The sequence below is a fragment of the Podarcis pityusensis genome (genome assembly GCF_964106645.2).
Source record: "Podarcis pityusensis genome assembly, chromosome: 13".
Lineage (NCBI taxonomy): Eukaryota > Metazoa > Chordata > Lepidosauria > Squamata > Lacertidae > Podarcis > Podarcis pityusensis.
Genome location: NC_138038.1, coordinates 14926052 through 14997594, shown reverse-complemented (window position 1 = coordinate 14997594; position 71543 = coordinate 14926052). Strand labels below are relative to the sequence as shown.

The window sequence follows — 71543 nt, the reverse complement described above, 5'->3', positions numbered from 1 at the left end:
TACTGTGTGGTTTTATGCTTTTATATCATTGTAAACTTCTGTGATATATTTCTATTATACAGCGATGTACACACACACACGCACATACACACACACACACACATATATATACATTATGCAGTTGGGCGAAAGAGAGGAGAGATGGGGAAAGATCGTGATCCTTCATTCTATTGTGCAGTATTTGCGCAGGGTTTTTGTGACAGCATCACGTGGGCAATAATAATAGTAATAATAATAATAATATATTTCAATAAATAAAGGTCAATACTGTCAGGACTCCCAGGTCCAGCCATGATTTTTGACACTGACAAATAGGGTAGGAAGTTATCAAGCCTAACTCAAGCCTAACCCAACAACCAGAGGCTCCCCAGACCCAAAGACTCTGGATTGTGGACCCCAGAGACTGCAGCCCTCAAACCTCGTTCCACCGGGCTGGTGGCGTTCTCACTGTGCATCACTGATCCAGCTCACCAACACAACAAATGTGCCCCACGTGAGATTCTGGAGAAGTACAGTGGTACCTCGCAAGACGAATGCCTCGCAAGACAAAAAACTCGCTAGACGAAAGGGTTTTTTGTTTTTTTGAGCTGTTTCGCAAGACGATTTTCCCTATGGGCTTGCTTCGCAAGACGGAAACGTCTTGCAAGTTTGTTTCCTTTTTCTTAACACCGTTAATACAGTTGCGACTTGACTTCGAGGAGCAACTCATAGAACGCGGTGTGGTAGCCTTTTTTGAGGTTTTTAAAGACTTTGGTGATTTTTGAAGCTTTTCCAAAACTTTCCCGACACCATGCTTCGAAAGGCGAAAAAAATCGCAAGACGACAAAAATCGCGGAACGAATTAATTTCGTCTTGCGAGGCACCACTGTACCAGAAGACTTGGCATCCATTTAAGTTTCTGCACTTTTTTTGCAGAGAGGCAGAACCTAAAATGGGTAGTCCAGCTCAGTTAGCACAGATGGGCCCTTTTTAACAACAACAACACACTTTTTATTAAAGATGTTCAGATGTTCATCATCAATTCACCCACACACCCCATGTACCCTTAGCCCCCACCTTTAAAAAACAAGAAGTTATTACTAAAGGTTTTCTTGTATAACAAACATTAAGAGTCAGAAGTCAGAAAGACCAAAATTTTAATACGGAATGGGGAAGATTTATAACTTATCTTAAAGACCATTGTAAACAGTTAAAATTGTTAGTAGGATTGGAATATCACTTGTAGTTTAAGGTGGAATTCTGGACATAGTGGAAGAGGTAAAGAATTTGGACTATCATAAAAGATGTAGGAGGAAATGATTAATAATAGTACCCAAAAAGGGGAGGATGGAAGTCCAGGAGATTCCTTGGAATCTTATTTTTATGACTTATGTTGGATATATCTCTGTAAATTTTTAATTTGAAAAACCAAATAAATAAAATTTCAAAACAAACAAAGGAAAGTAAACATAGTGTCTCCACTTTCAGTTCATTGAGTATTTTTCACAGTTCGTTTGCATTCGGTATGAGAGTCTGTTGTCATATACATTATGCAGTTGGGCGAAAGAGAGGAGAGATGGGGAAAGATCGTGATCCTTCGTTCTATTGTGCAGTATTTGCGCAGGGTTTTTGTGACAGCATCACGTGGGCAATAATAATAGTAATAATAATAATTAATAATATATTTATACCCTGGGCTCAGGGCGGCTAACACCAGTAAAATTACAATAAAAACATAATGGGGGGTACAATTTAAAATACAGGTTAAAAATACAAGTTAAAATACAGCCTCATTCTAATAATAGCCCATAGATCAAAACCATAAGGGGAAGGAAACATAAGGGTCAGACTGAGTCCAAACCAAAGGCCAGGCGGAACAGCTCTGTCTTGCAGGCCCTGTGGAAAGATGTCAAGTCCTGCAGGGCCCTAGTCTCTTGTGACAGAGCGTTCCACCAAGTCGGGGCCAGTACTGAAAAGGCCCTGGGCCTAGTTGAGACCAATCTAACCGCCTTGTGACTTGGGATTTCCAAAATGTTGTCATTTGTCAACCTCAAGGTCCTCCGTGGGGCATACCAGGAGAGGCGGTCCCTTAGGTACGGGTAGGTCATTATATATACAGCGGTACCTTGGTTTACCAACTTAATCCGTTCCGGAAGTCCATTCTTAAACCAAAGCGTTCTTAAACCAAGGTGTGCTTTCCCATACCAGCGGGGGACTCAATTTACACTCAACAGGAAGCAGAACATGTTCTGCTTCCAAGGCAAAGTTCACAAACCAAAACACCTACTTCTGGGTTTGCAGCTTCTTAATCCAAGATGTTCATAAACTAAGCTGTTCTTAAACCAAGGTACCACTGTATATGCATTGCAAGAGATTGGCGGGCTCAGAGCGTGGTTGCTTGCGTTCAGTTGCTTGCAGTGTGGTTTCTTTGTATGGAGAAGCGGGGCATTGCTGAGTCAGATAAGCCATATCAATTTGTATGCTGTAGCAGGGGATAGGTCATAATCTTGCATTGTGTATTTGATAAAGGGGAGAGCTATCAGTTGTGAATATAGACCACTGCCACCAAAATGTATGAGAAATTGCCCTATTAGAACAGTTAACCAGCAGGTAAAGTTAAAGGACCCCTGGACAGTTAAGTCCAGTCAAAGGCGACTATGGGGTTGTGACGCTCATCTCACTTTCCGGCCAAAGGAGCCGGCGTTTGTCCACAGACAGCTTTCCGGGTCATGTGGCCAGCAGGACTAAAACACCTCTTGCGCAACAGGACACCGTGACAGAGCGCACGGAAACGGCGTTTACCTCCTCGCCACAGCTGTACCTATTTATCTACTTGCACTGGTGTGCTTTCAAACTGCTAGGTTGGCAGGAGCTGGGACAGAGCAATGAGAGCTCACCCCATCGCGGGAATTAGAACCGCTGACCTTCCGATTGGCAAGTACCACCCGCGTCCCTGAAAGCAGGGTATTGCTGGGTCAGATATGCCATATCAATTCATATTCTGTAGCGGTGGATAGGTCACGGGTGTGTGTGATAAAGGGGAGACCTATAAAGGGGAGACCTATCAGGAGTGAATATAGACCACTGGCACCAAAATGTATGGGAAACCACCCTATTAGAACAGTTAACCAACAAACAGAATGGCTCACTGGAGTCCAGATTCATGTCAGAATAAGTTGTCTGCTCCCTGGGCTCTGTCCAGGGTCCTACCCCCAACCCCAACCTCTTTATTTTTAAGAATCCTCTTCCTCAGGGACTGAACCTCGTCTGTCCTCTTCTTCTGCCCCCCCCCCAGGTGTAACTGTTGGACTTACACCTAGCTGACAAGAGCTCTGCTTTGCCATGACTGGACAGAAACTAGCATTTTGAACTGGGCCTAGAAGTGGATTGAAAACCAGTGAAGTTGCCTCTTAAGGAAGTCATGGGATTCATATTTATTGATTTGATTTGATTTGATTTCAAAGCATCTACATGCTGCTTTGTGCTTCAGTGGGTAGGAAGATTTCAGCAACTGGGTCCGGTCAACAGCATGGCTGCCATGTTCTGGACTGGCTGAAGTTCCCAGACAGTTTTCAACAGTAGCTTCAGGTAGCACTCATTGCACTAATCCAGCTGTGATCCAACTAAGGCACGTTGGCTGACCTGATTTCCCTATAACACTGGTCCTAAAAGACCTACATTGGCTCCCAGTACGTTTCCAAGCACAATTCAAAATGTTGGTGCTGACCTTTAAAGCCCTAAATGGCCTCGGTCTTGTATACCTGAAGGAGCATCTCCACCCCCATTGTCCAGCCTGGACACTGAGGTCCAGCGCCGAGGGCCTTCTGGCGGTTCCTTCACTGCAAGAAGTGAGGTTACAAGGAACCAGGCAGAGGGCCTTCTTGGTAGTGGCGCCCGCCCTGTGGAACGCCTTCCCATCAGATGTCAAGCAAAGAAACAACTATCTGACTTTTAAAAGACATCTGAAGGCAGCCCTGTTTAGGGAAGTTTTTAATGTCTGATGTTTTATTGTGCTTTTAATTCTGTTGGGAGCCGCCCATAGTGGCTGAGGAAACCCAGCCAGAGGGGCAGGTATAAATAAATTATTATTATTATTATTATTATTAAGGGCAGAGAGGCTCATTGGGCAAAACTGGCTTAATTGTCAATCCCTCACCACAAGGAATTCTGGGAAAAGTTGCTTTGTCAGGGGAATAGGCGTCTCCTAGCAACTCCCAGTACCCTTAACAAACTACACTTCCCAGGATTCTTTGTGGGGCGGGGGGAGTCATGACTGTCTAAAGTGGTGTGGTCCTCCTTTAAAAGTATAATGCAGATTGAGTCCTGTCTGATTTAAGCTTCAGTTTCTTTGCCCTCATCCAGATCATTACTGTCTGGAGCTGCCAGAGCTCAAACTGGGATCTTCAAGTTGCCCCATGTGGCATGGAACATCTGTCTAGGGCAGAAAGACACTCTCAAGCTCTGAACTAGCCCAACCTGCCTCACTGATCATTGGACTCTCCTGGGCAGGAATGCGCCCATTCCTGAGCCACAAACCTTCCTGGGGCTGATGTATTCCTGCAAATTCTTTGGCCTCACTCTTCAGCCCCTTGCCCAAGCTGAGGTCCAGCGCCAAGGGCCTTCTGGCGGTTCGTTCCCTCATTGCGAGAAGCAAAGCTACAGGGAACCAGGCAGAGGGCCTTCTCGGTAGTGGTGCCCGCCCTGTGGAACGCCCTCCCATCAGATGTCAGAGAGATAAACAACTACCTGACATTCAGAAGACATCTGAAGGCAGCCCTGTTCAGGGAGGTTTTTAATGTGTGACATCTTAGTGTATTTTTGGTCTTTGTTGGAAGCCGCCCAGAGTGGCTGGGGAAACCCAGCCAGATGGGCGGGGTACAAATAATAAATTATTATTATTATTATTATTATTGGCTTGTTCCGTTGCTCTAACCCAGTTCCTCAGCTCCAACACCGTGGCCCAGCTCCTGACACCCTCCTCACCTCTGACTGCTGCCTGTGGCTCAGCCCCTGGGCAAATGCTGACCACGAGTGCTGGTTTGGCACCTCAACATCTACCACGATGCTTGGAATATGAGGGAAAGCAAAGATGGCCCCAAATGACATTTGAAGACTATGTGAAAAAAGCCCTCCTCAAAATTCTGCATCCTATTTGCAGGCAGTGAAACTGGTGGAAATTCACCAAATATTCTCTGAATATTTATTCCCATGAGTTTCAGGATATCAAAGACAGACAGACAGACAGAGCATGCATGTTGTACCAATGCAGTTACATTTCATGAAATGTACGACTCATTGCTGCTTTTCCTAAAAAAAACCACACACGCAGCAGTCTGCCAAAAAACCAAAACAAATGCAACTCCACACTTTTTTTAAAAAAAAAAATCTGGTTTAGCTTGCTGGTGGCTGGCTGTGGTTGTTCCAGGGTCCCAAACCAGCCCATGGGCTTCGAACTGATCAGCTGTACTGTATCCTACATAGTCCATAAGGCAGGTGTGGTCAACCGGGTGTCCTTCAGCTGTTTTGGGACTACAAATCCCATCATGCCTGGCTCTTGTTCGTGCTGACTTGGACTGATGGGAGTGGTAGTCCAAAACATCAGGAGGTCCCCTTGTTCGTTACCCTGTGATAAGATATGAGATAGGATTTTAAAATTATGTGTCCCCTCCCCCATATTATGCAATGAGATTAAGGAAAGAAAACCCTCCTCAATCACAACCTCGTTTCCTTTCTGTTCTACTCTATTTTAGCCCTCATTTCTAGTTTGCCAAGTTCCTTTCGCTAATCTTCTTTAAAGTAGGACTCTCAAGTTCTCCACCAGATGGCAATATAGCCACACTCAAGAAATGAAAAGTTTGATTATTCAATTCATCACAGAAACCACCTAGTGGCACTGTACCCTCCCAAATAAAATCTCACTGCAAATTCTCAAGGTCCTTCCTCTGGCTAGAAAGTGGACTGCACAACTGGGGGTCATTGCTTTTTTAAAAATACCGTATTTTTTGCTCTATAAGACTCACTTTTTCCCTCCTAAAAAGTAAGGGGAAATAGGTGTGCGTCTTATGGAGCGAATGCAGGCTGTGCAGCTAGAAGCCAGAACAGCAAGAGGGATTGCTGCTTTCATTGTGCAGCGATCCCTCTTGCTGTTCTGGCTTCTGAGATTCAGAATATTTTTTTTCTTGTTTTCCTCCCCAAAAAACTAGGTGCGTCTTGTGGTCTGGTGCGTCTTATAGAGCGAAAAATACGGTAACTTAAAAACCTGTGTGCTTCCCCCCTTTATACGTTTGCAATCCCCAAAGGATCAGGTAACGGGAGTGACATCTTGTCTCCAACAATGACTGACCAAACGTTGCCAGGATGTTCACTAAGTTTGTTATTGGCATGAGCTTTCATGTGCATGCATGTATCTGGAGAAGTGTGCATGCACACAAAAGTTCATACCAATAATAAACTTAGTTGGTCTCTAAGGTGCTACTGGAAGGATTTTTTTTTATTTTGTTTCGACTACAGCAGACCAACACGGCTACCTACATGGCAAGAGGGGAAGGGAAGCCATTGATAATTTAAGGTTGTTTAAGTGAATATTTAAGTGAATATTAGGGACGCGGGTGGCGCTGTGGGTAAAACCTCAGCGCCTAGGACTTGCCGATCACATGGTCGGCGGTTCGAATCCCCGCGGCGGGGTGCGCTCCCGTCGTTCGGTCCCAGCGCCTGCCAACCTAGCAGTTCGAAAGCACCTCCGGGTGCAAGTAGATAAATAGGGACCGCTTACCAGCGGGAAGGTAAACGGCGTTCCGTGTGCTGCGCTGGCTTGCCAGAAGCAGCTTCGTCACGCTGGCCATGTGACCTGGAAGTGTCTGCGGACAGCGCTGGCTCCCGGCCTATAGAGTGAGATGAGCGCACAACCCTAGAGTCTGTCAAGACTGGCCCGTATGGGCAGGGGTACCTTTACCTTTAAGTGAATATTATAAAATGTAAAACAGAAATTTAATAAAAAATATTAAACTCAGATGGACAGGTTATAAATGTTGTTGTTGTTAAATACAACGTCCCTATTTTCATCAGAAAAATGTTGGAGCGAATGCTACCCAACCAGCCGCAGAAATCGACATGATTGCGTTTCCCTCCATCTCAGTATTGGGAAAAGCTTTCCCTGTTGAACATCTACCTGTCACTGTGCAGCTGTGAAATGTGCTGAAGGAGCCCTGTCAGAAGGAAAATCCAAACAGAACATGCCCACCTTCCTCGAGTATGGCGGACTGGGAATGGTTTCACAAAGAACAACACCCTGTCTCTAATGGTCGGGAATCGGGGACAGGCCTGGCAGAGGGGTCTGAATACTTTAAAAGTGTCATAAATACAATTCTAGCCCCCGTTGCGTTCAGGCTGGAGGTCGGACTGTGATCAGCGGCGGCGGGAAAGGAGGGCGAAGGGAGTCTGTAAGAGAGGCCAAGAAGAGGCTCACTCCCAGTTCCTTGAGAAAGGAAGTTTTAATGACACAAACAACAACATCCACCACCACCACTGACAAAAGAGGAAAAGGAGGAAAGTGAGAAAAGCCTCCCCCCCCCCCCCGCAGGGCCAGTTCCCATGGAGACCCCGAGGAAGTTTGAACCAGGCTTGCGCTTTTCACAGCCGCCTTTGAGTCATGGAGGGCATTATGGCCATTGATAAAGGGAGACGTGCGCTCTTTTGGTCGCAAGGGCCGGCCTCTCTAGTTAGCAGCAGGCCCCCCCCCGACTCATTTTCCCCTCTCGCCAAAAGGGGGGTGGGGGGAATCTAGGGCAAACCCATCCCTGCTCCCTCTCTCCCCCTCCCTCTCTTTGGAATCCCTTTCCAAGAACTCAGAGAGGTACTGTGTTTAGCAACCAGTTTTCCAAGCCTCCGTCCACCCCCTGCCATCAATTTGGGGTGCGAGCAAACCCCCGATTCGCTATAGGCTCCCCCAGTTGGCATTTATCTGCCAGGGACTATCCCCCCCACCAGAGTCTGTGCCTAGTAAATCGCTGCTGTCGTTAGACTTTACAGTGGTACCTCAGGTTAAGAACTTAATTCGTTCTGGAGGTCCATTCTTAACCTGAAACTGTTCTTTACCTGAAGCACCACTTTAGCTAATGGGGGTCTCGCGCTGCCGCTGCGCCGCCGGAGCACAATTTCTGTTCTCACCCTGAAGCAAAGTTCTTAACCCGAGGTAATATTTCTGGGTTAGCGGAGTCTGTAACCTGAAGCGTATGTAACCTGAGGTACCAGTGTATTTTGCTTTCGGAGGAGACCTTCAGGTGCCTTTTCGAAAATTTCACACAAGCTCCAGAGTTCTGGACCTGAGTTTCTCGTGTCTTTGACTTTAAACCTCTGGGAGATGTGCCCTGATATTCTAGCACATGTTCAGGTAAATGGAGGCGCATGGTCCAATAGCTGCTGCAGGGCTTCTATTCCGTTATTTTCTCTCCCACCCACCGCCCACCCCGATAACTGCCTGAGCACATTTTAAATGCTTCTGAGCGATAAAAATGCAAGCACATTTGCAAAGCTAAGCAGGGTTGGGTATGGTTTCAAAATTGGATGGGAGACTGCACGCTGAGATTCCTGCATTGCAAGGGGTTGGAAAAGATGAGCCTCATCTCGGGTTTTTCCAACTCATGATTCAATTACAGGCGTACCTTGGAAGTCGAATGGAATCCATTCCGGAAGTCCGTTCGACTTCCAAAACGTTCGGAAACCAAAGCGTGACTTATGATTGGCTGCAGGAAGCTCCTGCAGCCAATCCGAAGCCGTGGAAGCCCCGTCGGACGTTTGGCTTCCAAAAATAGTTCACAAACTGGAACAGTCACTTCCGGGTTTGCAATATTTGGGAGCCAAAACGTTCGGGAACTAAGCTGTTGGACTTCCAAGGTACGACTATACTCCATAATGGCCACAACCAGAACCATTCTGGCCTTGAGCATCTCACCAGATGTTATTTGGCTGAAGAAAATTGTTGTTTCATACATGCTGTACCTTTAAAGTGCCTCCAAAGCACATCCATTCCCAGAGAGAATTCTGGGTGCCGTAGTTTGCCGGGGCTTTCTGGGAATTGTAACTTTGTGATGCGTGAACTACAGTACCCATAATTCATTGAGGGAAAGAATTGGTTTTGAGTGTGTTTTAAAGGCCAAGCGTGTACACAGCCTACCAACGCTCCTGCTTCAGAAGCCAATGTAAAAGGTAAAGGTAAAGGGACCCCTGACCATTACGTCCAGTCATGACCGACTCTGGAGTTGCGGCGCTCATCTCGCTTTATTGGCCGAGGGGCGTACAGCTTCCGGGTCATGTGGCCAGCATGACTAAGCCACTTCTGGCGAACAAGAGCAGCGCACAGAAACGCCGTTTACCCTCCCGCTGGAGCGGTACCTATTTATCTACTTGCACTTTTGAGGTGCTTTTGAACTGCTAGGTTGGCAGGAGCAGGGACCAAGCAATGGGAGCTCACTCGGTCGTGGGGATTCAAACCGCCGACCTTCTGATCAGCAAGTCCTAGGCTCTGTGGTTTAACCTACAGCGCCACCCGTGTCCCTCTAGAAACCTATGTAGGCCCGAGTAAATCAGGCTACAATCCTAACACACATTTGCTAGGAAGCGAGCCCCACTAAACACGCTAGAAAATATAGGGGTATGTTGTAAATTTGCTGACTAGCTGCTGAAGAAGAACCTTCAGCAGTGCATAGTGGAGGTGGGAAAGAGAGAGCAAGTCAGAGAACAATCCTTGGGGAAATAACAGGGGTGTAACCGCATATTCAAGAGCAGCCCTATTTTCATTTGTGCAATGTTGGGTGGGGACATGTTTCGCTGGGATTATTTTATTAACAAATATTTGATGCATTTGGAGATAAGAAGAAAGTTAGTTGCAGAAGTGTTCAGAGCCACCGCTCCATCAAGGAATGCTCATGGCAGCTGCACCAGATCCTCCTTCTTTTATGTCCTGCTTTTATGTCCCTTGAAATGAAGCTGAGGCTCATCCACACTCCTGTTTGTCCCGTGATTTCCAGGAGAGGTTCTTCCTTTGTGCCGCTGCCTTTCTCAGGAAAACCTGCTGTTTGCTGCTGAACCGGAACAAGCGTCCACAGTGTTTTCTGCAGGTTGAAGTTTGTTCCGATTCAGTGGGAAACCGAGGTTTCCTGGGGAGAGTGGGGAGACCAGAGAAAGGCTCTTTCGGAGTCGTGCCTAGAAATATAAGGAGAAATGAAGGAATAGTGGGACAATGGGAAATGTGGATGAGCACTTGCGCCAGCTTTCGGTGATGGGGGAATTTCAGCACAAGAGGGCCAGTGTGGTGTAGTGGTTAAGAGCAATAGACTCGTAATCTGGGGAACCGGGTTCGCGTCCCCGCTCCTCCACATGCAGCTGCTGGGTGACCTTGGGCTAGTCACACTTCTTTGAAGTCTCTCAGCCCCACTCACCTCACAGAGTGTTTGTTGTGGGGGAGGAAGGGAAAGGAGAATGTTAGCCGCTTTGAGACTCCTTTGGGTAGTGATAAACCGGGATATCAAATTCAAATTCTTCTTCTTCTTCTCCTTCTCCTAATTCTTCCTCTTCTTCTTCTTCTTCTTCTTCTTCTTGTTCCAATTTGAGAAACCACCTGCCCTCTTGTGCTGAAATTCCCCCATCACTGAAAACTGGTGCAAGTATTCAGAGGAGTGGCCAGGCACTGGAACTTGTGTGACAGCAATGTACTGTAGGTCAGATCTGCATTTACATCCAGGGAGGTAATAATTCATAATAATAATTTCATTATTTATACCCCGCCCATCTGGCTGGGCCTCCCCGGCCCCTCTGGGCGGCTCCCAACAGAACACTAAAAACAGAATAATACTTCAAACATTAAAAACTTCCCTAAACAGGGCTGCCTTCAGATGTCTTCTAAAAGTCAGATAGTTGTTTATTTCCTTGACATCTGATGGGAGGGTGTTCCACAGGGAGGGTGCCACCACCAAGAAGGCCCTCTGCCTGGTTCCCTGTAACCTCACTTCTTGCAGTGAGGGAACTGCCAGAAGGCCCTTAGAGCTGGACCTTAGTGTCTGGGCAGAAGGATGGGGGTGGAGAGGCTCCTTCAGGTATACTGGGCCGAGGCCGTTTAGGGCTTTAAAGGTCAGCACCAACACTTTGAATTGTGCTTGGAAATGCACTGGGAACCAATGTAGGTCTTTCAGGACCGGTGTTATATGGTCTTGGCAGCCACCCCCAGTCACCAGAAGGGTTTTCTCTTGCAACGAAAACAACAAAGGCCATTTCCGCCCGGGGAATTTTATTGTGGCTCCAAGAGTACATGTTTTGAAGTGTCTACAATCTGTCAGCCTCACCCAAATACCATCCCATGTTACTTTCCCTGGGATTTACTGTTTCAGCTGAAAATCTGCAGAGTATAAAGCCCCCGCAGCAGAAATGGTAAATCCAGATTAAATGGTGGAGAAAATATACAGGCTGGCATTTTGGTGAGAATAACGGCATATGGACACAGCAAAAATCTTGCAGGCATGGACACTTTGACTACATTAGAGCGACATCTGGGTGGGCTTCAAGATCCTTGAAGGGCTAATGAATGTATTATGGCATAACCCTTTGCAGACTACACTTCGTGGTGCATCTGATGATGTGGACTGTGGTTCATGAATGCAGTAATAAAATTGTTAGTATTTAAAGTGCCACAATACCCTGCTGTTATTTATATTTTTGTTTGTCCATTTGCCATAGGTAAAGGTAAAGGGACCCCTGACCATTAGGTCCAGTGGTGATCGACTCTGGGGTTGCGGCGCTCATCTTGCTTTATTGGCCGAGGGAGCCGGCGTACAGCTTCCGGGTCATGTGGCCAGCATGACTAAGCCGCTTCTGGCGAACCAGAGCAGTGCACGGAAATGCCGTTTACCTTCCCACCAGAGCAGTACCTATTTATCTACTTGCACTTGACGTGCTTTTGAACTGCTAGGATGGCAGAGCAGGGACCGAGCAACGGGAGCTCACCCCATCTCGGAGATTCGAACCGCCGACCTTCTGATGGCAATCAGTCCTAGGCTCTGTGCTTTAACCCACAGCGCCACCTGCATCCCTCCATTTGCCAGAGGGGAGCATTAAAAAATGAGATTTGCCCTCATCTGCACTCCGAAGTGGTGTGGCATATTATACTATCTGAGGACCCCAAGACCCCATTCCCTGCTGGTGGAAATGTAGAATTTCTAGAAGTTGACAAACAGAAGAAAAGTCTATGTCCTTCTTCACCAAGCTGTGGTCCTCCAGATGTTTTGAACAACATCTCCCATCAGCCTTGGATAGCTCAGCTAGATACTAGGTTGGTGAAAGCTGATCTATTATCGCAGCACACACACAAAAAATCAAGGCAATTTTACAAGAATATTATGCTTTCTAACACACAATACATTTTAACTCTTTTTTTGTGTGTTCCCCACTGCTATATCTGAGGAAAATAATGGAGCACAGAATTCAGCATGCGGACAATCTCAGTTTATGTACTCCCTGCCCTCCCTTTTAGAAAAGCTAGTTTTTAGTCCTCAGGTAAGCGAAGCCGTTTGGAAAGATTGGGGAACTAAGCAGGATTTCAGCAGTCAGTGTGAAATGGGCTTAGTTCAGTTCCTCCTCTCCGCATGACTAACAGAGGCAGAATCAATTATACAAAACAAGCAGCCATATCTACATCTGTTTAATTTGCATAAACTTGTTCAAGTTATAGAATCACCTTGGCACAGAATTAATTGCAGTGCTGTTTGTGCAGCTCCTGTTCATTTCTGCTGGGCTGGATACTTGGAACAAAACAACACCCCAGTGGATTGTGTACCTAGATCTAGAGCAGGCTTATCTTAGATCTACTTTGTTTTCTTACTGGAATTCTAAAGATCTAGTAAACGGAGCCAGGTGCAAAAGACCTACATTTAGAATGAAAGAACAGGGTGCCTCTGAGCATATTCGGATCTTAGGAATTTTGTCCTCAGCAGCGAAACAGAACTGAGCTTTCATGCAAAAGCCCGTTTCTAGTTAGTCTTCTTCAGTAGCCTAATTAAAGTGGGGAAAGTCATTAGCTGATCAACTGCAGATCACTCAGAGATCTGCCAGTACATCCTGATCTATGACAGAAACACTTTGGGGGCAGCCTGAAAGAACTGGAGACCACCCCCACGAGGAACAGCACAGAAAGACCCAGTCCACTCATTGCACTCCCATGACATCTTTCCATCAATCACAACCAGTGTGGCGTAGTGGTTAAGAGCGGTGGACTCATAATCTGGTGAACCAGGTTCGTGTCTCCGCTCCTCCACATGCAGCTGCTGGGTGACCTTGGGCTAGTAACACTTCTCTGAAGTCTCTCAGCCCCACTCACCTCACAGAGTGTTAGTTGTGGGGGAGGAGAATGTTAGCCGCTTTGAGACTTCTGAAGGGGAGTGATAAAGCGGGATATCAAATCCAAAAACAGCTAGTCCTACCATTGTGCTCTCCATGAGCGACTGTAAGAGGTCAACATCGTGGTATATGCCTATAGAGGTTTGAATCCCTGTCACAAGTCCCATCTGCACTACACATTTAAAGCAGTATCATCCTGCTTTAAACAGTCATGGCTTCCCTCAAAGAATCCTGGGAAATGTCATTTGTTAATGGTGCTGGGAGTTGTTAAAGGTAAAGGGGCCCCTGACCATTAGGTCCAGTCGTGGTCGACTCTGGGGTTGCGGTGCTCATCTCACTTTATTGGCCGAGGGAGCCGGCGTACAGCTTCCAGGTCATGTGGCCAGCATGACTAAGCCGCTTCTGGCGAACCAGAGCAGCGCACAGAAACGCCTCTTACCATCCCGCCGGAGCTGTACCTATTTATCTACTTGCACTTTGACGTGCTTTCGAACTGCTAGGTTGGCAGGAGCAGGGACAGAGCAAGCCCGTCGTGCGGATTCGAGCACCGACCTTCTGATCGGCAAGTCCTAGGCTCTGTGGTTTAACCCACAGTGCCACCCGTGTCCCCTATTTCTTTCACAGAGCAACACGTTCCCTGCAAACAGGGACTGACTGTTGCCTCTAAGAATTTACACATCACTTGGGAAGACAAGTGAATTAATGCCAGTGTACTGGAAGAAGCAAATATCACCAGTGTCGAAGCAATGATTCTTCAACATCAACTTCGTTGGACTGGTCATGTTGTGTGGATGGCTGATTATCGTCTTCCAAAGCAACTACTCTATTCCGAACTTAAAAATGGAAAGCGTAATGCTGGTGGTCAACAAAAGAGGCTTAAAGACTCTCTCAAGGCAAATCTTTAAAAATGGAGTATAAACACCGACTACTGGGAAACACGGGCCTGCAAGCGCTGCAATTGGAGATCAGCCTTTACCGAAGGCTTTGAAGACGCTCAAACTCAGGACGAAAGGGAGAGGAAGGCATACTTGGAAAATCCTCACCGTGATTAACTCCCGCCCAGAAACCTATGTCCCCACTGTGGAAGGACGTGTGGATCCAGAATTAGCCTCCACAGTCACTTACGGACTCACTGTTAAAACCGTGTTTATGGAAGACAATCTTACTAGGCTACGAGTGATCGCCAAAGAAGAAGATTTCCTTCACAGAGCAACAAGTTCCCTGCAAAGAGAGATTGACTGTTGCCTCTACAAATTTACATGTCTGGTAAGCAACCATCCTATTACGTTGCCCAGACTCAATCCCACACGGCCTATGTCTCATTGGAACTCCCAGCACACCCAGCCACTGCAGGAAACAGACATGACGGGGCATTTGTCACCCTCCAGGTATTAGCCGTACAAGCCAGGACTACGTTGGTTACATAAGCCACCTTAGTCATGACTGCTGGGAGGAGCGCAGAGAGAAGAAACGCCATGGCGCATCTCCATCAGCACAACTGGACGCCTTCACCTGCCCCAGCTGCAACAAAACATGTCTCTGACCATTAAGTCCAGTCGTGACTGACTCTGGGGTTGCGGCGCTCATCTCGCTTTACTGGCCGAGGGAGCGGCGTACAGCTTCCGGGTCATGTGGCCAGCATGACTAAGCCGCTTCTGGTGAACCAGAGCAGCACATGGAAACGCCGTTTACCTTCCCGCCGGAGCGGTACCTATTTATCTACTTGCACTTTGACGTGCTTTCGAACTGCTAGGTTGGCAGGAGCAGGGACCGAGCAATGGGAGCTCAGCCCGTTGCGGGGATTCGAACCGCCAGCCTTCTGATCGGCAAGTCCTAGGCTCTGTGCTTTAACCCACAGCGCCACCCGCGTCCCAATAATCAATGTACTGTACTATAAAATAAATAAGACAGTATTGTAGATGATAAAAATTAAAACTTTTTTTCTTCTTTCTTACCTGCACTGATGATAGTCATTGTTTGGTTGGGGGGGCTTTTTTCCATTTCTGGAATCACACAATCAATCAATCAATCAGTAGATGAACTGGGTTCCACGCAGTCACAAAAACAAATTAAGCGGAAAAACCTCAAAAACAAAAATGCAAAATAAATAGAAAAAACAAAATCGCCAAACTTAATCTGTTCCAGAAGTACTTTTGACTTCCAAAATGTTTGAAAACCAGAACACTTACTTCCAGGTTTTCGGCGTTTGAGAACCAAGGAGTTTGAGTACCAATGCATTTGAGAACCAAGATACCACTGTATTTATGTTGTGCTTTTGTCCTGTATTTTTATCTTGTGAACCGCCCTGAGATCTTTGGACAAATGGCGGTATATAAATTTTCATCATCACCATCTAAGCTCTCAGGAAGTGAACACTCCCCACCAGCTCCCCAAATCTTCTTCCCCAGATCTCCTATTTACCTTTCTGCAAGAACTAAGTAGGAATGGTGGTAGTAGCAACAGCAGAAAGTGGGGAGAAAAAACCCATTTCGTCCCCTTCATAATTAACATATTTTTCTCTCCAAAAGATGCACCAGACCATAAGGCGCACCTAGTTTTGGAAGGAGGAAAACAAAAAAAAAATTTATTCTGAATCCCAGAAGCCAGAACAGCAAGAGGAATCTGGCTTCTGGGATACGGTGTGGCTGTTCTGGCTTCTGGGATAACCGCGCCAAGCCTCTTCAGGGCAGCGGGATGAAGGCTCCCCCTGCCCGAAGAGGCTGCGCACGGCTAAGGCAGAAGCCTGGACAGGTGCGTCGCTGAAGGGGCGCTGTGCAGTTCTCCCTCTCTGAGAGGGAAAACTGTGCAGTGCCCCTTCAGTGAAGCTGGAGAAGGAACAGAAGGAGTCCCTTCTGTTCCTCCTCTGGCTTCTCAGGACAGGCGCTGCGCAGAGAGGGAGAGCTGCGCAGCGCCCCTTCAGCGAAGCGGGAGGAGGAACAGAAGGGGCTCTATTCCTCCTCCCGCTTCGCTGAAGGGGTGCTACGCAGATCTACCTCTCTGCGCAGCGCCATTCACTCCATAAGAAGCACTCACATTTCCCCTTACTTTTTAGGAGGAAAAAAGTGTGTCTTATGGAGGGAAAAATACGGTATGTCATGCTGTGGATTTTACTGAGCCCATTGGGTTGCTTTTGAATTATACCTCTTCCCATCCTTCACTCAAACCCCTTCTCATAGGCACAATCTATTTATGACATTAAGAAGCCACTTTTGTACCTGTGTACACAAAGTGGCATGCATTTAGCCAGATGTATAATCAAACAATTCAACGAATAAAAGCAAAAGTGAAGACACAAAATCATTAAGTGGCATTAAAACTGAGCCAAATTCCTTAAAGGACAAAGCCCTTTCACTGCAAGGGGGTGGGGGGGAAATGAAGCTGGCACCCAAATCAGTGAAGGTGCCTCATGGATATTTAGCGGGAGGTTGTCCCCGAAAAGGGATGCTACAGTTAAAAGGTTTTCTGTGTGGCCTTCCAGATATTGAATTCCAACCCCCATCAGCCCAGTCAGGGAAGACGGGAGCTGTAGCTGAGCGATATCTGGAAGGGCACAGAGTCACTCCCTTTTATATAGTCAAACCTCAGTTGTCGAACGTAATCCTTGCACTCAAGCGGAAGCCGCGTCGGACATCCGGCTTCTGGAAAACGTTAGAAAACCAGACCATTTACTTCCAGGTTTTCGGCATTTGGGAGCTGAAACATTCAAAAACAGAGCCGTTTGACAACCGAGATTTGTGCGTATATACAATTCTTTAGTTTTCAGGGCACTACACGTTCCTTATCTTGCAACTCTTACAACACTGAACGGCACCTCGGTAATGTTGCCCTCGTATTTATTACAGGTAAAAAGGTAAAGGGACCCCTGACCATTAGGTCCAGTCATGGCCGACTCTGGGGTGGCGGCGCTCATCTCGCTTTACTGGCCAAGGGAGCCGGTGTACAGCTTCCGGGTCGTGTGGCCAGCATGACTGAGCCGCTTCTGGCAAACCAGAGCAGCATACGGAAACGCCGTTTACCTTCCTGACGGAGCGGTACCTATTTATCTACTTGCACCTTGACGTGCTTTCGAACTGCTAGGTTGGCAGGAGCTGGGACCGAGCAACGGGAGCTCACCCAGTGGCAGGGATTCAAACCGCCGACCTTCTGATCGGCAAGTCCTAGGCTCTGTGGTTTAACCCAGTCTGAGGCAAAACGGTTTGTCTGAGGCAGGGATAGGGAACCTGCATCCTAGAATCATAGAGTTGTCGAATTGGGAGGGACCCTGAGGATCATCTGGTTTGACCCCCTGCAATACAGGAATACGCAGCTGCCCCATACGGGGATCAAACCTGCAACCGTGGCGTTTTCAGCACCATGCTCTAACCAACACAGCTATTTCCTCTGAGCCACAATTTCCATCATCCCTGCTGTGGCTGAAAGGAGTCAAGCAACATTTGGTAGTCTCCATTTCTGGCCACCAAGTGAGTTTTATGACAGGGATGAGGGGGGAAACGAGCTTCCCAATTCTTCAATGTTAACCACAGCATTACATTCGCTCTTCAATATGGCTGCTCAAATTCTTCCTCAGAAGTAACCCACTCCGAATCCTCCTTCTTCAAACCAAGACTGGACCATTTTATTTCAACGTCTGGGGCACAAAATCCAAACAACATCCCTGCCACCATCTCAGTGACTAAATATGGGATGTAATCAACGGAAAGCTATGATATTAAAAAGAACAACAATAATAAAAGGTTTATTGAAATGAATAGGATGCTTCCATGAGGGAACTTCCTAGTGGATGATGCCTCATCTATCTGTCAGCCACTTCACTGCAGTGGCCTGCGAAGCTCCTTTGCTATCCCCGTGATTAACGGATTAGCATGATTAGCAGAAACAGAAAGCAAAGTATGCAAAGCAGCTTAAATTACCAAGAAAATATGCAAAACAAGAGAACCCCTGTAATTTTTCTTAAGCTACAGAATTAACAACGCAGGCCATATCATTCAACTTTTCTCAAGCACAGAATTTCGATCCCTTTCGAATATAGCAGAGATATGAAAGCTACGTCTACAGTTTAACCTTCCTCTGAATATTGGCTGCCCGGAGGTCGGGGGACGACAGCAGGGAGGGCTCTTATTGCTTTCATTCCCTGAATTTCCTGGAAATACCCGGTTGGCCACTCTGAGAAGATGCTGGGCCCGATGGACTCTTCTTCCTATGTGCTCATGTCCTGTTCATGCTGTATTTTTTATTTATTTAAATATCTCCTCTTTGCTTTCTTAAAAAACAACGACAATAAATAAATTTAAAATTAAGTTGCAAAACTCCTTTGCGGCGGTTGCAGGGGCCAATCAGCACTATGCACTGTCAGCCGCCTCTGCTGAGCTAAATAGGACCCCAACCCAATTCATCGGAGATGGTTTTTACATCTTTTTGAGTTTTAAGAGTCAGATTTTGTGCCCTGTCATCCTGATCTCCTGAATGTGACAAGCTGGCACAGTGCAGCCTCCGGCTGTGCCCTTTCCTCTTCCTGTCTGGCTTTTCGGATCAGGAGTTTTTTGTTTTCTGCTGACTCTCCTAGACACAACCGATCATTCCTTTGCCTGCATTCTAATTGTTCACCTGACTTCCAAAACCAGCGCAAAACTCTCCCCCTCAGGGTAGATTTCGTGGAAGTCAAGGCAGCTGCTTCGGAGATGGCTTTCACCTTTGCAAGGCCAGCCGGCTGATTATGCTGCAGAATGTGGGACAAGTACAGGCAAACTCTCCTCGGACGCGTCATGCGCCCTGTGGCAAAATCCACCGGCCATTTCCACGCTGGCTTTTTCCTAGGGTTAGGGCGGGGGGGGGGGGAGAGCTTTCTGCAGGAGAGAAACAACATAGCTAATATATTTAAGCCCAGGAGTTGAGAGCTAGTCCGCTTTATGGAAAACATGACTCTTCTTACCCGAGCCAGGCTGCAACAGGATGGGTGAGGTGAAATTTGCTTGTGCGCCCCTGGAAGCAATGGCATGGGGTTCGCTCGCTGGACGTTCAAACTGGATCTGTGGTGTCCTGAAAAGAAGATAAATAAAGATTCCTGCTGGGTCTTTTCATGGTCCACATAGTTCCTGCCCAAAGTGAAGAGCAAAATGCCCTGATGGGAACCCCACGAGGAGCACATTGGAGACAAGCGCTGTTATTATGACGATTATTTTACTTTTAGGCTGTCTGTCATTATGGTGTGTTTTTTGCAAGGTGGTCCCAACGCCACTCTCATTCCACAGAAAGCACTTGGGAGATGCCTGTGCCTTTTGCCCCATTAACTTTCTCTCTAGGAGAGCTAGAGATTTGCTTTAAAAGGGGGAGGGGAGAGTCTGCAGTCCCAGTGAAAAGCACCATGGTTGGCAACCCTTGGTGTAGTAAGTTACAATCCCCTCTTAACTGATACACATGCATCGAAATGGGCTGTGGCATGCTTTGGATCGCAAGGATTCAATCCCCACAACGTGTCCACGAGATAGGACTGGAAAAAGCTTAAATCCTGGGAAACTTAAATCCTGGGAACTGCTGGTCATTGTAGAAGAGGAATTGTCAACGTGATACCTATGAGCACCAGAGTGCTCTAAAGTACCTCCTATGGCACTGTGAATATTCCCTCAAATGGGATACAGTCATACCTCGGGTTATAGACGCTTCGAGTTGCGCAATTTCGGGTTGCGCACCATGCCAAACCCAGAAGTACTGGAACAGGTTACTTCTGGGTTTCGGCACTTGCGCATGCACAGAAGCACTAAATCGCCCTTTGCGCATGCGCAGAAGCACCAAATCGCAACCCACGCATGTGCAGACATGGCGCTGCGGGTTGTGAACACTGCAGGTTGTGATCGTGCTTCCCACACGGATCACGTTCACAACCCAAGCGTCCACTGTACTTCATAAACAAATTCCTGCTCAGTTCCTGTTTGCATTGGCTCAGCTTCTCTTGCATTGAACACCACACACATAAACATGTCCACATTTCATTGGAGGTCAGGGTTGGGTACTCAGCTTCCCATCTTTTCTGAATGGAGGAGAGGTGTAAAGAGCTTCTCTCTATGAGTGAGCCATTTTGGAGCCATTTTGTGCTATGCCGTGCCCCCCGGCAGCCATTTTGTGTCCAGCCTGCAAGACAATTCCAATGTACCCACTGGTCCAAAAAGGTTGTCGATCCCGGCTGTAGACAGTGCTGAACTAGGCAGGCCAATATGGTCTCTCTCAGTTAAAGGAAGCTTCCTTTATTCCTCTAATTAAAGAAAGGAAGAAGGAAATCAGAAATGCACCTATTGACCACAGTTGAATCACCACATTGTTTGATACAATAAAGTAGCTAAATAAAAAGAAGTATTCACGGGGGGCAAGTATTCAGGGTTAAGTGATATGTGCACATTAATCTGCAATGACCATTTCAGCTTGTCACTTGCATTCATTTATAATATGATTTTAAAATTATGAAGTTACTTCTGTTAAGTTGTTGGTGAACATATCAGACACAGCGATTCTTCAAACAGCTCTTGTTTATTCACAGGCCAGAACAGAACTGAACTGAAGGGTTCACCCAGCCTGCTTATATAGAGCTCCACTAGAATGCAACAGTAACCATTTTCTGCAATTATCCAATCACTGAACGTCACTTTCAATCCCTTATTTGCATATGTGGACCTGAGTGAAAACTATCTACGGTATCCCCCTGCTGGCCCAGGGTGAGAACCTCAGTACATAACAAGTTCTTTTTCAAGCGAGCTGCATAACTTGCGCATGCTCTCTAGTGCCTTTGGAGTGGTAAACCGCTGCTTGCGGGATATCAAATTTGAAATCCCCACTCTCTGTCACAAAACGCACTTTGTTAATCACCCTATGATCCATGAGTGCTGTAGGAACTCCGAAAGGTCTTGTAGCTGTACCCACCTGCTTGTGAGGTAAAACCATCTGTTTATTTACAGACACACACCGGATCTAGCTGTGCCATCCAAGTCATGTTACGCGCAGAGAGCAAAAGCGATACTATGGAAGTGCGCTTGTGGGGCAAGCAGCTACAGATCGCTCTTGCAAGGGAGCCAAGCCGAAAACTTAAGGGAAGGGAGTCACTCTTGATGTACACATATGACTGCTACTGGTGATGAGCCATCAGTCCTCAGATATGGCAATCAATCAATCAATCAATCAATCAATATCAATCAATCTTGATTGAATTGGCAATAAACAAAGCTCAGGTCGTGAGCAGAACCCCATCCACCAAGGGACAATTCATATGTAATGAATCTACTGTTATATTACAGTATGAGCACTGTAACACCCACCCTTAGTGTCACCCTTATTTAAAGGGTTCGATGGCTTATATTTCCTAGCAATTTTGATGGGCAAGGCAGCTAGCAGCAGATACAGCGAAACGATTATTTGATAATAACTGGTGCAAAATCCATTAAGAATGAAGTGGCCTCCCCAAAATAAATTCACCGGCTGACAGCATTTGGATAAAACCTCCGACCAGCTTTCAAATCGAAGCACCCCTCCCTAGATGGCCAAATTTGCTGGGAAGCAAGCAGAGATTGGGCCAGGCAGGCTCACTCAGGGAGTAGCTCCTGCAGCTGAAGTGTGGCTCCTGAAAAAGGAAGACATGGAGCAAGGCACTGGATGTCAGATCACACGCATGGATTGACCTAACATGGTCTAAGAAGCCACAACATGCCCTCATGTCTCTGTGTGGGCTGTGAGCGGCGTGTGTGTCCACAGATATTATAATTCAGGGCCCATTCTGTGTGTTAGGAAGAAGGAAGAAGTTGGCTGAGATGGTAAGATTCTGCACTGGACAACTTAAAAATTCAGGTGAGGGCGATGTCATATTTTTGAATTTTCTCCCTCATTTAAATCTTTCCGCTGGCATGAAAAAAACACACAACAGGCTGCCAGAGAGAAATGTGATGCATAATTCTCTCTCCGATACGCTTGTTTACTACTCCCAGGGTGTCGCTGTTTAAAGCCAAGAAGCATTCAGAAAACATCCTCTCTCTCCTGCAATGTGAAGTGGTGCTGTCCAGAATTGTACCACTTTAGCCTGCCAAGTCAGTGTAATTGTACAGAACACTCCCCCGGTGAATTTATAAGGCAGGTCCATATTGTGTACCCGTTTGACACGCAACACCCAAAGTTCTTGCTCATATGAATCGCTCTGGGCATTTTCCATGCGCTCAATTTTTAACATGAAACTGCACCGGCTGCTGGCGTCCATCCCCTTCAAAATGCCTCTGCCTCCCTCTTTCTTGCTCGCCCCTTAACAACATTCAGACATGCACATAAAGGAGGAGGAAGTTTCTGACATCAAGTGTACAAAAATCCCCCCACACACAAACCCCAAAAATTCTTTTGCTTTGGGCAAAATGCCATGCCACTCGTAGTCGTGAGATAAACCTCTGTGAAGGAGACGAGAATCTCTCCTCACCCCAGTGAACTGCTCTTCTCAGACTCAAAAGTGCCCTGCGAAGAATGTGAGTGAAAGCTGAATTTCACCCAGACCTGAGCCCTTGAGCTAGGGTGGGAAAGACGTCTAAATAAAATAGGAATGGGGCACTCGGTGCCTAGTTAACGTGGACCTGCACATCGCGAGCTGCACTGAATTTTGCTTTTTGCCATTTAGCTGCATCTAGTGCATTTTTCCTGCACTGAAACGAAATTCAGAATCCGGCTACTCCCTCCCCCTTCCCGCCCCCCCTTCCTTACCTTCCAAGAGGCTTGCCTTATCGTGTCACACCAGATGGGCCATGCAATGCACATCCCTGGGAGATTTTTAATATATATATATATATATAAATATATATAAAGAAGAAATCTTGTTAGCCTGGAAAACTGTCTTTCAAGGTTTGTCTGTTCCCTTCCCTTGGCAAGCGGAAGGAATAAAGTTGCAAAAGCAAAGGGGGGGTTAAGAGAGAGAGAGAGAGAGAGAGAAGAGAGAGAGAGAGAGAGAGAGAGAGAGAGAGAGAGAGAGAGAGAGAGATGTTGGAATGATTGACAGCTCTGAACTATAGGCTCATCCCTTACCTTAGGCCATGCAATCCGATTGGCTGTCTCCTGACATCCCCAAAGCGCAGCACTTTTTAATAGAAGCTTTGGGTAGACCGTCGGGGGTGGGTGGGGGAAAAGGTTCAGTGAGGTGCATTTCTGACAAGGCATAAAGTAATTTCCCCCACTTCGGGAAGACTTTTCCCTGGGTTGCTTTTGGTGGGGGTGGGTGGGTGGGGGTTGAAAGGGCCTGGGGTTTTTTTGATTTACTTGTTTTTACTTAAATGTTTTTCTGCAAACTTCGGGGAGAGTGGTCTTCTCCTCAGCACCAAGCCTGGACTAATGGATTACCACGTGCTCGGATTAATTTTAGCTTTCCTCCTCGCTGATGCCAAGGTGTTAGCCGGTTATCCCATTTGGTGGTAAGGCTTCACTTTCCCCCTCGTCTCAAACTTTTGGCAGCTTGTTTTTCCCATTTGCATCCTGTCTCTGCACATCCTCAATTCTCTCTCTTGGTGCCCTGCTTTCATTCACACGTTTCTATTCTCCCACTTTTTCTACGGTTAATGCAAGGTTTCTCATTTTGGAAGGGTGACATGCTTCTTAATAATTTTTGGCATTGATAGCTTGATAGTTCGCCTCCCAGCCTCAGCCCTCAGTAGCTTCATATAACGCCTCTGAATGTAATTTTTAGGCAGCGGACGAGAATGTTGCAAAGCCAGTTGGATGAAAGGATGGCATCTCAGAGGGAGAAGTATAATTCAGATTCATTGTTATTAAGTGTTTTGGCAAGGACCACAATGGAATACTGACAATGTTTTTTAAAAGGCCCTTCATCAGATGTGTCTTTTCGTTTTAAATAATGTGACCATCCTTCAGTCTCCTGTCTGTTTTCTTTGGCTATGCTACAATTGTTCTCTTTAATAATGATGATTTGGTCGTATGTAAAATCACTGGGCTACAGAAACACGGTTAACGAAAACCGAGCAAGTTACAAGTTCTGATTTGACGAAGATTTTTGTAACGGCTTGGAATTTTACTTCGCCACTTTCCACGGAAAAGCAAATAAGCAATTTTCGCTCCTACTGGAGTTGTTTCTAGGCTCCAACAAACCAAAAAGATAATCACTAAAGAAAATGTGGTCAAAGACTTTGTATTTTGGGGGGCAGAGACTTACAGTAAAGGCAAATCTAAGGTTCATTGAAAGATGTCAGCATTTAATAATTCAGTATCCCTTTCCGGCAATTTCTCTCCTGATCTGTTAAGATTCTTCCTTGAAGTATATGTGGTGGAAAATGCTCAACCTAATGTGACTAGAAATCACAAAAGCAATGTTAACTTGAGTAACACCTAAAGAAGCCCCTCTTCCATCTTTCAAAAGTCCTTTTCATATTATTCATTCCTTAAGTCCTTTCTAAGCCGACACAACAAAGAAATGAGCTAAAGTAGACTGTGGAAATAGGCTAAAAAGGGGCCGTATTTTGAAATTCGATGTTTACTGTAAAGCTATGCTTGGTTTCCCTATTTTAAAAACATGGAAGAACGAACATTTAGCAGATGTGGCAGTATTTTATATTATTATTGTCTCGTTATGTGGGAATAATATAGAGACTTAAATGCTGACAAAAACAAGCCTGTTTCCCTGGGTCTATGGACATGAGTCATACACTGAGGGAACAGCCAGGATATTTCTTCAATTCAACATCCCTTCATTTAGATTAATCAGATCTCTCTTAACCCCAATTTGATAAAACCAGCTTCCTGCATTGTTTATTGGGCACCTCTGAATAACACCAGAGTTAAAAGCTTTGTTAAAATTGGAGAAAGTGCTAATGAGAGATGGATTTGGTTACCAACCACAGCTTTCAGGGAGTCCAGTTGGGTTTTCTGACTAAAACAGGCCCCTAAATCTTAATTAAGTCAACCACTTTTGAAACACAAAGAGGTATCTCGATATTTCAATGACAAGATCTGTTCTTTTAGCATTTTCAAATAATGGCAATAAGAAGGGATTAATTGCCTTCTTTCCCTATAGTTTCCAAAAAAAAAACCTGTCCCCACCTCCTCAGATCCACTAAGGGGTATCTTCAATGACCTCATAGAAAACAAAGGATGAAATTTCTGGTTGCGAGAATCTAGATGACGTAACATACGTAATTTAACAGGGTTTGCATTCAACATATTTTAGGAGATCGGATTTTTAAAGGTTCAGCAACCATTTCAGGGAGGCGATATATCATTGTCTGAACTGAACTTTTTGCTTCGATGATTATGAAGTAGGGCGGCAAATACTATAAGAATTTTGTTGAGTACTAAGACCACAAACTTTGTTTTGCTTTTCGTTTAAAGGTGATTGCAGATTTGAGTGCATTAATGTGCGGTTGAACCTGAGTATACATTTGTCACAAGCTGATATGTATGTTCTAAACCTGGATCTATCTTTTTACTCTGGATATTTTCTGCCTTTTAGTCTTTTACTTCCCTCCCCTTCCAGTCCAGTTTACTGTTTTCGGCTGACATAACGCAGGGCTCCCCAACCTTTCGGAATATTGGGAGAAATTATTGAGGAGATCACGATATACTCATTTCCCAGGAGAAAACCTAGTGACGTTCAGACAAAACAGCTGAAACACCTGTACACATCCCCAAAACAAATAAAACACAGACAAAAAAAAGGCAGTGCTTGCCCCCTGGAGAAGAAAAAAGCAGTAACAGCAGGCCAACCCCCCCCCCCCAATATAAAAATAAAAATTTGGAGAGACATAGAGCTTTGGCATGAGCCAGGGAGGGTGTCTGAGGGTGCTGTGGTGCCCATGAGCACCACATTGGAGAGACCAGATAGAAAGTGTTAGTTCCTCCACCTTGCATTTTTCACCAGATATTAAGAAGTGGGTTGCAAAGAGCTGAATTTCAAATCTGGAGCAAGCCAGAGAGCCCCTTGCAACTCCCCCTGCAGGATAAATACATTTGGGAAGAGCTTAGACAGTAAATTAACCACATGCGTGTCAGCTCAGAAGTAAGCTCCATTGAGTTCAATGGGACTTATTTCCAGGTAAGTGTGTATAGAATTGCAGCCTAATACAACCTTCAAACAATGCGATAGAGGCAGATTCTATAGCCTGAAACATACCCATTCAAGCCCCTTCACGGTTTGGCGGTTTAACAAACACTGAGCAACGCTATCTGAAAGAACACAAATGCTTGCAAGTATTTAAATAAATTACTTAGCTCAATTTCAGCAATGAGGTGGAAGCTATAGATCAGCAGCAAGCCACAGACTTTTAAACCCAGGTAGCTGGGAGAGTCGCAATTCTCTTGTACCTTTTAAAATGCTTATACCTCATTGTTTCAAACAAGCAAACAAATGATGCTTCCCTAATTCTCCGGTCTAACCAGCAATCTGAAAAATAAATAATGTAATTAGGAATGCAGTTCTGGATATGGGGCCAAATTTAGACTTGTCGGGTTAAAAGTATCCAGTTTATTCCAGCTGCAAAGTCTGAAATTCACGGTGCAGGTGGTACCTTCTCTAGAGGAACTAGTTAGAGGTGTGGTTCTGGGAAGCAAGGATGGAGTGGCAGTAATACAAGGAAAATAGAAAAGAGCAGGAATGTTTGCACAGTTTCCAACTTGTCTGGAATTCTGGGGATGAGGCAAGGATTGTGCTGGGGGAGGGATACACGGCAGTGTGTGCAAAATGCAAGCAGCATGGGCAAGAAAGATATTTAGCTTCACCCTCTAATATGAACTGCCTGCATGTACAGTAGAGATATCCCTGCTATAAGGAAACGATTTATCTCGCTAACTTTCTACCTACTGCTTTGTCGTTTCTGCTTGTCCTAATTGGCTTCCGTTAACACATCTGATGTGTTAGCTGCTGCATATTTCATCATTCAATTGCCATTAAGTGGTATTGTTGGCAAACAGACTAGGCATAGTCAGTGCAATCCAGTGGAGGTTTTCCACATCCTTCAACTGACGTGAATCAAATGGTGTGTACAATCTGTACAAATGGGAGAGAGCTGTTGCAAGGGCTATAGCTTCAGGCAGTTAGTTGGGAAGGGCAAGTGGTGTTTGCAGATTAACTGTGCTCCGTAGATGCAAAGAGCAGTCGTTGCAGGAAGATCAGCTTTGCAAAAAAGAAGAATCTCTATCCAAAACAGAGCTCCCAGTTCCCTGGCAAGACCGTTCAGACGGCGCTATCATTCTGCGACGAATGTGTTAAATTCTGTGACCACACCCAGCCCAAATCATTTCTTTATGTATTAGATTTATTTGATTTACAACTCCTTCATTATAAGATGTCAGGGCAGTTCACAGAATAAAATCATCAATAAAGTAGGCTGAGGGGGGGGAACGGTATTGCCACTGCTCAAGGTGCATGCTCCTCCAAACAATTTGGAAACGTCTTTCTAGGAGTTGTTGTCTTAAAAAGAAAAGAAAAGGAAGATTTGACTTGCAGTGCCATGGAGCAAAAAAGGGTAGCAAGGCATGTGCTTGCAGTCTTCTCGTGCCTTGCAGAATTCAGCCCAAGGATGAGTGCAAAAATGTGTAGACACAGCCGAAGGTGCGACCTGCAAGCAGGAGGATATACTGTACCAATGTTCTCTATGAACCTAGGCCATGTCTGGGTCAAACAGGGGTCAGAGGTCAAAGCCTTCTCCTGGAGGCAGAAGGTGACAATGCCAGGGTCAGGAAGCAGAGCCAAAACAAGACGCAAATTATAAGCCAGAGAGCACAGAAGGTTTACTTAAACCATTGCACACTCAATGACTTGGTTCTCATCCACATCAATAACATTCAAACTTGTGTACAAATAGCACATATAACCTGAACATGCACACATGTGCGTACACACACACACACACACACACACCAGGGCTTTCAGCCTGTTGCATGGGACTAAGCTTGAAACTAAATACCTTGTGTTACGTATAGTGGTACCTCGGGATGCAAACGAGATCCGTTCCGAACCTAACCCGTGTCCATGCGTCTGTGCATACGTGGGTCACGTTTCGGGGCTTCTGCACATGCGCATGACGTCATTTTGAGCGTCTGCGCATGCACGCAGCAAAACCCAGAAGTAACACGCTCTGTTACTTCCGGGTCGCCTCAGAACACAACCCGAAAATATTCATCCCGAAGCGTAATTATCCCGAGGTATGACTGTACTGTCCTCCTTACAAATTCGGGTTATGAGTTCCGCTGACGCGGGTAGTGCTGTGGGTTAAACCACAGAGCCTAGGACTTGCCGATCAGAAGGTTGGCGGTTCGAATCCCTGCGACGGGGTGAGCTCCCGTTGCTCAGTCCCTGCTTCTGCCAACCTAGCAGTTCGAAAGCACGTCAAAGTGCAAGTAGATAAATAGGTACAGCTCCGGGGGGAAGGTAAACGGCGTTTCCGTGCGCTGCTCTGGTTCGCCAGAAGCGGCTTAGTCATGCTGGCCACATTACCCGCAAGCTGTACGCCGGCTCCCTCAGCCAATAAAGGAAGATGAGCGCTGCAACCCCAGAGTCGGTCATGACTGGACCTAATGGTCAGGGGTCTCTTTAACTTTAACCCGGAAGTAGGTTCTCCAGGCAGCGAACTTTGCCCCGGGATGCGAGCGGAAGTCGTGCGCCGGCGGCACAGCGGCAGCGGGAATCCCCATTAGCGAAAGCGCGCCTCAAGTTAAGAATGCTTTCGGGTTAAGAACGGACCTCCGGAACGAATTAAGCTTGTCACCGGAGGTACCATTGTACGTACAAGAGTTAGACCCCTCCTCCTAACCTTGAAGACCCCTACCCGCCCTGTGCCCTCTATTTGACCCATGGCACAAAAATTGAGGGAGGGAGCGGTCGCCTTGGTTTGATTTGATCCAGCAGCTCAACTTCTGCAAAGCTTATTTAGAACGGTTTGCAGAGGAGCAGCTGTCTTGCAAAGTGTTTCTGTTTCTAGAGGCCAGCAGGCTGGTGTGTTGTCATTGCAAAAGAAAGGGGAAATGTTCAGGGAACTTACCGTATTTTTTGCTCTATAAGACTCACTTTTTCCCTCCTAAAAAGTAAGGGGAAATGTGTGTTCATCTTATGGAGTGAATGCAGGCTGCGCAGCTATCCCAGAAGCCAGAACAGCAAGAGGGATTCCTGCTTTCACTGCGCAGCGATCCCTCTTGCTGTTCTGGCTTCTGAGATTCAGAATGTTTTTTTTCTTGTTTTCCTCCTCCAAAAACTAGGTGCGTCTTGTGGTCTGGTGCGTCTTATAGAGCGAAAAATACGGTAAATGAAGATGAAACAGTTTCGAGCATATCAGGTGATGAAAGGAGATCAGTTTAACATGGGGGAAGCAGTTTGATCACTGGAGCAGTTACGTACGGTGTAACTTGTTCCAAAGAAAGGACCAGGCTTAGGGTTGCTTCATATGGAATGGCATTTTCTAATTGTACAGTGGTGCCATGCTGAAATTTCTGGGGGAAATGTATATATGTGTGTGTGTGTGTGTGTGTGTGTGTGTGTATCTAGTATACATCTGTTTTATTAGATTTACGCGTTCTGAAAAGTCTCACTTGGCTGCAACTTACCAACACGTGTACACACCGCAATATAGACGCATACAGTAATCTACACACTTTTTGCACATTTGCTCCTAATACTGTAGGCAATTCGCCACATTTGAAATGCCGCTTGGGATCACTTATTTATTTATTTATTTATTTAATGGCTTCTTCTTGCACAGGCCACAAGGCAGCGTACAAGAAAAACAAGTAGATAAGAATACATAAAATCCAATCAATCAATCAATCAATCAATCAATACCACAGTCCATTAAAAACACGCAACAAATCACTGAACGGCAATTACTAAGAACAGAAGCAGCAACCAGGGGTCTCCTCCTCCAAATACCCTCCCCAAAATAGGTGTTTTCTTGACTAACTGCCTTAAGCTATAGACATGTACGCGTTAGTTGTTTGAAATGCAGTGAGTCCATTCTGCTCCCCCTCTCCCCCCCCCATTGCTGAGTCTCAGGTGCGTTCCTACATTGCTCCATAAATGGAGCAAGGATGTCTCCACCCAAAGCCCATAACCCGATTTATTTCCCTGTGATGAACTCCAATTCAATGAAGCTGTTGCCTGCCCCATGCGCAATAGCTGCCTGGAATGTACACACCTCAAGCTTCTGTTTTCGAAAGGGATAGAAGCTGGCGCGTCGAAGGGGGGCGTTTCTTAAGAAGCTACGAATTGCAGCCAACATCATGTGCACTCGGCTTCAAACACCAGCAGTGAGAGCATGCTGAAGCCGGAGTCAGCTGTGATGTGCACATAACCATAGAGAGGTGTGGCCAGACATACCTCAGTAGGGAGAGAGTTCTAATTGCAAGGAGCCACCACCAAAAAAGCCCTTTCTCAGGTCCTCATACCACGTATTTCATCCCACTCAGGGACTCCTAGGAGGGCCTCATCTGCTGATCTCAAAGTGCAGGCAGGTCTTGTTTAAGTGAAACACCTAAGATACCTTATATGTTGTTGTTGCTTATGAAATTTGTATACAGTGGTACCTTGGTTCTCAAACTTAATCTGTTCCGGAAGTCCCTTCAAAAACCAAAGCTTTCCAAAACTGAGGTGCACTTTCCCATAGAAGGTAATGCAAAATGGATCAATCCGTTCCAGACTTTAAAAAACCACCCCGAAAACAGCAATTTGACATGAATTTTACTATCTAATGAGACCACTGATCCATAAAATGAAAGCAATATACAATTTACTGCAGTCACACCAACAATCAATCAGTTGCTGAACTGGGTTCCACACAGTCACAAAAAAGCCACAAAAACGCAAAATAAATAGCAAAAACAGGCAGACCTCAGCGTAACACTCAAATTGGAAGCGTAACACTCAAAACGGAGCACGTTCGGCTTCCGAAAAAAGTTTGCAAACCGGAACAGTTACTTCTGGGTTTGCAGTCTTTGGGTTCCAAGTTGTTTGAGTAGCAAGGTGTTTTGAGAACCAAGGTACCACTGTATACCTGGAGGTCTCAGGGTAGTTAACAAGAAGGGAAAAAATCACAATATAACATACATAATAAAAACAAAAAAAGAGCAACCCAATAACACTCCACAACACTTATTAAAAGGGCATTGGATGTCAATCAGCCAGGGGCCTGGATTTTGCCTGGCACCTAAAGGTGTATAATGACCAAACCTCCCTAGGGGGAGCAGGCAGAAAAGGCTCATTTTCATGTTGCCACCCTCCGGACCTCAGAAGGGCTTCAGAAGATTATCTCAGGGTCCGGGTAGGTTCATATGGAGACAGGCGGTCCTTAAGGTATTGCGGTCCTGAGCTGCAATATATATGTATCCCTGAAGAAGGAAAGGGCAGAAGCAACCAAAATAATTCACTGTAATTCAGTGTGGGGAGAGTTAACAGCTGCGACCTACACACTTGAACTCCCACAGGTTCTCTGTTCAAGGCTCATACCTGTACCAGAATGAAGTAAAATGTGAAAACAAGAAGTCATTCCCCTCCAAGAACGCAAGGAAGGCTGTGAACGTTTTGTGGCATGGTTTGGGGTTGTTTCAAAAACCCACCATTATCAGGAAACAAAATGGAACGAGTTCCCTGGGGTCTCATCACAAGAGCACTCAGATAAGTGAACCCAGAGAAGCTTTCTTGGCGGCTGCTCTCCAACTCTGGAACTCGCACCCAGAAGTATTTTTAGAGACTGGATTTCGTTTTGATCACCCAAAATTTTGACTGCAAGCTTCAGATGCTTAAAAAGAACAAAACTTGGCAGCCGATAATGTTGGGGGCTAGCTGCCAGTCAGTGGGCAGGCAGCAGCTGAAGTGAACCAATGAGATGCCACCGCCGTTTTGCCTGTGTGAATCCAAAAATCAGCATCCGTGCCAACTTTCCAGGTGACGCAAATGAATTTTGGAGGATAAGCCATTGAAGGGAAACAGTGGCTGAGCTGAGCTTTGGCAGTAAAAACAAGCTCTAAGCTAAATACCATCAAATCCTTGCCCAACTTAGTAGGGCAGACTACAGATTCACAGTGTTATGGGGTATCTGTAGGATCATCTCACCTTCGCCCTTACTTCAGAGACAGGCATTGATAAATAGAGCATCTTTGAAAGATGGCTGTCCAACCGTTCTGTGAAAACCTCCCAAGATGGAAGCTGCCTTCAGAGGCAAGGGCGAAAGCACTTTGGACAATCTCAGACGCCTTCATTATTTTCCCACCTCCCCTGCAGTCGCCCTAAACCAACTGCCCATCCCAATTCTTTAGTGGCCTTTATTTTCTTTATGACACCCTTTTAAATGCTTGAAAACATAATATATTGTAAGGTAAGGTAAGGTAAAGGGACCCCTGACCATTAGGTCCAGTCGTGACCAGCTCTGGGGTTGCAGCGCTCATCTCGCTTTATTGGCGGAGGGAGTCGGCATACAGCTTCCGGGTCATGTGGCCAGCATGACTAAGCCGCTTCTGGCGAACCAGAGCAGCGCAGGGAAACGCTGTTTACCTTCCCGCCGGAGCGGTACCTATTTATCTACTTGCACTTTGACGTGCTTTTAAACTGCTAGGTTGGCAGGAGCAGGGACCGAGCAACGGGAGCTCACCCCGTCGTGGGGATTCGAACCGCCGACCTTCTGATCAGCAAGTCCTAGGCTCTGTGGTTTAACCCACAGCGCCACCCGTGTCCCTTAATATATTGTACTGAGTGTCATAAATGTACTGCATGTTAATGTTTAGCTGTAAGATTTTAAGATGCCCAGTAAGAAATTTCAGGAAATTCTGATATTTACCGGTAAATCTCAAGAACAACCAAATGCCTCCAGTAAACGTTGAGGTGTCGTGCTCAGTCCATCTGGAAAAGAAAACCTGCAGCTGTTCGATTGTTTAAAAAAGGCACATGACACATACGTTCCCACCTGAATTGTAGGAATTTCCCGTAAATGTTAAGATGCACCTTTTCCCTGACATGGACCACAGTATATTTGTGTGTATATCTAATATTTTGCACTCTTTTAAAACTGTTGCCATCTGAGTGCCTAGCTTAGGAATGCAAATGGTACCCACGTACGTAAATGGCAAACCAAATAACAATATCAGAGACCTTGGAAGAAGTCTGCTGTAATGGCAAATTGCTCGATTATATTCTCTCTACACAAAGGGAGAAATGCTCCTGGTTTGGACATGACATTTCTATCTGGCACCGTCTCCTGCAAAAATAAACTTGGTTTTGCCGGCAAAATGCCCTCCTTGTCCACAATTTTATTCAGCCTATTTCCACTATCATGGCCTCCCTAACACCCTTCAACATATACATTGGGTTTTTTTTTAATGTGGAATTCCTTGTTATGTTTTGGCAGTCAGTTTAGGCTGGCAAGCAGGGGAGCAAAGCGCCTTGACACAGTTGCATAAATTCATGGAGATGTTTGGGCGATTTCCATTTCTGTGATTCCATCACGATCCAATGAAGTAAGGAAGGATTTCCCCTCATCCTTTCCCTGGGGCATCAGAGATTGGATGTTGTATTTATAGCATTTATTATAAGTATTTGCAAATTACCGTTCCATAAAAATTCCCGGGGCAGCTTACATAAAAAGAAAATGCAGAGCAATTATGAGGCAGGTACAACCAATCAAAACCATTACGAAGCGTGGTAATGAAAAGGTAGCGAGATCTTAGAAGCCAGATAAAAACAATCAACAGAAGCAAAATTAATTCTAAAAAGGCCTGGCTAATGTTGAAAGGAAAACAAAAATAGCTGAAAAGTGAACATTTCTGGGAAACACAGAATGGACTCAAACCATATCAAAATATCAGACTTCAAACTTTTTTTCCCAGATGGGGATTCCAACAAAGACGTCTAAAATTAGGATTTCATCCAAATCTGCTTTAGGCTGCAATGTTATACACACTTACCTAGAATGGGTGCCCGTTATTATTATTATTATTATTATTATTATTATTATTACCCCGCCCATCTGGCTGGGTTTCCCTAGCCACTCTGGGTGGCTTCCAGCAGAATATAAAAACATAATAAAAAAATGTACTCTCAGTGGAGTTTACTTTTAAGTAAGCATGCATAGGATTGTATTGCTAGCAGGGATGGAAGGAAATGTCTCTCAGTTTCTCATTTTTTTTCAATCTTATGCTCAGTTCTCCAGGTTTCTGCAGCAGATTTCCTTTTTGAAAATCCTCGTGAAAATGCTTCAGGATTGTAGTGTGAATTTCTCCCAGTGCACACATTTTTTCTCTGAAGCTTGGACTAATGTACAAATTTTTACAGGAGTTTTCTCCTAATATAAAGCAAGTTGGTGTTATTTACATTAATATATTCATCTTTTATAAATGCCCCCCCCCCAAAGACATATTGCATTTCTGGCAAACATTGTTTGGTTGGAGAACTGGATTGAAAAATTTGGAGAAGCGAGATTTTGAAGGATGGCGGAGTTCCAGTTCTCATCTTGTTTGGGAAAGTGCGAATTTGATAAATACGGCTTTATATGCAAATCAAATCTATTTTTTCCCCCTGCACCCCAACTGCCAGAACATAATTTCCTTGCAGAGGGAGCACTTCACAGTGCCAGATTTACATATAAGCTAAACAAGCTATAGCTTATGGCCCCACTCTCTTGGGCCCCCCCAAAAAACTGGATGTACATTTCCAAAATATAAGATAAAAAACAAATAAAATAAAGCCTACATACAGCAACAGTGTTTTGTGTTGTGTAGGCTCCTCTGATGTAAGTCATGGGCCCCGCCTGCTAGCCTGCTCTCTAAAATATCACTGGTTTATATATAGGGAGCCTACATTCTGCATGTGCAAATGGCTTTAGATAGCTATTAGGTCCACAAATTACCATATAGCATATATTCAACACAAAAAACAGTGACAATTTGTTGTTGACAAAGGACAGCTGGACATATTTGTTGTTGTTGTTTAGTCGTTTAGTCGTGTCCGACTCTTCGTGACCCCATGGACCAGAGCACGCCAGGCACTCCTGTCTTCCACTGCTTCCCCGCAGTTCGGTCAAACTCATGCTGGTAGCTTCGAGAACACTGTCCAACCATCTCGTCCTCTGGTGTCCCCTTCTCCTTGTGCCCTCCATCTTTCCCAACACCAGGGTCTTTTCCAGGGAGTCGTCTCTTCTCATGAGGTGGCCAAAGTATTGGAGCCTCAGCTTCAGGATCTGTCCTTCCAGTGAGCACTCTGGGCTGAGTTCCTTCAGAATGGATAGGTTTGATCTTCTTGCAGTCCATGGGACTCTCAAGAGTCTCCTCCAGCACCATAATTCAAAAGCATTAATTCTTTGGCGATCAGCCTTCATTATGGTCCAGCTCTCACTTCCATATATCACTACTGGGAAAACCATAGCTTTTACTATACGGACCTTTGTTGGCATATATAAAGGGCCCCATTACCTTCAGTAGCTTAGGGCCTCCTCAAACCTAAATCCGGCCCTGACTTCACACATTAAGTGTACAACTACAAAAAAGAACCCAGTGTGTAAATGTCATAAACTAGCTTTTGCAAGATCTATATATATCATACTTTGAGTGCCTGCAGCAGCTCCCTGTTGAATGCAATATGTGAGAGTAAAGCCTGCCTGCGACTGCTGATGATGATTTGGGGAGGTGCAAGCAAATGGGTTGATGGGAAGGTGCTTGGGGCATCTGGAAGGTGCAACAGGAGTTGACCGAACTTTGTGGAATGTGAACTGCTGCTGTACAGTAAGGGGACGGACCGCAGCTTGACAAGCTCCCAACCTAAAAGCTCCAGGCTGATCTGATAAAAGATGACAAGACTCCTGAAAAATGTTTAGACCTGTTTCTCCTTCCCCCTTTCTTTCTGTGTGCTACGATGCGGGGCGGTGGGGGAGCTAAGGAGCTGCAAAATGGAAAAGAGAAGGGGGGAAGGGAACAAAGCAGGAAAACAGCGGTAGCTACAGGAAGACAATACTAGAGTGTCTTTATTTATCATTGCTGTTATTTATAGAACAGCTATTTAAGGAACAGCTAGAAAGAAGGTCCTTTTCTAGGAAATGGTGGCCTGCTGAAATGAATTGTCTCAGACCTGGGAAATGCACTGATTTAGGGCTGATCTTTGCCTTTCGATTCTGAGTTAGCTTCATCAGAAGTGCGGCTAAACTGCTTAAGCAGCCATACCGCCAATTGAGAGAGCAGAATAAAATCTCTATAAACGCTAAGTTGCTGCGATTGAAGCAGAGCTCCTTGCAACAGCTCAGCTCCTCTGCAAAGGAGCCGGGTGTGTTTTAGAAGAGCCAAGCCGATGAAACAAAATTGGCAGCTGTGGCAAGAGCGCAGCTTTTCTGCAACCCAGTTTTTAAGACTAAGCAGATGAAGACTAAGCAGACCTGCACGGGTAATACTCTCGAGGCAAATCAAGACCCCTTGCAAGACTTGAGCTCCTCCACAAGATGTTATGGGCTTAGCAGGTGTCCTAACCCCTCCCTTGATGCACAATAGGCCAGTGCATTAACCAGGTTGGTGGTTCGAGCCCACCCAGGGACAGCTGTGGGCAGGATTCCTGCAGTGCAGAGAGCTGGACTAATGACCCTCAGGCTCCCTTCCAACTCTAGATTTGGAATGGCCCAAATGTTATTTTGGGGTGTAAAACCCTTGGCCTCTAATTCTTAAGTGTGGCCTGGAGAGATAGGAAGTCTCGAATCATAGAATCGCATCTTGTCCAACCCCCTGCAATGCAGGAATATTCAGCTGTCCCATACAGGGATCGAACCTGCAACCTTGGCATTATCAGCACCACGCTCTAACCAGCTGAGCTATCCAGACTTCCCCACGTCACTGAGAGACTGGCACCCTACAGGAAGCATAATTGCTGACCCAGTGCTACCGTGCCCAAACCAATAACTGCCAATATAGATACCGTATATATGAACAAGAATATGGGGCGGTACACCCCCCTCAAAGGCTTTGGGCCACCCAAATGGCACACCTGCATTGCTGGCTGGCTGTCATAGTTGAGTTGCATGCCAGGCCTCCTAAGAAGTGTGGGGTGTGAAACACAAAGCAGTCAAATACAACATTCCTAGAGTGGACATGTTTAGACATGAGGAGGGATGTTTGTCCAGCCAGTAGATAAACTTCCTGTTTCCTCCTGTGCTGGGACAAACTTCCTCTACATGTGACCAGAGGTGGGCGTGACTTTACCTGTGCAGGTAACGAAAGCACAGGACTGGCCACCACATCTCTCTCTGACTCCATTCCTCGAGATGCTCTCTTGGCCAGCCAAGAGAAGACAAAGGAACTATCTCCTTATGGGATAGATTCCACGTGTATATATTTTGTAACTTAAGTCTGCCTTCTGGGATCCATTTGTGAACAGAACGTGTGAGTAAACTCTTTTATACTTTCATACAAGGCTGTGTCGCGTCTATTCTTTTTAGGAGGGAATAAAAGGGGAATTACCAGGAAACTTATTTTAGAGGCTTATGCAAGCCTGGCAAACCTATCCGCTGTGTAAGTTTAAAAGGGGAATGTTACTCTGCTAAATCAGATAACTTGTTAACACAAGTTGGGAAGGATATAATTAAACAATATATCCTCTCCTGCCTCCCTGAACATTCCCACAAGAAGAGACTGCTGGACCAGGTCAATGGACCATCTACTCTGGCATCCTCTTCTCACAAGCCACCCACGTGCCTGTAGGAAACCCACAAATTTGGGTTTTCAGCAGCTGGCATTCAGAAGCATTTCTGCCTCTGAGCATGGCCCTTGTGGCTACAGGCCATTGATAGCCCTCTCTTCCATGAATTTGTCCTATCCTCTTTTAAAGCAATCCAAGTTGGTGGCCATCCCTTTGTGGGAGCAATTTCCATAGAAACTATGAGTTGTGTGAACCTTCCAACACTTCATTGGATAGCCACGAGTTCAAGTGTTACGAAAGAGGAAGGAAAACTATCCCTACTAACCATGGTGTGCTTAATTTCATAAGCTTGTATAATGTCACCCAGTGCTTTTTTTTTCTTTAAAAAAAAATGTTTAGGGGTACTCTCATTTTCCTACTCATATTGAAATACTGCCCCTCAATGAGGCCAAACTTAGATTCACAAAATGTTTAGGGCTATGCGTACCCCCAGGAAAAAAGAACCACTGATGTCACCTCTTACTTTCCTCTCAACAAAAAGCCCCAAACCCTACAACCTCTCCACATAGAGGAATCACTCCATTCCCTTGACTGTTTCACTTGCCCTTTTCTGAAACTTTTCCAACCCTACAATCTACAGTGGTGCCCCGCAAGACGAATGCCTCGCAAGACGGAAAACTCGCTAGACGAAAGAGTTTTCCGTTTTGGAGGTGCTTCGCAAAACGAATCTGCTATGGGCTTGCTTCGCAAGGCGAAAATGTCTTGCGAGTTCCTGCGTTGTTTTTTTCCTTTCCCCCCTCTTTTTCTAAGTCGCTAAGCCGCTTATCTGCTTATCCGATAAGCTGATAAGCTGCTAAAAGCCGCTAAAAGCCGCTAAAAGCCGCTAATAGCGCTAATCCGCTAATCCGTCAATGGGCTTGCTTCGCAAGACGAAAAAACCGCTAGACGAAGAGACTCCCAGAACGGATTCTTTGCGTCTTGCGAGGCACCACTGTACTTTTTGAGGTGATTGTAACTGGTACAACCTGGTACACAGAACCTTTTGTGTGTGAAATGCAACAGCAAGCATGCTGGGCCCATAGCAGTAGTGGCTAATAATAATATGCATAAATGAGGATTTTGGTGTGCATCCCAAAATAAGATTTGCACTGTCATAAATCATACATCCACATAAAGGGCTTTCGCCTTCCAGGTGCCTGTCTCTGGCACAGCATTTCACTTTGGGGTAAATCCCTCTGAAGCAGGCTTTTCTCCCAACTAATATACAGTGGTACCTCGGGTTAAGTACTTAATTCGTTCCGGAGGTCCGTTCTTAACCTGAAACTGTTCTTAACCTGAAGCTCCACTTTAGCTAATGGGGCCTCCCACTGCCGCCGCGCCGCCAGAGCACAATTTCTGTTCTCATCCTGAAGCAAAGTTCTTAACCCAAGGTAATATTTCTGGGTTAGCCGAGTCTGTAACCTGATGCGTATGTAACCTGAAGCGTATGTAATCTGAGGTAGCACTGTATGTATAAATGCATAAGAATCTGGGAGGGGGATGTACACCCCAAAAGCTTGGAAGTAGAACGAGAACACCAAAATGTAATAATAATAATAATAATAATAATAATAATAGTTTATTTATACCCCACCTGTCTGGCTGGGTTTCCCCAGCCACTCCGGGCAGCTTCCGACAAAATATTAAAAATACAATAAAACATCAGTGGTTCTGATGTTTCACTGATATAGTGGTTCTTCCTTATACGGAGGAACTCCCTCGTTAGTACGTGTAAGTGTATGCGGTTTTTAATTAGAAGAAAAAGCAATGTTTTTTAAACACTGAAATGGAACGTTGTGGTTCAGTCGAGAAAAGAAGAGTGTGGGGTGGAGGAAGCCTGTTCATCTGTGTCTCTCCTGTTGTTGTTGGATCCGCATTTCCCATCAGCACCGAATAGCATGACTAAGAATGTGGGATGCTGCCCTGGAGCAGGGGGTTAGGAGATGAGGGTTGCGCAGTGGCATAGCGTGGGTTGCCAGGGCCCGGGGCCATGCAGAGGGAGGTGGGAGGGAAGGAAACGGAGAACACATGCACATTCAACTGCCTAACGGCGTCCACGTCACCCAGGAGATCACAGAGATAAGAAGAGTTGTTCCATTCTCTGGCGAGGTTACTTCCTGGATCACATTGAGAAGCCGTTTTCAACGGAGCCCAGCAACGGAAGCATGTAGCTGTATCGAGGCAGCACCGGGTGTTGGAATTTCGCGCCCCTGTGCCCTCCGCCCACATGCTACACCACTGGGTGTGCGTGCTGCAAGGTTAAAATCCCCTTTCCCTGCACCATACAAGCATAGAGGAGGGAAATAAAATTTTGCCTGCCCGTGCACACACACCAACTGGTATAAGGAAACTGCTTAATACCAGTCCACACCACATGCCATGCTTTTAAATAAACAAACCAATAGCAAGTGATCTGACTAATGGTTGCTTTTGCCATTCTGAATACCTCCAAGAGGGTCCTTTAAGCTTGCCTCCCTGCACCTGAAAGGCCTTCTCCCCTTTCCCCATAGAAATCTGGCTTGGTCATGGTGTTCCCTGGTTTTAAGATGTCCGCTTAGCTTCCTCCAACCATCACCACCCCAGATCTCCTTCCGAACATCTCTCTCTAGCTCTAAGTCCCTGTTTCTTTCCCACCCTCCCAAGATCCCCGTTTTCTTCGGAGCTTGTAGCCTTCGAAACAGGAACACTCGCAGATCCCAAGTCATCAGCCCAGTTACCTAACTTGGAAGTCCTCTTGGCTTTGGCAGGAGGAGGAGGAGGCGCAGAGCGGAGCCGGTGCCAACTTCGTACCTCTCCTTGCTGCTAAAAATAAGCCGCTGCTTCTTGCCCCCAAGTCAGGTTACCTCCAGAGGTAATGACAACAAAGCAAGCAGCCAGTTAAAGAGCAATTATCCCAACCTAATCGCTTCCCCGGGGCAGGGAAGGCTGCCAAAGCTCAGCACTGCTGCTCTGCGGAGATGGTTCTTCTTTTTAGAGTGGGCCACACCTCTCATTGTACGAGGAAAAACCTTCCATACCTACAGGGGCCTGTCCTGTCAACTAGCTCCCCAAATCTGGCCTGATAACCCACCCCACCCCTCAAGCTTTTAGAGTTTACAGTGCGCTTATTGCAGATCATATCTCCTGGAAATGTTCGTAATTTCCCCCATTTCCCAAGTAGTATTAAATTTGATTATATTATTTCAAAGCAGCGGCAGGGAACTTGTTGTTGGACTACCGTCCCCATCATTCCTGACCATTCCCATCATGCTGGCTGGGGCTGATGGGAGCTAGAGTTCAACAACATACGGCGTGCTGAAGGTTCCCACCCCACGCTTTAAATCCCCGGAAGGGGCTTTTATTTATTTATTTTAATTGATTGCCGGAAACCTCAATAAAAGCATCTGGGATATCACTGTACCTTCTGATCCTGATTACTCAGAGTCACTTTGCACATGCTCAGAAAAACTCTTTTCAGCTTCAATGAGTGTCAAAGACTTTTTGCCTTCCTGTTGCAGCAAAAAAAAAAAAAGAGAAAAGTTTTGCGGTGGCGCATTTACTATGGCATCATCGTTATTATCATTATCATTACTTATTAGCTTTATGTGCCACCCTTTATCACAAGATCCCAGGGCAGTAGACTGCATTAAAAACACACTTGACGGTGCATCATCATAATAAACATAACAGACAGCATAATAACAGACAGCATAATAGTAAAATAATCTTAATAACAGTCCCCACAACCACCTTTCACAGGCCATAGATTATTTAACGGCTAAAGGCCTGGCCTGGGTAAAGAGGAATGTTTTTAGCCAGACGCCTAAAGACTTGCAGTGTTGTCGCCTGTGAGCTTCTCTAGGGAGAGCATTTCACAGACGAGGAGCCACCACAGAAAAGGCCTGTTCTTATGTGGCTGCCCTCTGAACCTCTCAGGGAGTGGGGACTTAGACAAGGGCCTCGGACGACAGGCACATGGTCTGGGTCGGCTTGTATGGGGACAAGTGGTCCTTAAGATATTGAGGTCCTGAGACGTGAGGTTTTATAGGTCAGCACCATAGTGCCAGGTTTGGCATTAGATGCTCAAAGTACTTGTGGACTTAGGAGTCCATTTCATCACATGCAAAGACATGGATGGCAGGTATGGAGGAGCAAAAGTTGGGTTCAACTAACAGGCAGTTAAACTAGCATCTATGGGGATGATGATTCAATCGAAGCCTAAGGGCTTAGAGCTAGTATTGAAATAGGGTTGATTCAGGGGCTGAGCCTGGTCTCAAACCGAGCCCTGAGGAAGCCCAGTACTAGCACTGTTTGTCTTGGCTCATGAAACCATACCTTAAGACTGGTGGGAAGCCTGGGGCACCCTTTATGGTTGCTGGATGATGACCCCTGGCCATGCTGGTTGGGACTGATGTGAGCTGGAGTCCCAAGTACAACAGGAGAAACACAGGATTTTCACTAGTGTATTGCAGGGCTGACAGCTCTCATTTTTTGAAAAAAATTGCCCGGGATTGCTCAGAGGTGATGCATAAATTGAGTGGATAGCTGGATAGCTCAGTTGCAAGAGCAGGAGACTCTTAATTTAGGGTCGTGAGTTCGAGCCCCACATTGGGCAAAAGATTCCCGCATTGCAGAGGGTTGGACTAGATGACTCTTGTGGTCCTTTCCAATTCTACAATTCTAATGCCCTATTGTTCAGGTCAAGTCTGTGTCCAGGGCAGCTGTTTATCAGCTCCATCTGGTACGCAGCCTGAGACCCTACCTGCCCGTGGACTGTCTCTCCAGAGTGGTGCATGCTCTGGTTATCTCCCGCTTGGACTACTGCAATATGCTCTACGTGGGGCTACCTTTGACCCGGAAACTACAATGAATCCAGAATGCGGCAGCTAGACTGGTGACTGGGACTGGCCGCTGGGACCATATAACACCTGTTCTGAAAGACCTACATTGGCTCCCAGTACGTTTCTGAGCACAATTCAAAGTGTTGGTGCTGACCTTTAAAGCCCTAAACTGCCTCGGTCCAGTACACCTGAGGGAGTGTCTCCATCCCCATCGTTCAGCCTGGATGCTGTGGTCCACCTCCAAGGGCCTTCTGGCGGTTCCCTCCCTGCAAGAAGTGAGGTTGCAGGGAACGAGGCAGAGGGCCTTCTCGGTAGTGGCACCCACCCTCATCAGATGTCAAGGAAATAAACAACTATCTGACTTTTAGAAGACCTCTGAAGGCAGCCCTGTTTTGGGAAGTTTTTAACGTTTGATGTTTTATTGTATTTTTAATATTTAGTTGGAAGCCGCCCAGAGTGGCTGGGGAGGCCTGGCCAGATGGGTGGGGTATAAGTAATAAATTATTATTATTATTATTATTATTATTATTATTATTATTATTATTATTGGTTTGGGTTGTGTTGATTGCATGCTGATTGCAGCATCTGGGATTGATAAAATTTGTACCCTCTCCATCCAACCAGATTGCCTTAGCCACTCCAGGAGGCTTCCAACATAGATAAAAACACCATAAAAACATTACACATTAAAAAAAGCTTCTCTACACAGGGCTGCCTTCAGATGTCTTCTAAAGGTTATATCGTTACTCATCTCCTTGCCATCAGGGTATAAATATAGTATTATTATTATTATTATTATTATTATCATTGCTATTATTTTCATGCTTTTCATAAATGCAGGAATGTGCGGCCTACCACCAATTGTAGCAGGGAGATGTAGCATGCTGTACTACAATTCCTTTATCCCCTAACTGTTGGCCCTGCTGCCTGGGGCTGATGAAAGCTGGAGCCCCACGATATCTAGAGAGTCCCAGGTTCCCCGCCCTTGTCTGACAAGGTTGGAGGAGAGGAGAGCAGAGAAGGTTGCCTGGTAGCAAGCCTTCCTGAGAGGGAAGGCCCCCTAGATTCCCAAGGAAGCTTGCGGCCTAGGGCTGCAAGCTCAGGAGAGTCTCCATTCGCCACATTTCGATGGTGCCTCCGACGGCCGCCTGCTCCAGCCATCATCCCTCCCGGCGCAAGCTGCTGACTTCCGTGCAGCTTACATGGTGGGCTGATTCCATTGTGGGATCAGCAGCAGAAACCTCCCGCCCCCACGGACAAGAGGGTATAAGCATCTTCTAATGAGGTAGCCAGGGAAACGGCCCGGTGGGGTTAAAGATGCCTATAATGTCTGCGGTTGCCCTTTCGATAAGGAGCACTCTCAGCAGGGGTGAAAATAAAGGATCACAAGGGGAAAGGCTTTAGAAAATGCCCAAGGCACAAGATGCTCAAATGCCTGTCGGACACTCCCCCTGGCCTGCTTGTCTTATAATGAAAGTGCTCCGAGGTCAGGCTGTGGCAGATGAATGATACATCCCCGTTTTCAAGTAGGAATGCTTAAGAAATCCCCCCCCATCGCTCTGTCCTCTAAACCACCCAATCTTGTTTCCTGAGGTGCACTAATACACTTGTGACCCACGGTTCTTTGGTATTTCTGGACTTTGTCCAAAGACCACCACCACCACCTCTTCTTCTTCTTCTTCTTCTTCTTCTTCTTTTTCTTCTTCTTCTTCATATATTTATGCCCCAGCCACTCGGGGCAGCTTCTGACACATACAGTATAAAAACATAATAAAACGTCAAACATTAAAAACTTCCTGACACAGGGCTGCCTTCAGATGTCTTCTAAAAGTTGGGTAGTTCTTTATCTCCTTGATATCTGATGGGAGGGCGTTCCACAGGGCAGGTGCCACTACCAAGAAGGCCCTGTAAATTCATTTCTCACAGTTAAGGAACTGCCAGAAGGCCCTCAGAGCTGGACGTCAGTATCTGAGCTGAATGATGGGGGTGGAGACGCTCCTTCAGGTATACAGGGCCAATTACGTTTAGAGCTTTATAGGTCAATACCAACACTTTGACTTGTGCTCGGAAACATACCGGGAGCCAGTGTAGATCCTTTAGAACTGGTGTTATATGGTCCCAGCGGCCGCTCCCAGTCACCATTCTAGCTGCCACATTCTGGTTTAGTTGTAGTTTCTGAGTCACCTTCAAAGCGCATTGCCATAGTGTAGTTTGCTGTCGTTTTCATCTTGTGCATATTTCGTCTTCTGCGTTCCCCCACCCCTTACAGCAGGGGCCAACAAACATTTTCAGCAGAGGGCCGGTCCACTATCCCTCAGACCTTGTGGGGGGCCGGACTATATGGGGGGGGGGGAATGAACGAATTCCTATGCCCCACAAATAACCCAGAGATGCAGTTTAAATAAAAGGGCACATTCTGCTCATGTAAAAACACGCTGATTCCCGGACCGTCCGCAGGCTGGATTTAGAAAGCGATTGGGCCGCATCCAGCCCCGGGGCCTTAGTTTGCCTACCCCTGCCTTACAGCTTACTGATAAACACTAATGCATGCACTCATGCTAAAAACCAAAGCACAAAATGATCACATTCCGTTTCTATTTTGCACTGCTTAGAATTACTGGCATTGGTAAATGAGCCATCGCAGTTGAAATGCAAGTCAGTTTCACAGCGATTCAAAAGTAATGCACATAAATTCAACAGCAATTTATAGTAGAGTCAGATCACGTATTTCCCTAAGTGTCACTTAATCTGGTGATGACGAATCAAGGAATGGTCATTTATGTGTGAACTATCCACTAACATCATGTCAGATAAACCTTTGTAGTACAGACCACTAGACTATAAGCAAAGAGAGTGGGAGACTGCATAGTAATAAATTCAGATAACTCAAGTCCTGAGGCAAGCCACATCGTACTTGAGAAAAACAGGCATTAACCCGGCAAGGTGTGCTTTACATAAAGTGTTGCATGGATATATTGGCATCCTGGGGCCCTGTCAGATTATAACCTCTGCTCTTTATCCCCGTCAGGTAATTGAGGCCCAAGCAGTTCCACCATTTCAAAGTCAATTTAATACTTTCTGGTCTTCCAAACCTTTTAGGGGCTTTCACTTTACTGCTCTCTTGTTGCTACTTATATTGATTTTATACAAGTTCTATTAATCTTCTCTGTCTTTTAAATAGCCTTGTTTTTACCGCCACTGTCCTCTGCGTCATTTTATATTGTCGTTTTATCTTTTGTTAAATAGAAAAGCAGCCTGGAGACACAAGAGACAGGTAGATAATTCAGGGCCGGATGCCAAGGTTGATCTGGGTGAGAAAATTCATTCTAGATCAGCGGTTCTCAACCTATGGGTCCCCAGATGTTGTTGGACTACAACTCCCATCATCCCTGAGCTCTAGCCTTGCTAGCTAGGGGTGATGGGAGTTGTAGTTCAACAACATCTGGGGACCCACAGGTTGAGAAAGGCTGTTCTAGACTATTAAATTTGGAGGTCAGTAAGAACCTGGGTATGAACAATCACCCAACCACTGAGAAAATTGGGGGGCAGGGGGAGAAGGCAAATCTGCAACACCATCCATTGTCCCCAGATGATGTATTCCCCAATGATCCCCAAGGAAGAGGACCATCCCATGATCCCACTGAGGTCCAGCACTGAGGGCCTTCTGGCGGTTCCCTCGCTGCGAGAAGCCAAGTTACAGGGAACCAGGCAGAGGGCCTTCTCGGTAGTGGCGCCCTCCCTGTGGAACGCCCTCCCACCAGATGTCTAAGAGAACAACAACTACCAGACTTTTAGAAGACATCTGAAGGCAGCCCTGTTTAGGGAAGCTTTTAATGTTTGATGTATTACAGTATTTTAATATTTTTTTTGGAAGCCGCCCAGAGTGGCTGGGGAAGCCCAGCCAGATGGGCGGGGTATAAATAAATTATGATGATGATGGAAAAAGCTCTTCCCAATCCTTTGCTTGGAGGTGGGGGAGGATAGAACACTAGATAACCTTTAGCTAATTTGACCAGTTTTCTGAAATCCCCAAAGGTATGTAAGCCTTAAGACTTGATTTGCAGAGATGCATGAATTGCCCAGTAGCTCAATGAACCCGTCCCAGCTGAAGGTGCAAATTGCATCTACTGAAGAGCTGGTGTATTTGGGAGATTGAGGCTACATTGATGATGACCATGGTAAGTTTTCTTGCCCTAGCATAACTTGACCATCCAGCTCATCCTGCCAAATAATTAAGGACAATTTTACCACACATCATCAGCTAATGAAGAGTTGGGGGGGGGTACCTTTGATCCAAAAGACATTGGACTACAAATCCCATCGGCCCTTGCCAGTGGTCAAGGATGATGGGAGTTGTAGTCCAACTACATTTGGAGGGTTGAATTTTCTCCCGCTGCTGAGTTAATGTATTGGGGAAATGACAGTCCAGATAACCCCCATGTCAGGTGATAGGGACACTCCATTCCTGATCCTCAATGGCCACTTCCCATATTCAAGTTCCACTACGACACTCCTGGTTTTTTCATCCCTAAGGGTGCTTAGCCCACTCTTCCCTTTCCCTCAGAGCCATACCAAAGATGAAAGGTACAAACATTATTTTATGTACAGTATTGGGGATGGGTTTGGTTCATGTTTAAGATGACTCAAGGCCGTATTTCAAACCAGGAAGCAATTAGTAGATGAAATTGGGAGAGAGTTGGCTTTTCTGTTGGAATAATTTGCTCTCTGGTTGTTTCCCTGGATTCCACCCGCTTCTGGCATGAGGCAGGCTGTAGTTTGCTGAATTGCAAAGGACTAAATGGTGGAGGATTGGTGGGCCGTGGAGGGATAATCCTTTCGGGCCAGGGGTGGGAGGGATGGAATTAGCTGAATAAAATGCCACCTGTGGTTCATTCCAGCTCTTCAACTCTATGGTGCATAAGCAAAGTGCCAACTATCACCTGAAACAGAGGTTGGCTGCCCTGTAGCATTGCTACCCAACCCTGGAACTGAATAACTAGGCCTAGTTGTACTGGAAAAGAGAAGGCAAATAGTAATAATAAAAAAAATAGGATGTTGACAAGTGTAAGGAATGGGGTACGGAGGAGGGGAGCCAAAAGAGGAGGGTTTGAAAGACAGAGAACAGTGTGACAGAGAGCAAACGGTGTTAGGGGCAGGCCTGGAAGACTTGAACATATACAGTCACAATAATTAATAGGATGGCAAACTTTGATGCATTTATTTGTCAGACAGATCAGCGAATGCTGGTATGGGGAGCCTGTGGCCCGCGAGATCACCCCCCCCCCCGATCATTAGTCATTCTGGTTGATGGGAGTTGAAACCCAACATCTGCAGAGACATGCCCCCCACCCAACGAAAGCATTGGTTGGTTGGTTGGTTGGTTGGTTGGTTGGTTGGTTGGTTGATTGATGGAAGTCAATTTTCATTAGGGAGAGTGACTTTTAAATCAGTGGAGTGTGAGCAACAGGGACATTTTTGGAGACAGCTTTTGGTTCTGGTATATTCACAGGGAACAGGGTGGGTGGGAATGCTTAGACAAACTTTCCTTCTAACACAGAGTAAAGGTAAAGGGACCCCTGACCATTAGGTCCAGTCGTGGCCGACTCTGGGGTTGTGACGCTCATCTCGCTTTATTGGCCGAGGAAGCCGGCGTACAGCTTCCGGGTCATGTGGCCAGCATGACTAAGCCGCTTCTGGCGAACCAGAGCAGCGCACGGAAACGCCGTTTACCTTCCCGCTGGAGCGGTACCTATTTGTCTACTTGCACTTTGACGTGCTTTCGAACTGCTAGGTTGGCAGGAGCAGGGACCGAGCAACGGGAGCTCACCCCGTCGCGGGGATTCGAACCGCCGACCTTCTGATCGGCAAGTCCTAGGCTCTGTGGTTTAACCCACAGCGCCACCCGCGTCCCTTAACAGACTTACAGAGTAGCTCAATCCTAATGTCCCTTTAACGCAGGCTTCCGCAACCTCGGCCCTCCAGATGATTTGAGACTACAATTCCCATCATCCCTGACCACTGGTCCTGTTAGCTAGGGATCATGGGAGTTGTAGGCCAAAAACATCTGGAGGGGCGAGTTTGAGGAAGCCAGCAAGCCTCTGGAAACACTTGAAAAACCCCAAAATACACCAAACTCTCCACCGCAATCACTCCCTGATAACCTCCTTTCTCAAACTCCAACTCTCCACAGGCCTCAAAGGTTGGTGCAAAGGCTCCTGGGATTGCATTTGCAAAGGCTTGTGGGATTGCTAAACATGGTTTTCGTCTTGAAGAGGTGCCGATTATGAAGCACTGGTGATAAGGTTTGAATTTCAAAAGGTTCAAAACAAGCCAAGAAGCAGATATCTAACTAACAAGGAAAAAAAAAATATTTAGTCAGCCAAGAGTCCTAAGGAAGGAAGGAGAGAGGGAGGGAAGGGGACGCCGGGGTGTGACCAAGACTAAGAGTCACCTGGATTGCTGCTAAATGGAACAATTCCGTTGGGCGGCACAGCATCCATGGATTTGCATTTTCAGGGAAGGCAAGGAGGCAGAGCAACCCAGAGCTGTGATAGATGTTTGTGCATGTGAGTCTGTAATAAACCATACTAGGAATACAAGTGAGTGAGAGAGAAGGGTGCTGTTTCTATCCACCACTCCCCCACACTACTGATATAAAACACTGTTACATATATAAACCCTTTTCCAGTGACGTATGGACCATATACGGGACGCGGGTGGTGCTGGGGGTTAAACCACAGAGCCTAGGACTTGCCGATCAGATGGTCGGCGGTTTGAATCCCAGCGACGGGGTGAGCTCCCGTTGCTCAGTACCTGCTCCTGCCAACATAGCAGTTCGAAAGAACACCAAAGTGCAAGTAGATAAATAGGTACCACTCCAGCGGTAAGGTAAACAGTGTTTCTGTGCGCTGCTCTGGTTCGCCAGAAGCGGCTTAGTCATGCTGGTCACATGACCCAGAAGCTGTACACCGGCTCCCTCGGCCAATAAAGCGAGATGAGCGCCACCACCCCAGAGTCATCCGCGACTGGACCTAATGGTCAGGGGTCCCTTTACCTTTATGGACCATATATATGGGGTTACTCCATTTTATCTTGCTATTAACCCTGTGAACTAGGTTCGGCTAAGAGAAAAGGATTTGGCCCAGGCCACCCAGTTAGCTGTGTTGCAGAGTCGAAATGTGGATATGTGCCTTCCTAGTCTTTCAGACAGACATGTTGCTGTCTGTCTGAAAGCACCTCGCAGCAGCGGTATGAGATTATCCTAGGAAGTAAAAATTGGTAGATTTGTTGATTTCCTGATGGCAGCAAATAAAGAAAAATCTCTTTATTTGGAGGACTGAGGAGGAACTGTGTGGCTGCGTAGATAAGCACCATTCCCTATTTCAGGACAAGATTTTCCAATGAAAGTTCAAGAGGCTCAAAAGTTGTTTCCACACACACACACACAGCTTATCTAAAAACAAATCTGGCTGAAGATTTGGAATTTGCCCAAGCCAAGTTGTTTCTTCATGGACTTTGACTGAAGTTCAATTCAGTGCCACGGATTTAAAACAAACTGAGGGCACGTCTGATCTCATTATCATAAACATAACTTTGGAGTGATGCTTTTTAAAAAAAATAAAAAATGGCAAGGCCTTTGATGTTTGCTTTTGCCTTTCATCCCTTCTTTTGTTCTATGTGCTAAAGTTTCATTTAGGACAGAGAGATTCGGGTGTCTTCACCCATCCAGTCTGTTAAGCACAAATGACTACCTCACTACCCGCCACACCCGATACCTTTTAAAAGAATAGTCTATGAACTGACATGGATTGCAGTTAAATTGGAAAAGCCCTAGCCAACTCAGGTTACCACATTGGGGCCCTCAAAATCTCCTGCAGGTGGGCTGCTAAACTCCCACAACAGGTTCAGCACCTTCATTTGGATAGCTCCCTGTGCAGGGAGACTGACCAGCCAGCTAGCATTCAATGTTTCCCATTTGTGAAACATTCACAGCTCTCAATTCTCAGTAGTGACTTATTCTAGTATATAACAGTTCATTCAGCAATGCAGGCTGGTACAGAACTCACAAGTATGCAATGGTCCCTGCCCCAGTGATCTTACAGTGTGTAAATGTACTGGAAGAAGCCAAACTCACCAGTGTCGAAGCAATGATTCTTCAACATCAACTTCATGCCTGATGATTGTCTTCCAAAACTACTACAGTGGTACCTCGGGTTAAGTACTTCATTCATTCATTCTTAACCTGAAACTGTTCTTAACCTGAAGCACCACTTTAGCTAATGGGGCCTCCTGCTGCTGCCGCACCACTGGAGCACGATTTCTGTTCTCATCCTGAAGCAAAGTTCTTAACCCGAGGTACTATTTCTGGGTTAGCGGAATCTGTAACCTGAAGCGTCTGTAACCTGAAGCATATGTAACCCAAGGTACCACTGTACTCTATTCCGAACTTAAAAATGGAAAGTGTAAACCTCAACAGAAGAGGTTTAAAGACTCTCTCAAGGAAAATCTTTAAAAATGTAGTATAAACACCGACCACGGGGAAACACCAGCTTTGAGCGCTCCAATTGGAGAACAGCCTTTACCAAAGGTGTCATGGGCTTTGAAGATGCTCAAACTCAGGATGAAAGGGAGAAACGTGCTAAGAGGAGGGCACACTTGCAAACCCTCACCATCATCAACTCCCGCCTGGAAACCTAAGTCCCCACTGTGGATCCAGAATTGGCCTCCACAGTCACTTACGGACTCACTGTTAAAACCGTGTTCATGGAAGACAATCCTACTCAGCTATGAATGATCACGGAAGAAGACAGTATGTAACAAGAAAAGAAGGCCTGCCTAATTATTATACAGTGCCATCGGCATGCATGGCACTTTTATGGGCTAAATGAAAGCAAGGGAGAGTCAGGTCCCTGACTACCCCAAGGGATTGTACTCTAAATCCATGGTAGGGAACCTTTCTCAACTCAAGGGCCACATTGGCTTTGACTCCAGGAAGACTTGCTCCCTGCCTTGCTGACCTGGCCTGGGATGGTGGGACCTGGACTGACTCCAACTACAAAAAATTAAGCTGCTGAGAGGACTCTTGGGCTGGGGTGTTGTTTAGTGGGTGTTGTTGGGTTTTTTTTGCTGCTATTCTTAATATCATTTTTGTACCCTTATTTTTAGATCTTATTATGATTTATGAGGGAATCGTTCAGTTTGGTTGTGTACTTTTTGATGAGTTTTATTTATTCTTTATGACTACTTTTGTTTGTAATTATGTGAGTCTTTTCCTATTGTAAGCCACCTTGTGTATGGCTTGAGCTATGGGAAGGCAGTGTCATTCCCTTGTGGACAAACGTCCAGGTGTATCCTGGCAGTGGATGTGACTGGTAGTGGTTGCAGATTGGGGCTGATGGAGCTTGTGGCCTGCAGACAATCCTGAGGGCTGAAAGAGAGTCCTGGAAGGTTGTCTTTGCCCCTAAGCCTAAGGTTCATCCTGCCCCTGGTCTAGATTATGGTAGTTGGAAAGGAGGAGTATAAGAAGATGCTCAAGATTTGTTGCCATGGATTGGCTGGATTCAGAGGAGCGGTGAGAAGAAGAAAAAGAAGAGTTTTGATTTGATATCCTGCTTTATCACTACCCGAAGGAGTCTCAAAGTGGCTAACATTCTCCTTTCCCTTCCTCCCCCACAACAAACACTCTGTGAGGTGAGTGGGGCTGAGAGACTTCAAAGAAGTGTGACCAGCCCAAGGTCACCCAGCAGCTGCATGTGGAGGAGTGGAGATGCGAACCCGGTTCCCCAGAGGCCCTAGCTGGGGAAACCCCAAAGGAAGAAGGCTCAGATCGAGGGGATTGGTGGTGGGATGATGATGAGTGGTCAGAGGGAGCAGATGGAGAAGACTGGGAGGAGGTGGTGTTGGAAGCTGAAGAGGTAACAGGGTTTAGTAAGCAGGAAGAGGCTGTGGCAGAGGGCAGAAGTGGATAGGAGAAAGGCCATGAGGCAGAGATTAGGCAGGCTGCTGAAGAAACCAGGGGGTCTCCCTCTCCTGCTGTGACTAGCTACCCTCCCGCTGGTTTGCCAGAACCAGAGGAGGTATGAAGAGGGCGCAGCAGAGACAGACAAGGTGTTGGAGCCTCAGATTGCTTGGGAAGGACCTGGGGTGGAGGAAAATTTGGGAGATATGGGAAGGCGGGGGACCTTCAGTCCTTGCAACTGCAAGACCTACTGGGAAGAGTTGCTGTGCTAAGCTTGAGCTCTTTTGTTTCTTTGAATAAAGAGTTAACTTCACTGACACCTTGTGAGTTATTGCTGAGTAAGGTTGACGCTGATGAGCAAAGAACCCCAAGGTTCCCAAAAAAGATTGTGAAAACCACTGGGTTCAGTGTAGAGGGCCATTCATTTGGTCCATTCTCCATCCAAGAGAGGCCACGCCAAAAGGCTTTGGGCAGGACACCAAAAAGAGAGAGCAAAACAATACCTGCATGAGCCACAATGTTGGGGACTTTATCAATGGAGAAAAGACATGATAGCTTACAGGCATGGATTGTGTGTGGACAAATATTATTATATTTTCAAAGAATTTATTAAAAATATAGCAGGTTATAAATATATATGTATTAGAATAATAATTTCATTTATATACTTAATAATAATAATAATAATATGCACTTTTTGCTTCTTTTTCATTTTTTCACTTAATTTTGTTTAACTGAGATATTTTCAAATGAAAAAATAATAATAAACTGTTGGTGGCTTTATAGATCTACACCAGCCTCTCACACTTATTTCCCCTTCAGATTCCTATATTTGCTGTATCGAATAAAGTTCTCATAATAGTTATCAGTATAATCTGATAGTGTGTCTCCCCCTCCCCCCGTTTATTAAAATAACAAGCCAAGAGATCAAGAAAATGTGGACAAGAATTTAAAACAGCAGTTCTCTGGTCCTAAACAGCAGCTGGCTGTAATACCACTTTATATTACGGCAAGGCAAATGCTCATTGGATGAAAAAAAACATTTGTGTGTGCTTTCTAAAAAGGAGTGTGAACTGCCCTGAGATCTACGGATAAAGGGCAGTGCACAATAATAATAAAGTTTTTAATGGTCGATGTTTTGCTGTGCTTTTAATATTTTGTTGGAAGCTGTCCAGAGTGGCTGGGGCAATCTAGCCAGTTGGACAGGATATAAATAATACAATTATTATTATTATTTAGAAGGAGACTTTGCTTCAGCTAAGCAGTGCGCAGACTTAAAAGGCACTGTTATAACCACAGTCCCTTGAATTATGCCCAGCAACCAATTGGTAACAGTACATTCTTTGAGGGCAGGTGTACTATGGTCCCTATGGCTAGTCCTAGTTAGGATGGGAGTCTAGCTCAGGGGTCAGCAAACTTTTTCAGCAGGGGGCCAGTCCACTGTCCCTCAGACCTTGTGGGGGCCGGACTATATTTTTTTTGGGGGGGGGATGAACGAATTCCTATGCCCCACAAATAACCCAAAGATGCATTTTAAATAAAAGGACACATTCTACTCATGTAAAATCTCGCTGTCTCCGCAGGCCAGATTTAGAAGGCGATTGGGCCGGATCTGGCCCCCGGGCCTTAGTTTGCCTACCCATGGTCTGGCTGCTGCATCTGGACCAGGTGTAGATGCAAGTAACCTTCAAAAGGCAGCTTCCATGTAGAATCAGCCTTGTACGTAGAATCTAATCCCAGCATTGGACGTTCCTAGAAAATACAAGCAGGGTGCTAACACCACACGCTCCATCATCTCCACGCAATGCCTCTCCGGGGGGATAAATTTGCACAGGAACCTGGGTTCTCCCCAAGGTTACAGCTGCCGCTTCCTGGAAAGCAGGCCGGCTTCCACCACAGCAAAGGAAAACGGTTCTGCTGCCAAGTTAGCAAAAAAGATTCTGAGCGACAAGACTTGAGCACCCTGAAAGAAAACAAAGGCTTTGATCTTTGCACCGCAGCTTAATGCAGCGCTGGTAAGAAGATAATGAGGTGATATAATTGCCTGTGTGCTTTCGTGGCACGCAGCACTTCCCCAGTCTTAATGAGGGGTTGAGGCAGTGCAGTTCAGCAGAGCATCAGGCTCAGGTTCGAATCCTACCCAGGTCATGAACGTGCAGGGTCATTTCAGGGGCAAACTGCAGGTCCTCCGTCTGAGTTCTCCCCAATCTATAAAATGGAAACGGAAATATCACAATCCATTCATCCCCCTCCACCCCACAAGGTTGTCTTAGCTGTATTAAGGAAACGTCGTTTATCCTGGGACTCAGGAGGTGACGATGCTGTGATCGCTCTCTGTGTACCACAGTTGTAAACATGGGAAAGGACTCAGGAGAGAACTATGCAATTTGATAAAGGGTAGAAGAAAAACAGTAAGTTTTATGTTGGAATCATGACTTCACTGTGCTGGGATGTCTCTCCCTCAACATTTATATTTCTTCCTTTCTTCCCTCCTATCACTTCTGCAAGGACTTTGGACTAATCCCTTAATCCTTGTTCCCAATTGTAGCAAAGTTTAAGTGCTTGTAGATGCTCATATCCATCCCTTGCTACCCTTTCTTTCTTTCTTTCTTTCTTTCTTTCTTTCTTTCTTTCTTTCCCTCTCTCTCCCTCCCTCCCTCCTTCATTGTTAATTTTAGACTGCAATATCTTTAGGGGCAGAGACAGTTCTCAGTTTGATTTAGGAACGTTGATAAACTGCCATGCACAATGAATGATAGTAAGAAAGACCGAATGAACTAGACATATTTACCCCTGAGAAAACAAATGCTAAAGAAAGACAGGATGGGTATGCAGATTGTTTTCAAACATCTGAAAGATTTTCAGAAAAGAAAGTGGAGCCAGGTGGACCTTTGGTTCGGGACATTTCACATAGAAGAATTAGTTCTCTTGGGAGCAGGTTCAATAGGCAGGTGTCAGGATTGTTTTCAATACATGATATCCTGTCCCGGGGCAGCCCTTTGACTAGCTATGACTTTAAATATCCCAAAGCAACCCTGGTCTCCCAGAACCAGAAGAGGCATGAAAAGGGCAGAGCAGAGGTTGACTTCAGGCATTGACTCAGATTGCTTGGGGGTAAACCCTGGAGAGGGGGCGGCTTAGGCAGCCGTGGGGAGGTCTCAGCAACCTCTTCATAGGGACTAGACCTGCTGGAGAAGAGTTTCTGTGCTCCTTAGGCCTGACAGATCCTCCTGTGCAGATCCTGATTTTGCGAATGAAGAGTTAACTCTCATTTGCAGGGTGTGATTGACTGCTGGCTCCTGACAGTCTGCCATTGGGTGGAAGAGTCAGGGCGGGCATGCAAAGTGCCCGATGCCCTTTCAAGCAGGGGGTTGTATATGTTCTCCCTTTGCAGGTCCCTCGCATTAGGCCAGCAATATACCTCGTTGGGCTCCCAGCCGATCCTGTGCGGTTCCATTCCTGGCTTAGTGCCCAAGCAGCTCCGGTTCTGCCGCAACTACATCGAGATCATGCCCAGCGTGGCTGAGGGCGTGAAGCTAGGAATCCAGGAATGCCAACACCAGTTCCGGGGGCGCCGTTGGAACTGCACCACCATCGACGACAGCTTGGCCATTTTCGGGCCTGTTCTCGATAAAGGTACAGCACAAGCCGGGTTAGAGGAGGGGCACCCATAGCTTGCCAGTAGTGGAGCATATTTTATTCATTATTACGCATCGCTTCCCCCACTTTTTTTCTCATCCAAGGAGCTCAACGTTCTCCCAATCCTCATTTATTCCTCGCAACAACCCTGTGAGTTGGCTTAGGCTGAGAGGCATCAACCCATTGAGCCGAAAGGAGAAGGCAGCTTCACGATTATCGTATAGAACATGCCAATAACTGGCACCCAGTTTGTGCAAAGCGTGACTCTAAAGATTTTAATTTTTAAAAATTACAGCTGATTTTTTTTTTAATTTTTAAATGGCAACAGTTTACGGGCATTAATGCGGAGCGTTGACTTGCAAAACAATGTGTATGTCACAGTCCTTATTTTTTAAAAAAATGTCTGATTTCAACACCAAATTATATGTTGCTGGAAATATATATATATATACAGCTTTGTTGCAAACAACAGAGGGAGGCTGCATAGGTTGTCCCAGTACAATCATACAGGGAGGGAGGGAAGGAAAAAATGCATTTACTGTAAGCTGCTCAATAAGACAGATCTAAGATTTCACGTACAGCTATACTTCACATCCTCTCTGTCTAAGGGGAAGTAAAGGTAAAGGTAAAGGGACCCCTGACCATTAGGTCCAGTCATGGCCGACTCTGGGGTTGCGGTGCTCATCTCGCTTTATTGGCCGAGGGAGCCGGCGTACAGCTTCCGGATCATGTGGCCAGCAGGACTAAGCCGCTTCTGGCGAACTAGAGCAGCGCATAGAAACGCCGTTTACCTTCCCGCTGGGGTGGTACCTATTGATCTACTTGCACTTTGACGTGCTTTCAAACTGCTAGGTGGGCAGGAGCAGGGACCGAGCAACGGGAGCTCACCCCGTCACAGGGATTCGAAATGCCGACCTTCTGATCGGCAAGTCCTAGGCTCTGTGGTTTAACCCACAGCGTCACCCACGTCCCACCTAAGGGCAAGTACAGATTAACGAATTACCAAGCCTGTACACACACACACAGACACCCCCAACAGCCCATAGGAGAATGATATAGGCCTTGTGGAACAAAACACACCATCCAGCAATAAGATCTCCTGTGAAAACCCCAATGAATTGAATGGGAAACTGTGAAAGCAACCTACCAGGCCATTGCAAAGTTCTCAGCCATCTCATTGGACAGGTGGCCTTCCCAGTGGATCATGCTGAGGGCCCACTGGGATTTGCACGTACCATTAAATTTGTACATTTTATTTTCCGAGGGAGGGAGACAGGTGACAACTCGCAGTAGTAAAAAACACACCATTTTTAATGGATATTTCATTCTCCAGGGGAGGTGTTTATTTAATTCCCGTTTTCTCTTATTGCCCCCAACCATCTCATTAAATTTCAGAGCAGCAGTTTATCGAGAGGCAACTTGGAATAATGGGCAAAGTGAAGAGAATTTCACTCCACGTCTGAATAATCAAAAATCTGGGGAAGTGGTAAAATCCCCTCTGCCTAAACGTGATTAATGTATCAGTCAGTCGTGATTTATTAGCCAGCCAGCCATAACAACATGATTGATGTAACCCCACGATCGATCAATTTGGAAAGAAGGAACCAGGGAGGATATGAATTGCATATGCGGGCACGCCCAAGCTAACGAGCAGCTTAATTTTAATAAATAAAACCAAGGTGGAGCAGTATCTGAAATCTGAGCTGAACTTAGCGCCACGCCTTAAACGGGCCATATTAACTGTACCATGTTTTCATGTTAAAGGAAGACCAAGAAAGTGGAAGAACAATCCCGTTTTCTGGTCTCGGCTTTTAGGCTGCGGAGGGTGGGAAACATGATCAAACGCTCCTCCAGGCAGACATTTTCCTTGACATAGAAAACTAGCTTCTCAGCCGAAAGGCTAAGGGACAATAAATCTCCTGAATATCTCACTGCCAAAAGCCATGGTTCCCAACATGGAGCACACGCCCCATAGGGGTCCCAGTTTGATGGGGGGGGCAATTTGAGAATGAGTTAGACCAAGTTGATGACCTTTTATGCTTCCTCCATGTGAATAGGAGTTCACTTTTTGAATAAGAAGAATTATATGTCACAGCGGAGGGGCATCAGGATTTTAGAGATGCTTAGGGACGTGGGTGGTGTTGTGGTCTAAGCCACTGAGCCTCTTGGACTTGCCAGTCAGAAGGTCGGCGGTTCGAATCCCCGCGACAGGGTGAGCTCCCGTTGCTCGGTCCCTGCTCCTGCCAACCTAGCAGTTCGAAAGCACGTCAAAGTGCAAGTAGATAAATAGGTACCACTCCGTCGGGAAGGTAAACGGCGTTTCTGTACGCTGCTCTGGTTTCGCCAGACGCGGCTTAGTCATGCTGGCCACATGACCCGGAAAACTGTCTGCAGACAAACATCAGCTCCCTTGGCCCATAAAGCGAGATGAGCACCGCAACCCCAGAGTCGTTTGTGACTGGACTTAACTGTCAGGGGTCCTTTACATTTTTTAGGTGTAGCATGGCCAAAAAAAGGTCGGGAACCACTGGCCTAAAGTGAAGTGTGTTGTGTGTGTTTTTTACATGGAGGAGTCTGACAGCTATCACCCGCAGCCTGAAGTAGCACAGCTCAGACACAGGTTTTTAACCTCCTCAAGGCCTAAAAAATAAATAAAGGTTTCTGAAAGGCTGAGGTGGGAAAATGGTTAAAGGTGGGTCTCATGGTGCAGAACAAGGTTAAAGGTGGGTCCCCTCAGGACTGAAAAGGCTACCTCCTCAGGGAGCCGTAGCAAATGACTCTCTGTGTAAGAGAAGCTGACTGCATTTCCCTGGAACAAATGTGGCGAACAAAACCCGCATCTCCAGGGCCTCGGCTGAGGAAATCAGAGGCTGCGAAATGGCCCTACAGCATTGTGATAACCCAGCAGTGTTCCTCAGCTGTGACACAGATGACAAATTTGCATTTAAAGAGGGGGACTGGATATAAACGCTGGAGATTTAAAGGCAGCGGCGGGTGGTGGGGAGGGAGAGAAAATGAGCTTATATCCAGGAGAAAAGAGCTAAGCTCCCATCCCCACTGTGCACCGGGGCAGGGGGATATCGTTCCAGACCTTGAACTGTTTCACAACCCTGCGCCATTCACACGCCCTTTCGCCACCCGGAGCCCGGGAGGGGAGGACCGGCGGCACCAGAGGTCTCAATAGAGATTTCCTAGCCTGACTGGTGGGCTCGCGGGGGGATGGCAGGGCAGGGCGGTCGCGGGCCCCGTTGCCAAGGGGTGGCCGCGGGGAATGCCAGCCCCGTGGGTACTGCCGGGCCTGGCAGAAACATTCCACATTATGTGGGTAATACAGTGTGACACTCCGCAAACAATGGCAAATTGAGTGTCCCAGCAGGTAACGGGGTCTGGATAGGAGACCGTTACAGTGGAGCTCTGTCAAGAGCCCCTAATCCACCCAGGCTCTGCCCCCCAACCCGGCCCCCTCAGCGCTTCTGGGAACTTTCAATTTTGCCACTGGGAAATCTCTCTCAGGCAACCCCCCATGCCTCATGGGGTGGGGTGGAGAGTTGGGCTTTCTTCCAGACGGCCTTTTCCCAAATCTTCGGAAGCCTTCGTCGGTTTTGAGGTAGCAACTTTTCCCTCAGAGTTTTTATCTTCGCACGCCGTATCTTACTTTATTTTTCGAAGGCAACCTTCCTGAGGGGAGCTACTATGGCTCGAGTCGGTTCCAAAACGTCCAAGGCCAGGGGCACTCTTGTTTTCCAGATTTAAAATCGAAGGTGCACTCTTTTTACAGCTGAAAAGCGTTTGTTTTTGGAGTTTTTAATTATACAGTACAGTCATCGCAAAGAAAAGAACAAAGCATCAAGCCTATGGCATCATTTTACATGGTCTTAAAATGTTGGCAGTCCATATAGGTTTCACCAAAGATGTTCTTTATAATAAACCCATTTGCAATTCTTCTAAGCCCAGTTAGTCGTTCTAAACTAGCTATAACCCAAATTTTGTTGAACCCAGTCTCAAGACCCAATCTCCACCTGCGATTTCCAGTGATACGCTGTTACTAGCTATGCAGCTACCAACAGAAAAGGAATTAAATCTTTATGCTGGAGTTTGTGAATGGACAATGACACGTTTTCCAAAGAGCCTAACCCCTACATTTCTGCCCCAGTCCCTGTTCTGAGCATAGCTCGGCGATGGATTATTCCTCACTGTTGGACGCAAACTCCCAAAGCAGCTCTCTGTGGCATTTCATACAAAACAAAAGATAGCACACAATCTCATTTTTTAAAAAGAAATACTAAAAGGGCAGATAGCAGGAGGCAGAACTTGGAAGAAATCTAATTCTGCTAAAAGAGAACAAAGACAGGACTTTTTGATTGTGGGCCTGAACTTTCAAATCCAAAAGCCACAAGCTGCTTCATATGGGAAGGCAAATGATAAGATCACAGCTTGCAAAATAACTGGGTCTTTTTCTCCCTCTTGTTCGCAGCCACGCGAGAATCTGCCTTTGTCCACGCCATCGCCTCAGCCGGCGTGGCCTTCGCCGTCACTCGCTCCTGTGCTGAAGGCACGTCCACCATCTGCGGTTGCGACTCGCATCACAAGGGGCCACCGGGCGAAGGTTGGAAATGGGGAGGCTGCAGCGAGGACGCCGACTTTGGCGTGCTGGTTTCGCGGGAGTTTGCCGACGCCCGGGAAAATCGCCCGGATGCCCGCTCCGCCATGAACAGGCACAATAATGAAGCTGGGAGAACAGTGAGTGTGCCCCTTCACCTCTTTGTCCTTTTCTCAGGACAGCATGGGGGAAAGATGCCCTGCCCCGTTTTGCCTAGCTTACTCGCTGGAAAGGCCTCCGGTGTAAGAACAGAGAAATCCAAAATGTGACTAAACCCAGGCCTAAGGAGGCCATCTTGTCTAACCATTGAAGTTTAGGTCTTCTTAGTTCCTGAGCCTTCAGGTCAGTTTTGCCATTTTGGCATAATTCAACAGCTTAGTTTGCCATTCCTCTCTGGTAGGGACTTTGTCTTCTTTCCATCTCTGGGCTAGTAACATCCGTGCAGCTGTCATCGCATACATAAAAAGTATTTTCTGCTCCTTTGGAATATTGGTACCTACCATTCCTAATAAAAAAGCCTCTGGGTTTCTCCACAAACGTTATTTTAAACATTTTTTTCCAATTCATTATATATCATTTCCCATAATGCTTTTACAGTTGTACCTCGGGTTAAGTACTTAATTCGTTCCGGAGGTCCGTTCTTAACCTGAGGTACCACTTTAGCTAATGGGGCCTCCCGCTGCCGCTGCGCGATTTCTGTTCTCATTCTGAAGCAAAGTTCTTAACCTGAGGTACTATTTCTGGGTTAGCGGAGTCTGTAACCTGAAGTGTATGTTAACCTGAAGCTTTTTTTACCCAAGGTACCACTGTATTACCTTACACCTCCACCACATATGGTAAAAGTGGGAGAGGAGTTACTACAATCTTCTCCTCAGAAAGCTGCACATCTGCTCATTCGTGCTAAACCATGGTTCAACATAGCATAACCTATGAACTGATCTTCTAGTCACCCAATAAAAATTCAGAAATATTACCCAGAACTGAGTTAAGTAAATATGACATCCAAGAGTATGGGAGAATTATACAGAAGAGATAGAGGCCTTGGTCAACAGAGAAGAGATAAAGAAAGCCGCTGAAAGCTGTCTGCATTTACTAGCAAGTAAATGTGTATTGGATTGTGCTGAAATCATGCCAAAATGCAGATATGATTTAGCAAGACAGGAATCATATAGAGTGTAACATGGTAGCTAAATGGCTGGGCTGCAAATAACTTGACCTCTGCCATTTGTTTCCCTTAGACAAACTATTCTCATCCTCAGTGCCCATCAGCAATATGGGGGATAATAAAATAAATTTGCCTTTGCAGGGCTGAACAATCTAAAACGCTATTCAAACAGCTTACTATTCTATCATAATTACTACCCAGTTTCCTTATTAAATCAAGGCCTTAAGGTTTGAATGACAATTCATGGAGCAAAGTAGTGGTTGGTAGCATTTTTCCTTAATGAAGAAGTCTAATGAGAGAAATTTGCATAGAAGCATTTGAGCGCAGAGTTCACTTTCAAGAAAAAAAATGATACCGCTAAAAAGGAACTATGCAAAGATGTCTCTTCGTCCGTTTTATTTTTCTCAGTAGCTTTAGAATCGCTAACCCTGGCCAAATGACAAAATATTAACATTGAAGAAGGTGAGGCTGAAACAACTGTACAATTCACCTGTATGCTGATCATGTGATTATATCGTTGGGAAATCCAAAACAACAACCACCACCAAACACAAAACTCAAAATTTCCACTGCTACATCTAGTTAGTGAAATCTTTGGTTATAAAATCAGAATTTAAAACAAAAAGGAAAGAGAGAGAAAGAAAAGAAAATGGAAAAGGATAAAAGACTTCCCATTCTCTGTCTGTCAGCTCAATATAGTATTCACTCAATAACATCCAGCTATTTTATTTTCTATAAGCCAATATTTTTCCAGTCTTCAGATCCATATATTACAAGTCCATTTTCTCTTTCCTGCAAAAAGTACATAAGAAGTTTCCAATCCTTAATCAATGCCAACGATTTTCTCTCTCTAATTAAACACGTCAACTTTGCCATCTCAGTCCAATCATTTTATCAACCATCCCTCCATAGCAGGACTGTATCCTTCCATCCTTGTGCATGTAACAATCTTGCCCCTGTAATCATATATATACAGTGGAAACTCAGTTCTCGAACGTAATCTGTTCCAGAAGACCGTTCGAAAACCGAGGCACAAAGGGCTGCCTGCAAATTCAATTGAGAAAATTGAAAAACACGGAGCGGAAGGCATTCGACTTCCGAGTCGCATTTGGAAACGGAATCATTTACTTCTGGGTTTTCGGCGTTTGGGTTCCAAAACGTTCGTCAAAGGAGACGTTCAAGAACCAAGGTACCACCGTTCATTCCAGGGTGCCATTTGCACTCCGAAAAGTCCGCAACTAGAGCGGCGCTTCTGCACAAGCCCGGAGCGCGATACAGCACTTCTGCGCATGTGCGAAGTGCACAGAACGCTTCTGTGCATGCACAGGCAGCGAAATCCAGAAGTACAGTGGTACCTCGGGTTACATATGCTTCAGGTTACATACGCTTCAGGTTACAGACTCCGCTAACCCAGAAATAGTACCTCGGGTTAAGAACTTTGCTTCAGGATGAGAACAGAAATTGCGCGGTGGCTGCAGCAGGAGGCCCCATTAGCTAAAGTGGTACCTCAGGTTAAGAACAGTTTCAGGTTAAGAACAGACCTCCGGAACGAATAAAGTACATAACCAGAGGTACCACTGTATACACTTCCAAGTTTGCCGCATTTGCAAGCCGAAAAGAAGCAACATGAACCTAACGCAACACGAGGTATGCCTGTATTAGAATAATCTTGCCTGGTCCATGGCCTTAGCCCCAATAGACACTAGATGGAAGATGCCCTGTGGGTGCTTCTCTGGACTTGACTGGCATGTTTTCGTTTCGCTTTGGTTTAGACGATCTTGGACCACATGCACCTGAAATGTAAGTGCCACGGGCTGTCGGGCAGCTGCGAGGTCAAAACATGCTGGTGGGCCCAGCCGGATTTCCGCGCCATTGGCGACTACTTGAAGGACAAATACGACAGCGCTTCGGAGATGGTGGTGGAGAAACACCGGGAATCTCGCGGGTGGGTGGAGACGCTGCGTGCGAAATACGCCCTCTTCAAGCCGCCGACGGAGCGCGACTTGGTCTACTACGAGAACTCGCCCAACTTCTGTGAGCCCAACCCCGAGACCGGCTCGTTTGGCACCCGAGACAGGATGTGCAACGTGACCTCGCACGGGATCGACGGGTGCGACTTGCTCTGCTGCGGCCGCGGCCACAACACCCGGACGGAGAAGAGGAAGGAGAAGTGTCACTGCATCTTCCACTGGTGCTGCTATGTCAGCTGCCAGGAATGCATCCGAGTTTATGATGTCCACACGTGCAAATAAAAAGGTAGGCAGTGGGAGGATGGATGGCGGCTAACTGATCGAGGTTGAATCCTGGCAAGACAGAAGTACTGTTTTGGGGGGACAGGGGGCGGGCGGGTGTGGGGGATTCCCTGGTCCTGATTGGGGTAACTGTGCCCCTGAAGGACCAGGTGCGCAGCCTGGGAGTCATTTTGCACTCACAGCTGTCCATGGAGGCGCAGGTCAATTCTGTGTCCAGGGCAGCTGTTTACCAGCTCCATCTGGTACGCAGCCTGAGATCCTACCTGCCCGCAGACTGTCTTGCCAGAGTGGTGCATGCTCTGGTTATCTCCAGCTTGGACTACTGCCATACGCTCTGCGTGGGGCTACCTTTGACCCGGAAACTACAATTAATCCAGAATGTGGCAGCTAGACTGATGACTGGGAGTAGCTGCCCAGGCCATATAACACCACTCCTGAAAGATCTACATTGGCTCCCAGTACGTTTCTGAGCACAATTCAAAGTGTTGGTGCTGACCTTTAAAGCCCTAAATGGCCTCGGCCCAGTATACCTGAAAGAGCGTCTCCACCCCCATTGTTCAGCTCAGACACTGAGGTCCGGCTCCAAGGGCCTTCTGGCAGTTCCCTCACTGTGAGGAGTGAGGTTACAGGGAACCAGGCAGAGGGCCTTCTTGGTGGTGGTGGTGCCTGCCCTGTGGGAACGCCCTCCCATCAGATGTCAAGGAAATAAACAACTACCTGACTTTTAGAAGACATCTGAAGGCAGCCCTGTCTAGGGAAGTTTTTAATGTGTGATGTTTTACTGTGTTTTTAATATTCTGTTGGAAGCCACTCAGTGTATTATTATTATTATTATTATTATTATTATTATTATTATTATTATTGGTATGGGTTGTGATGAATGCATGCTGACTGCAGCATTTGGGATTGATAATATTTGCACCCCATCCGTCTAACCAGGTTGCCTTAGCCACTCCAGGCGGCTTCCTACATAGATAAAAGCACCATAAAAAATATTACACGTTAAAAAAAAGCTTCCCTACACAGGGCTGCCTTCAGATGTCTTCTAAAGGTTGTATCGTTACTCATCTCCTTGACATCTGATGGAAGGGCGTTCCACAGGACAGGTGCCATTACTGAGAAGGCCCTGTGCCTGGTTCCCTGTAGCTTCATGTCTTGCAGCAAGGTAACCGCCAGAAGGCCCTCAGTGCTGGATCTCAGTGTCCAGGCTGAAGGAAGAGGCTCCTTCAGATACACAGGGCCCCTACCTGTCCCAAGCCTTCTCCAGCTGAGGAATCACACATCCCCTCCCAGAGCTAGTGAGCCCCACCCGGCCAGCTAGGGAGCTGGGCTGTGGGCCCTTGCTTGCCTCGGCCTCCTAAAGCACCCTGCCCGCTGCCCCCTACACTTCAGGGCCCGCCATGTTGGTGGAGACAGGGGCCCCTCTGTCTCTGGGTCCTGCTGCTCTGGTTCCTTTGCACTGACCCCCACCCCCTCGCCATCCTCTGTCACCCTGTGAGTACTTCCTGCACCAACCTCTCCTTCCCCATCCCCAGTGGTGTATCCCAGTTCCAGAGACACGTCTTCAGGATCTTCTCTTCCTTCTCCCCATTGTCCTGCCAGTTCACATAATATAATAATAATAATAATAATAATAATAATAATAATAATAATAATTTATTTATACCCCACCCATCTGGCTGGGTTTCCCCAGCCACTCTGGGCGGCTTCCAACCGAATATTAAAAACAATACAGCGTCAGACATTAAAAACTTCCCTAAACAGGGCCGCCTTCAGTTGTCTTTTAAAAGTAAAATAGTTGTTTACTGCCTTGACATCTGGTGGGAGGGCGTTCCACAGGGCAGGCGCCACTACCGAGAAGGCCCTCTGCCTGGTTCCCTGTAACCTCACTTCTCGCAGCGAGGGAACTGCCAGAAGGCCCTCGGAGCTGGACCTCAGTGTCCGGGCTTGATGATGGGGGTGGAGACGCTCCTTCAGGTATACAGGACGGAGGCTGTTTAGGGATAGGGATAGGTAGCCGTGTTGGTCTGCCATAGTCAAAATAAAAAAATCCTTCCAGTAGCACCTTTAAGACCAACTAAGTTAGTTCTTGGTATGAGCTTTCATGTGCAAGCACACTTCTTCAGATACACTGAAACAGAAGTTGCCAGATCCTTCTATATAGTGAGAAGGTGGGGAGGGGTATTACTCAGAAGGGTGGTGGGAATGGGAGATTGGCAGATAGCTGAGATGAGCCTGCTGACGACTCTTAACGACTGTAATAGGTCTTACAGGAAAAGGCAAGGGGTGAGAAGGTGAGAAATGGCTTAGTCATGTATAATGGGATAAGAATCCAATGTCTTTGTTCAAACCAGGTCTCTCCATGTTTTCCTTTGTAGTAAAACAGCTACTTTGAGATCTTGTATAGAATGTCCTGGGAGATTGAAGTGTTCTCCTACTGGTTTCTCTGTTTTGTGATTCTTGATGTCAGATTTATGTCCATTTATTCTTTGGCGTAAGGTTTGGCCTGTTTGTCCAATATAGAGAGCTGAAGGACACTGTTGGCATTTGATGCCATACACAATGTTAGATGATGAGCAATTGAATAGTCCCGAGATGGTATGTGTGATGTTGTTGGGGCCAGTAATGGTGTTGTCCGGGGGTATGTGGCAGCAAAGTTGGCATCTGGGTTTATTGCAGGCTCTGGTGCCAGTGTCCGTGTTAAGTCTGGTTGTAGTATTATTGTGGGTTAGGAGTTGTTTAAGATTGGGTGGCTGTCTGTAGACAATGAAAGGTCTTCCTCCCAGAGCTTGAGAAAGAGAACTGTCATTGTCCAGGAGAGGTTGTAGATCTCTGATGATGCGTTGTACTGTTTTAACTTGGGAGCTGTATGTGATGACTAGAGGTGTTCTGCTATTTTCTTTTTTGGGTCTGTCTTGCAGCAAGTTCTCTCTGGGTATAAGTCTGGCTCTGTTGATCTGTTGTCTAACTTCATCTGCTGGGTATTTTAGTTCTGAAAAGGTTTGCTGTAGATCTCTTAGGTGAGAGTCTCTGTCTGTAGAATTGGAACAGATGCGGCTGTAACGTAGTGCCTGGCTATATACAATAGACTGTTTGGTATGTTTGGGATGGTAGCTAGAGGCATGTAGATATGTTTGTCGGTCAGTTGGTTTACGGTATAAGGTGGTGTCTATGCGCCCATCCTGTATTTTTATAGTAGTGTCCAAAAAATGTATTTCTTGCATAGATTGATTCATTGTAAGGTTGATTGTGGGGTGAAAATCATTAAATTTCTGGTGAAAGGTGTCCAGGGTCTGTTGACCATGTGTCCAGATGATAAAAATATCGTCAATGTATCGCAGGTACAAGAGAGGTTTGAGTGGGTAGGAGTTTAGGAAACGTTGTTCTAAATCTGCCATGAAGATGTTGGCATACTGTGGGGCCATGCGGGTGCCCATTGCTGTGCCGCTGATCTGAAGGAACAGGTCATCACCGAATTTGAAGTTGTTGTTTCAGAAATAGACTGGAAAGAGAAGCTGCTGAATTGCAACTCATTACCAAACTTAAAACCATGGAGAGACCTGGTTTGAACAAAGACATTGGATTCTTATCCCATTATACATGACTAAGCCATTTCTCACCTTCTCACCCCTTGCCTTTTCCTGTAAGACCTATTACAGTCGTTAAGAGTCGTCAGCAGGCTCATCTCAGCTATCTGCCAATCTCCCATTCCCACCACCCTTCTGAGTAATACCCCTCCCCACCTTCTCACTATATAGAAGGATCTGGCAACTTCTGTTTCAGTGTATCTGAAGAAGTGTGCTTGCACACGAAAGCTCATACCAAGAACTAACTTAGTTGGTCTTAAAGGTGCTACTGGAAGGATTTTTTTATTAGGGATAGGGATGTTAAGGACTGTTTAGGTCTTGGGTTACCCCGATTTGAGAGTAAAATAGCTTAGGAGATCTCAACACCAATATGAACACCTTTCACGATGAGAGTAAAGATTACGTACAAGATGTGGAGCACGTGATATGGATGCAGGCTGCTCCATATTATGGCACAGATAGCAGAACAATATCCCTCTTGCTTAGTCTGCCTCCTGTCTCCTTTAAGGAGATTCTAGGACATGGTTTGTGAACCTGTGGCTTTGTAGAGGTTGCTGAACGCCGACTTCTATCTTCCCTGAGCGTTGGCCATGGTGCTGGGAATCCAACATCATGTTCCCTGTAGAACATGGCACACCTGGCAATAATTCTGCGTGAAACAGTGTGAAACCGTCCCCTGTTCAGACACTCCTCTATCACTAGCTGTCAGGGCTCTCACAAGGAATCCTAGGAACTGCAGGTTTTTTGGTTTTCTTTTTAAAGATGTGGACCTCACAGAACTAAAGTTCCCAGCACCCTAAACAACTGCAGTTCCCAGGATTCTCTATGACTGTTAAACACTGTTATGCTTTTAAATGTATGGCATAGATGTGACCAAGACAGTATGGAAGTCCTGATGGCTTCCCTTGTATTTTTTAAAACGATTAAAAGCAAGCATGAGGGTGACGGGACGGGCCGTTCCCCGACTGAAACCTTTCCCTGAGGTTGTTTGCTCCCATGGAGCACAGACGCCTTTTGGAAGCCATTTTGATCAAGGAAGCAGTGACACTCTTCCCAAGCTGCACAATGTTCCCAATTTGACTCCCTTCCCCACCCTATGGCAGATTTTCATTTAAAAATAAAAATCAAGGCAGGAGAGCCAGCGATGGACAAGGTGACTGCTGTTAAGACAGGGGAAAGAAACCCTAATAATAATAATAATAATAATAATAATAATAATAATAATATTGGCAGTGATCGTGCTGTTGTTTTTTCTTGCTTTGTCTTCCTGGAAAGAGGCCCTTGATAGAGCGGAATGGTAAATGTGAAGAGACTGCCAGGAAACACCAGCGTTGCAGCCCCTGACGCCTGAACACTGAGAAGAAAAAACAGGAGCCTTTCTCTCCCTCCTTCCTAGCCAAGGCAGGCAATGGCGGAAGAACCACCCCGTTGGAAATCAACATAACAAGACTTCCTTGGACCTTCGGCCAATCCTGCCAGCATCTCCCTTCTTTCTTGTTAAAACAGGTTCCTGAGTTCAAGCCGAAACAGTTTTGGGTTACGGGAGGGGCCTGGTTTTTGTTGTTGTTGCACATATCAGAATATAATATATTTTTTAAAACCCTAAGGACTGAGCAAGGCTGTAGCGACACTGACGAGAGGGGCCTGGTTACAGCTGCTCACTGCAGATACTGAGGTGCAGAAAAAGAATGTCGGTGCTCAAGAAAACAAAAGGCAACCCTGTGATGGCCGCCTCAGGCCTCGGAGTCATCAAGCGACGACTGCAGTTGTTTTGTGAATCGCTTCATGCGTTAAAACCGCGAGCTTCCCTCCTCACTCACACACCTGTATGCCCGGCCTGAGTTTTGAGTCATCCACTGTGGAAGCAGCAATGATTTTGGTGTTGAAGGGGGCGGGTGGGGGGAGAGAATAAAGAGCGTCTCATCGTTCTCCTTTCAATGGAGTTTCCCCCAACCCCCCTATTTAATGTGTATATACAGTTGTGTTGCTATAACCCAGGCACATTCCAAAAGAACTGGCGGGGGGGGGGGGCGTCCTTAGAAGTAGCTGCAGCGCCAGCCCCTCCTTCAAAATGTAAACCTTTGTTAAAACCGTAACAGCATTTCCCAGCAGGTTGAGTTAACAGGAGGGCAACCGATGGGATCTGCAACAACAAAACGTTGAGATGGATCCTTGTTTCCAAACTGATAAAAGCACTTGGCTGTTTGAATCTGCTATTAGAGGAAACAAGCGGAACTTGCAACGAAACATTACATTTCTTCGCCCATTAAGTGCTTCTTCCTGTTCATGGCTCCAGACAATGGAATGGGAGCCTTGTAGTGCTGTGAAGGCTCAGGGTGGGTGGGTGGTTTCAGGAGCAAGGAAGCAATAAAAAACACACCCCTGCTTACCTTTACAGCATGCTAAAAGGCTGTCAATCCCAAACCTGGGTATTTTATAAGAGGGAGGTCCGCAGTTCTGGAGTTGGGAGAGGTACCCCCCCAACTCTTATCCTTCCCTTCCCATTTTAGGATACTTACTAAAAGCTGTCAGGGGTTTGAGCAAGTCACTTCTTGCTTCTCATCCCATAATACTTTCCCTTTTGATGGGGAAGGGGGGTTAGTCAATTGTCCTTCCACGTCTCAAAAAGCAGACATGATTGGAATACTCCCATCGCCTCCCAGTTTCTTTAGACCATTTTTTCCTCTGCAGGCTCAGCTACCATCAACATGCTCACAGGCTCCCGTCAGGCAGGTTTTAGATTGTTAAGAAACACCGTTATCTTTTTATTTGCAAATGCACATATTTCTGTGGGTCAGGAGAGACCACCATCTTATTTTGGGGCGAGAGAATCAATCACTGGAGTTTGCTGTTAGAGCAAGTGAGGTCTGTAACAGCGCATCGCAATGTGTCCTCTCTCCCAAAAGGAGTCTACAGTTTCAAGCAAGGCATTCCAACTCTCTGAAACATTCATGGTCACTGAAGTTGCGGGGGGGTTTTGTGGATAGGTTGGGTTTTTTGTGGATGGGTTTTTTGTGGATGGGACGTGGGTGGCGCTGTGGTCTAAACCACTGAGCCTCTTGGGCTTGCTGATCAGAAGGTCAGCGGTTCGAATCCCCGCCACGGGGTGAGCTCCCGTTGCTCGGTCCCAGCTCCTGCCAACCTAGCAGTTCAAAAGCACGTCAAAGTGCAAGTAGATAAATAGGTACCCCTCTGGCGGGAAGGTAAACGGTGTTTCCGTGTGCTGCTCTGGTTTCGGTGTTCCGTTGCACCAGAAGTGGCTTAGTCATGCTGGCCACATGACCCGGAAAAACTTTCTGTGGACAAACGCCGGCTCCCTCGGCCTATAGAGCGAGATGAGCGCCACAACCCCAGAGTCGTCAGCGACTGGACTTAACTGTCAGGGGTCCTTTGCCTTTAGGGTTGTTGCCCCTCACACTTCTGCAACCTGGGGTCCCCCAAGCATGCTAATACTTTCTTCTTGCTTCTCTTAAGATCTTATTAATCAGGATCACTTTTATTATGTCTTTTTGTCCTAGAT

The 71543-nt window shown here is 46.2% G+C and overlaps 1 protein-coding gene across 1 annotated transcript; it reads left to right on the top strand.

Moving 5' to 3' along the window:
* Positions 1 to 23619: 23619 nt before the first annotated feature.
* Positions 23620 to 70191, top strand: WNT3 (Wnt family member 3). Its single transcript, XM_080976974.1, has 5 exons — positions 23620 to 23780; positions 56175 to 56416; positions 60894 to 61159; positions 63957 to 64440; positions 69299 to 70191. Exons 1-4 carry the CDS (start codon positions 23701 to 23703, stop codon positions 64434 to 64436), a joined length of 1068 nt encoding a protein of 355 aa, XP_080833100.1. The 5' UTR covers positions 23620 to 23700; the 3' UTR covers positions 64437 to 64440; positions 69299 to 70191.
* Positions 70192 to 71543: the final 1352 nt, after the last annotated feature.

Excerpts from the sequence above, each read along its gene's own strand:
- WNT3 (XM_080976974.1), top strand. The coding sequence starts at position 23,701 with ATGGATTACCACGTGCTCGGATTAATTTTAGCTTTCCTCCTCGCTGAT. Across the intron at positions 23,781-56,174 it reads GCCGGTTATCCCATTTGGTG|GTCCCTCGCATTAGGCCAGC; the intron begins GTAAGGCTTCAC and ends CTCCCTTTGCAG. Across the intron at positions 56,417-60,893 it reads CGGGCCTGTTCTCGATAAAG|CCACGCGAGAATCTGCCTTT; the intron begins GTACAGCACAAG and ends TCTTGTTCGCAG.